This window comes from Sapajus apella, unplaced genomic scaffold (assembly GCF_009761245.1).
Source record: "Sapajus apella isolate SASKATOON/1434 unplaced genomic scaffold, GSC_monkey_1.0 scaffold133, whole genome shotgun sequence".
In the NCBI taxonomy this organism is placed as follows: Eukaryota; Metazoa; Chordata; class Mammalia; order Primates; family Cebidae; genus Sapajus; species Sapajus apella.
In genome coordinates this window covers 3701257-3773345 of record NW_022437073.1, presented here as the reverse complement: position 1 = coordinate 3773345, position 72089 = coordinate 3701257, and the positions used below count along the sequence as shown (strand labels likewise).

At 35.4% G+C, this 72089-nt stretch overlaps 1 long non-coding RNA gene across 1 annotated transcript; it reads right to left on the bottom strand.

Annotated features, from left to right (window-relative positions):
* Positions 1–28542: 28542 nt before the first annotated feature.
* LOC116539762 lies at positions 28543–36359 on the bottom strand. Its single transcript, XR_004264177.1, has 3 exons — positions 35587–36359; positions 30844–31849; positions 28543–29197 (listed from the first exon to the last, which is right to left on the bottom strand). It is a non-coding gene; the product is annotated as an uncharacterized LOC116539762 (long non-coding RNA).
* Positions 36360–72089: the final 35730 nt, after the last annotated feature.

Genomic DNA, 72089 nt, shown 5'->3' with positions numbered 1-72089 from the left:
CGCAAGGCGGGGCGGGGAAGGGCGCGGAGCGCGGCGCGAGGTGGGGCAGGGCGCAAGGCGGGGCGGGGCAGGGCGCGGAGCGCGGCGCGAGGTGGGGCAGGGCGCAAGGCGGGGCGGGGCAGGGCGCGGAGCGCGGCGCGAGGCGGGGCGGGGCGCAAGGCGGGGCGGGGCGGAAGGCGGGGCGGGGCGCAAGGCGGAGCGGGGCGCAAGGCGGGGCGGGGCGCAAGGCGGGGCGGGGCGCTGAGCGCAATCTGGAGCTAACTTAATCCCTGGCCTAGCGAAAGTGAATTGGCTTAGCTAACGGAGACAAGTTGGGTGTGGAAATATCGGGTGTGTTCTTATGGTCTTTGGATGGTAAAACCTAAAGATAGCCAATTCTTAAGTCAGATCATTAGGGACCATGAGTCTCATTTTTGAGAGGAGAGCTGTTTAAGGGGCAAAAAGTTGAGACTATCTTTCCTTGAATCAGTAGTGATTATGCAGACAGATAGGACCCTGCCTGGGTTCATTTCACAGAAATGGCAGCCACTAGGAAGAGACAGCCTAATAAATAAATTATAGGGTGCCTCTGTGTGTGTGTGTGTGTAGATGTAGGTGTATGTACTCTTCTCCCCATTTTACAGCTAAGGACTCTGATGTAAAAAGAGGTTAAGTCACACAGCTAGAAAACAGAAGAACTAGGATTTGACCCCTGATGTTCTGACCTGGAGTCTACATTCTGATCCACTGTTCGGCCCCGATTCTGAATGGAGTGAGGTAGAAATCATCCCCAGAGGGTCAGAAATGTACCCTTCACACCATACAGAGAGGGCCTTGAGGATTCTAAAGAGAGGTTTTTATTCCAGATGTAGCTGCTACAGTCTGGAGAACCAGAATTTCTCTTACAGCTCTTTTTGCCACTGAAATAAATGTTAGAGATACAGTAGGAAGCAGTACACCAAAGATCTGCTGTCATCCAGCATTGGTTGGGGAAGAGGAGAGGGACAGATATTAATGAAAACTAGAAGACAAGCACAAGAAGAACCTCGCCCCCAACACACATACCAAAATATCAGATAGGCAGAGCCAGACCATGTAGACCCTATAGGTTTGTTAGGAGCCCTATTTATTTGAAGAAAAATTATAAATTGACAGATTCTTTAAATAGGTGTGTATTGAGGGGAGAGAATCAAATTTTAGATATGAACATTTCTCTGGCTACAGTGTGAAAAATAGAAGAAGAAAGACCAGTTGGACTACTATAGAAGTCTGGAGAAAAACTGCCAAAAATAGTTTGGTGAAAGTAGACATGTAGAGAAGGAACTGAGTTGTTTTAGAAGTAGAATTGATAGAAACTTATAGTTGAAGATGAGTAATCAAGGATGAATTCTTGATTTTTGTCTTAAGCTCCATATTATCCATCTGTAGATGATAATGCCATTTACTGAGTGTGAGAAAATTGACCAAAGTGTAGCTAGGTTAGAAACTGTAATGGGACATTGGGAATAGAAAAATATGTATTAAATAAGGTACCTATTCAGTATACCTGTTTCAAGCAGGAAGTTGAATGTGTATGCCTGACATTCTTGGGAAAGGTCACCATTAGGTATGGCATCAACCTATATGGTATTTCCATTTGAAGAATGAAAAAGGTATAGATAAAATAGTGCCCAGAACAGAGCCATGGGACATGCAGATGTTGAGAAGTTGAGGAGAGGGAGAAGAACAAGACAATCAATTCCTGCCCTCTCAATGCTTACTTTCTAAAATTAAGGCAGATTAAACATGTAAATAAAGTTATTTTCAGAGAATCATTAAGTGCTTTGGAAAAAACAGGTAGTGGTATAAACCAGTTGGAATGTCCATGCTATTTTAAACACTATCTTTCGCAGGCTTTTTCTTGTATTCTCTGAGGACTTGTTTGGAGCATCTAGCAAGGGAGTGCCTGCTGCATGTATACCCTTATGGAAGGATCATTTTCCTGTATTGGGGAAACTCATCCCCCTCAACAGAGTGTGCAGCTTTGGAAGAGACATATATGGGGCAGTTAGGAAGGAAGGGGAACCCGCCTAGTTAGCCAGATCGGCCAAACCAACCATTGTGATCAACTGCTGACAGGTATCCCATCAAAAACACCCTCATATCCTCCCTGTGACTCTTAACATTTAGTAAAATGCTCCACACATAGTGCACATTCTGTAAATGTCTATTCAATGAATGAATCCATGAAGGAATTCATTTTTATATTTATCACTACCTCCTACGGTTAGGAATTACTGCAGGGGCTATTAAGTAGAGTTTAATGGTCCTCATTTGTAATTAAGATATCATGACTGAATGGAATAGTTACGTGACAGAATTTTATTTTCTCTCCACTTAATTGCTTTTAGTTGTACTCAATGAAATCTACCTTATCCTTTCCTGGACAGAAGGTCATCTTTACCTCAGGCAGAGGTCATAATTTTCGAGTCACTTTCAGTTGCTGTCAGTATAGTTGGTTTGAGATGTCAAGATTGTTTTTTTTTGTTTGTTTTTTTTTTTTTTTTTTTTTTTTTTTTTTTCTTAATCACTTTCAAAGTTTGATGGTCTCTTTGATAAACCAACTAAGTTCTTCCTCAAGGGCAAAATAATGTTTCTCAGCACAAAACTGATGCATTTCATTACCAAAGACCACAACTACAGAGGCATCACTGAAAGTTGTACTCTTCAGAGGCAAAAAAACAAAAAACAAAACAAAGCAAAAAACTAGTACAAAACATACGCTAATGGAATATTCTGTTTTTTTTTTTTTTTTTTTTAGAAGAAGAAAGAGAGAAAGAAAGAAAGAATAAAAGAAAAAAAAATGTCAAGTTCTAACTCCATTAGGTGTCTCCTCTTACACTCCCCTCATGTCAGGCTTGACCTAAAGGATTGCAGGAATATGTAATACACTTTCATGTTTACTGTGTCTGACTGTCGGTGTGTGTGGTTGTATCTGAGAAGCACTTTTCTCATTCCCTTCTCTTTGTCTAGCTCAGAAGTTCCCAAGCTTTCTCAGTTCACGGTGACTTTATTGTCTCAGCAGTTTTTCCCAGCACCCCTTGATGCCACCTTATTTCCTATTTCACTCTAGTTTTTCAAGGAGCACTTGTTTTATATGAGGGCAACTTTTCAAAGATATGGCATTCTTAGAAGGAATTAAACAGGATCTCATGTTCAAATTGAGAAACATCTCAAGCTGGTAGTTCAGGTAGTGTCTGGTGTATAGTGAGTATTGCTACGTTTTCCTCAAATATTTAAAATATCCTATAGTACCCCACATGAGGTGGCGAGGGTACCTGGGACACCTCAGCACAGTTTGAGAATTGAGAATTTAGCTCATTTTTGGTCTTGATTTCTACGTTGGGGAATGGGAGGAGGGAAAAGTAGCGGAGCTTGGGAGTGTCTTACTTCACTGACAAATTGTTGGTTCTTTATCTCATTCTTATTCTCAGCGGTTCTGTGTGTTGATGGAGGTTGCCACTAATGTGGTGGTTTTCTTGGGTTCATGTTCAACTTCATCAGTTCCCCATATCACTGAGTACCTTTTCAAAGGTACTTTGTTTTGGCTTTTCCTTCAGTTTGTGTTCCTGGTTTTCCTCACTTGGCCATGTGGCTATCTGTACTTCCCTATTACCCCAAAACTCCCTATTTTTCCACATGAATACTGGAAAACTGCTGGGTCCTATCTCTGGCATGCTTTGAACAACTGTAATAGAGAGAGGGGTTGATCCCAATATTTGTCCTGGCTTCTTGCCAAGAGCATTGCTCTCTTCCTTCACAGCCAAGCATCTACATTTAGAGAGAGACATAATAATTCTTATTTCTTCACCTCCCATTCACTCCAAAGTGTGCTTCTACCTGGCTTCTGATCCCATCAGTCCGCAGGGTAGTTCTTGTTAGGGTCAGTAGTTACCTCCAAGTTACTAAATCCAACAGGCCTTTTCTGTTCTCATTTTAGCTTCTCAGCAATGTTTGGCATACTTGACCATTTTCTCTTTGAGACACTATCTTCCCTTGGTTTCACACCACTTCTCCTAGTGTTCCAGCTCACTTTCTGTTCTGCCTTACTCAAGCAAATCTTTGACCCCATGTTTTCTCCTCTCTCCTGTCACCTTGAATCCTTCTCACTTTTATTCTTAGATGGTAACCTTGCTTCTTAATCTTATTGCGGAAAAAAATGAACCAAGTGATAGAGAGTTCCCATAACCGTTAATCCTACCTGTATCTGTGAGTCTTGGTTAAGCTAAGCTCTGTCTTGGGAAGTAAATCTCCTGCCTTCTCATATACTCCGCTGAGTCTTTTTCATCATTATATACAAATGCTATTATTTACCCTTTTTGTTTAAAAAAACCAAAAGCAAATAAAATAATTTTTAAAAACTGTTGTTTCCACTTTCTTCTTTGGCTACCATTCCATTTCTTTCTGTTAATAGCAAAATTCTTGGATGTGGTAATTTATATTTGTTGTCTCCAATTTTCTTCTCCCATACTCTGTTTAGAATGTTCCAGTCAGATTTGTATCCCAGTCGTTTTCTGAAATTGCCCTTCTTGAGGTCATCAATGGCCTTTACACATTGCTAAATCTGGTGGTCATTTCTTAGATCTTACCCTTCTTGATCTATAAGCATTGCTTACTAAACACAATTGTTTGCTCTGCTCTAAAAACAAACACAAACATCCTGCAAACAACCAATAAACCAAACTCCCTTCATTTGGCTTGTTGGTTACCACACTTGCCATGTTTTTTCTCCTATCATTTGGATCACTCTCTTCGTTTCTTTTGCTGATTGCTCTTCATCTCCTTGACCTCCAAAGGTTGGAATTTCCCATGCTCAATCTTTTCTCTTTTTTGCCCTACATGTACCAGAGAGGTCATCTCATTCAGTTTTATGGCTTTAAGAACCATACATTGATGACTATCAAATTATATCTTCAGCCTGAATCGCTTCCCTAAACTCCCAATCCTTACATTGAACTGCTTCCTTGACATTTTGTCAATGTTGTATAATAAGCATCTCAAAACTAACAGGTCTAAAACTGAGGTCTTGAAAGTATTCAAAACTTCTCTTTCAGTTTTTCCCATCTCAGTTACCTGTGACTCCTTTCTGTCTTTTATATCTCATGCCTTGACATTCAGCAAATTCCCTTTATCTTACTTTCAAATTATATTCAAAATTTGACCATTTTTCTCTGTCCCCACCATTTCTACCACCCTCGTCCATGCAGCCACGATCTATCTGGAATATTGCAATAGCCTCATGGCTAATTTCCTACTTTTGCCCTTGCTGTCTGGACGAAACAGTAAGACTCAGCAATTATTTCGTATATTCCTCTACATTTCCTAGCTCCCTGTTGTTAGTTGGGACTGGGTGATTCATTTTGGTAGAGTGGGTGTTACTGAAAGTAATGTATGTCAATTCCAGAGTATTACATGGAAGAGGGGGCATGAAAACAGTGACCATGTAGGCCACATATTGAGATGGTAGAACCTCAAGCTAAACATAGCCTAGAATACCAACTCACCACATCAATGACAGCTGCCCTACAGAGTCACTTGACTCCCACCAAACTTCACGTAAGTAGTAAATAACCTTATTTTCTTAAAGGTACTGATAGTAGGAATAATTTTTAGCAAGCAAAGTCTGTTCTAACATGATTGAAAATATACTCCTTCTTCAACATGTTTTCATCACAGCAGCTAGAACAATTCTGTTAAATCTTCAAAACTCTGCAGTCGCTTTTCCCCTCACTTAGAATAAATGCTAAAGTTCTTTTGATCTGTGAGAATTTGCATGATATGACTCCTCCAGTAAATTATTATTATTTTTTTCTTTTTTTTAAAGACAGGGTGTCACCATGTTGGTCAGGCTGGTCTTGATCTCCCGACCTCAGGTGATCCAGCCGCCTTGGCCTCCAAAGTGCTTGGATTACAGACGTTAGCCACCACGCCCGGCCCAGTGAATTATTTTTATGACTTCATCTATTCATCTCCTCCTCCCCTCTACTGTAGACACACTGACCTTCTGGCTGTGCTTGAACATTTCAGACCCATGACTAAGACCTTTGCCTTTGCCATTCTCTCTTTCAGGTATGCTTTTCCTTCAGGGATGCTTTTCCTACATGCTTAGCTCCCTGACTTTCTTCACATGCTCAAATGTGACTTTCTTGTTAAATGCTTCATTGTCAGTCAACACCATCTCTGCCTCTTCTATTCTCTTCCCATACTGCAAAAAAAAAAAAAAAAAAAAATGCCACGAAAAAACTGGACACTAGATATTCCAGTGTTTTTGTTGTCACTATGTAATAAGCCATGCAAATACTTAGAAACTTAAAACAACCATCATCAAAGTCTTTTCTTTTTTTCCCAAGGTGGAATTTATGTGTTCATTCCATTTGTTATTGTGGTACTTTTAACCTCTGTTATAGAAGTTATCATAAATAGATTTTATTGTAAATAATTATGTACAGAATTTCATTACTAATAAGCTCTTTGAAGAAAGGAATTTCTATATCCATCTTTATATCCTTCAAGCATTAACATATTTGTAAGTACCTTACAAATAGATTAATAATCATTGAATGTTAAAACATATATCAATGAATATTTGATATATGTCTTGAGACATATATCAGTGAATAAATTAATGTTATTATTGAGAAAATAAAAAACACTACTGACAACCAGGGATTACATATACATTGGTTTGCATGATGACTTTAGGAAACTGGTCTGAAGATTTCTATGCAAAATGATTGGAAAGATAAAGTGTCAATATTTATTATTTATTGATAGATTAGATTATGTGTGGATCTCACACATTTGCACACTTCTCTCTGCCTTTAATTAACAAGTGAACAGAGGCAGGATTTATGTGAACTTTTGGCTATTGCAGGGGTAATCAGCCTTTTACAATGGGATATAACTTGCTTATGCCTGCTGTTCTGGGATGGAATCTAGAGAAGATTTCAGCACCCAAAAAATGTTTCTAATCTAAAGTATTTTCTTAACTCCATTTATAATTTGGAATCCGCTTAGCTAGCAAAATTTTTTTAATGTATGCAACTGAGAAAGACTATTTTTCTTAATATAAACCTATACATTTAAGTGTTTATGAGTTGATATGGTTTGGCTGTGTCTCCACCCAAATATCATCTTGAATTATAACTCCCACAATTCCCATGTTTTGTGGGAGGAACCTGGTAGGAGGTAATGGAATCGTGGGGTGAGTCTTTCCCATGCTGTTCTCATGATAATGAGTAAGCCTCATGAGATCTGATAGTTTTTTTTTTTTTTGGCTTTTGTTTTTTTTGTTTTTTTTTTAAATTTTATTGCATTTTAGGTTTTGGGGTACATGTGAAGAACATGCAGGATTGTTGCATAGGCACACATGTGGCAGTGTGATCTGCTGCCTTCCTCACCATCACCCACATCTAGCACTTCTCCCCATGCTCTCTCTCCCCAACTCCCCTTCCCACACTGTCCCTCCCCTATTTCCCCACAGACCTCAGTGTGTAGTGCTCCCCTCCCTGTGTCCATGTGTTCTCATTGTTCAACACCCGCCTATGAGTGAGAACATGCGGTGTTTAATTTTCTGCTCTTGTGTCAGTTTGCTGAGAATGATGGTTTCCAGGTTCATCCATGTCCCTACAAAGGACACGAACTCATCGTTTGTGATGGCTGCATAATATTCCATGGTGTATATGTGCCACATTTTCCCTGTCCAGTCTATCATTGATGGGCATTTGGGTTGGTTCCAGGTCTTTGCTATTGTAAACAGTGCTGCAATGAACATTTGTGTGCACGTGTCCTTATAGTAGAACGATTTATAATCCTTTGGATATATACCCAGTAACAGGATTGCTGAGTCAAATGGAATTTCTATTTCTAGGTCCTTGAGGAATCGCCACACTCTCTTCCACAATGGTTGAACTAATTTACACTCCCACCAACAGTGTAAAAGTGTTCCTATTTCTCCACATCCTCTCCAGCATCTGTTGTCTCCAGATTTTTTAATGATCGCCATTCTAACTGGCGTGAGATCTGATAGCTTTAAAAAAGGGAGTTTCCCTACACAAGCACTCTCACTTCATCTGCCGCCATCCATGTAAGATAGGACTTGCTCCTCCTTGCTTTCCACTATGATTGTAAGGCCTCCCCATCCATGTGGAACAATAAGCCTATTAAACCTCTTTTTCTTTCCAGTCTCAGGTATGTCTTTATCAACAGTGTGAAAACAGACTAACATATTAGTCAATCAAAAAATTAAAATGTACTAAACATTTCAGAAAATGCCTAGAGAAATGTTTTAGCCAATAAATCATACTGGCATAAATAGTTGTCTTTCTGTAACATGACGATGCTAGATTATCTTCTCTTATGTAACAACTAAATTACACACAAATGCTGAAGTGTCCGAAAATATAGCTGTTACAAAAAAAATTGGAAAACGAAAGACAAATTAATAGAAAAATTTGTTTAAAGAATATAAACAGGTGATTTTACAAAAGGGAAATCTGAATGGCCCACTAACATATAGAAAGATGTTTAACCTTACTAATGGTAATGGAAATGCCAATTAGACCCCACAAGAATATGCAAATTCTCATTTCTCAAACTGGAAAACATTGTGCATAGCTATAAAATCTAATCTTGGTGTGCACATGAAAGCAAATGTTTGTCACAGGCATTTAGAAAAGTAAATCTTCATACTTATTTGGATAAATGTTAACATACTTTTGATCCAGTAATTCTGCTTTTCAACTCGATCTTATAGAAATAAAAACATCTGTATACAGATGCTGAAAGGTTGAATTAGCTGGACCTAATGGAGCTACCAAAAGAAAATCAGAAAACAAAACAAACTCTTTATTTGACAACTTCAACGTGCTTTATTGGATCTCCCTTCTCTGCAGTCACCCTTAGCATTCCTATTTGTTTTGATTTTAAAAACAATCTATTATTTATAATTAAGATTTGCTTTCAGTTCAGTTTTTAATACTGATCTCACTTCTAAACACACACCTTTCGCTAAGCTTAGGGAACCTATGGTGGGGACGGTGACATAGTCTTTTATTTTCTCTATCTCTTTGTCTCTCTGCTTTAGAATCTACTGGGAAAAGTAATTCTCTCTGCTGCTGGTGTCCAATCAAGGCAGGCAACCAAATATATGGGTCACCTTATATTTGTCCTTTTGAGAGTGCTTCAGCATATAGTTTCATGATATCAGTAATATACTTACTGGTTGACCACTTATGATTCCCCTTCAGTTTCTGCCTCTAACCCCTTTGAGCTATTCACCCCAGGAGATAAACCTCTTTGGTAGGGCCCTATACACATCAAGCTACCTCCTACAGTGATTTGCTGGTCTGCATGTCAATTATTTTTCAGGAAATCTCAAAGTTCTTAGAACTAACTTACAAGTGGCCTGAATGAATGACAATTTCTCCCTCACTTAACCTTTCTAAGTTTCTCTGTTCTCTTTATTCAGTCGCAAGACAGGCATGCTCCTGATTCACAGCAAAATCAAGGTATTAAACTTTAATAAAATATGTTAAAAGCTATAGTGTTGTAAAACTGTAAAATGATTTCTTTTGTTAAATAACTCCAATGGTTGGCATTGAAAAGCTTTGTTCTGTAAAAATTACAAACTATCAGAAACTTCGCTTTTTTGAAATTATGTTAGTGAGACAGGAACACCCCACTGTTGCCTGAGGAGCTAAGCTCTGTGGGTACTTTTGTTGGAGGGGAACCCCACAAGTGCTGTGGCAAGAGTCTGAAGCCTCAGCCTGTTCCCATATAAATATTGATTTAGAAAAGAATTAGGAACATGAGCATGTAGTTATTCCTTTATGTAATCATATATAATCTTATAGTTACTTATAATCATAAAGATATATACTCAATATAACCTTTAATTTTACTAATGACTATCGGGTTATGAAGCATGGAACTGAGGTGACATTGTGAACAAAGTGATCCTGAGGCCAGAGGCTCTAAGCCCTCTGTCACCCCACATAAGGGCTGCTGGAGGGAGCCTGGGCTGTGCGGCAGTGCCAGCGCTGGGAAAGCGCCCGCTGTTTAGCCAGCTAGGGAAGGAGACATCCAAAATGGCCAAGATGTCTCCTTCCTGGGGGAATTAGGAGAAAACTCCATTCTTCCAAGTTTTTGTGGTAGGCCTGACGGCTGTCAGGGAAGCCTACAGACATCCAGGGCTTAACTGTCTCTATGTGATGCTGTGCTTCAGTGGTCATGTTCCATGTCCGCTCTCACACTCTGCTTCTGTACCTGGTTTCTCTTTTTCTCAGAGGATAAGAATTAATAATGATAACATGAACTTAATGTCCTTGATATTTCCAACAAATATGCGAACAGTGTTGACACATTAGGCTTTCTCCGCGTCTAGGCTACTTGAAAGTCCTGGGTCCCCGATCTCCAAGACACGTGATTTACCTGACCCTATCACCACCATTACCTCACCCTGCCTTCCCTGCCCCCTACTTTGTACTGGATAAAAGTCAGAGTGTCCAGGCACTCGGTGCCACTTCAGGAGTCCATGCTTTGGTTGGCAGTGGACCCCCGAGCCCAAGCTCTCTTTTCTCTATCTCTGTGTCTATGTCTTATTTCCACAGTTTTGTCTCCACACCAGCAGGGAGGAGCTTACAAGACCCTGTAGGGCTGGACCCTATGTACTTTGACACAGAGAAGCAGCCTCAGTTTTTCACCCAGGTGCAAAGCTGCAGATAATGTTTTTCAGATACAAGATTCCACAGTCATCTTAACTTTATAGTTTTCAAGGCAACAGATCCCTATACCCACTTCGTAGTCCAGGCTTGATGCTAATACAGCTAGGCTGTTCTTTCAGCCTATCAGAGAACTGATCATTAAAATTTTATTTAAATCCCACCTTACTCTTAAATGAATCAGAATGCTGGCTCTTCCTTCATATGTTTTGGCAAAATTCCCCGTCAATTGTGTAGTCTTTTTTTACTGCTGCAAAATGATAAACTTACCTTTGTCAGACCATAGATGTGTCACAGTCTGGTAGTCTTTGAGTAGATTTATTAGTAACACCTGAATAACATTTTCTGTGCCCAACAATCTCAAAGATACTAAAAAGACATATATCATGAGAACCAGCATGTAACTGAGTTTTTGTAGGCTTGGAAGCTGCCTAAGAAAGCAGAGGAAAGAAAGAAAGCAGAACCTAATTTTTATCTCCTGAATCCTTTGAGTCCGTCCATTTAGTTGACTCTTTATGTTTCACCCTTACATTCACCTTATTCTACATGGAAGCTACACTATCTATACTTTCTTAAAGACACCCACATATATTTATCTTTCTATACTCAGATATGCTGCGTATGCCATACCCCTAATGATTTTCTTGATTCTCATCTAAATGTGACCTTTTATTTGATTTTCAGTAAACTCTTTGGCATGTTGTGACACATATAGTTTTCCTTTATTATAATTATTGGAAAATTGGATTTGGTTGACTTTTAGATTTCAACATTATGCCATCATCATTTTCTCTTACCTGAATGTTACAGTAGCCTCTTGATTAGCTTCTTTGCTTCTATTCTAGCATTTTACAGTCTATTTTCCTCACGGTAAGCCATGTACTTTTAAAAACATAAATTATATCACATTACTTCCCTGTTTGTAACCCTTAATTGGCTTCCCATCACAGTTAGGATAAGACCTAAAGTCCTTCTCTTGCAATACAAAGCCTTTCTTAGTACTTCTGTACTCTTATGTCCTATTTCTCTATTTCGTGAGCACTCCCCACTAGTCATTCTTGCAGCAGTGGGAATGGGGGTAAAGAATAAAAAATAGAAACTCTTCAAATGTTCTTTATGTCTCTAACGTTCCTCTTCCAGATGCTCGTATCCCTCATGTTTATTCAGTCCTCATTCAGATGTGCTTTCCTCAGAGAGGACTTTCATGCCATCTCTGGAAATAGCATTTCTCCTCACCTAACCAAACACTAATAATTTACCCTGCCTTATTAATTTTTTGCAAAATAACAGCCTAGAAATATATACTAATGTGTGTGTGTTAGAAGCGCTATGAGGTAAGGGTTTTTGTCATGTTTGCTACTTTGTCCACCTGCCAAAAGTAGTAGCTGGCACATTATAGGTATGCAATAAATACTTGTTGAATGAGTGAATAAACAGATGAATGGATGGATGGATGGATGGATGGATGGATGAAGGAATGAATATTGCCCAATCATATATTTACCTTGCTTGGGTTTATCACACTATCACACTTTCAGTTTTACATTCAGAAATGGCTAAATCACAGATTTGAGGATCAAAATATCTGGGATTTATATACCTGCTCTCTTATGTGACCTAGGAGAAGTTACTTAATGTAACTAAGTTAGTTAGTAACTTATCTTATAAGAAGTTACTCAATGTTCAAATATATAACATAGAGATAATAATACATATACCTCATAGGCTTATGAGTATTAGATCAATTAATGTGGCACAGAGTTAGTGCTATAGTTGTTTGTTTATTTTTACATTTAATTGGTGATTATTTGAGTAATATCTGACTTCTTCACTAGACTTTTGGTAACTATTTTAACTTTTATTCATCGCTTTTATCTTCAACCCACAATTCATAATATATACTCTATATGTATTCTTGAACTTTTTTATAAAAAGCTGGTTTCAGTTTTAAGATCATGCCTGCATATATATTTGAGTGTACTGGGCCTCTTTTCATATTCTGTAGTTACCAGTCATTGTCAGTAGATGGCAAGTTTGTCCCAGGTAAGGCAAATGTTCCAGAAGCTGAGGAGTAGGCCAAAATAGGGGAAAATGTCATGGATGTGTTTTTTTAGACTGGTAGGATGATAAGATGATAAAAATTTACTTATAGATAAGAATTTCCTGTATTTATTCTTTTTCCTGAGGAGCTCATCTTTTGTACAGTGATGCATTTTAGCATTACTGTCATGCCATCGATCCTTTGTTACTCTAGTCACGTTTCTATTTAAAAAGCAATGTTTAAAAAGGTCTCTTAATGTATTATTTAGCAACAAATGTTTCCTAAGTCTTTCCAAATCATACCGTTTACCTGCTGGTTCCAAAATATGTTTTGATTTCGGCTAAGACATAAGCTATCCTTTTTGAGCAATATCTTTGTCTTTTTTTCTGATTACTGGTCATCCTACATCGATGTGAAGCAATGTCCCTTTTGGTTCTTTTAAACTCTCAATGTATCATCTTGGAAAAAGAAACTGTTAGGCTCAATGCTGTTGTGCCTGTTCAACTTCACCTTTGTTTAGCAAAATTATCAAAAGGCTTCTGGTATAAAGGAACAAAAAAAGAGTGTTAAGGAACCTAAAAATTAGATAATCAATATTTAAATGATCATCTTTTTGAATAATTACAATTATCTTTATAAATATAAATTTCTTAGAATTGGTTAAATGTATGTATATGCTTTGGTGAGTTAAATTTACCAAAATACATTAAAATTGTGGGCATAAATAATAGTACCTTTAAGATAGTGCTAATTGTTTTTAATACATCAATATTTAGAAAGAAATTATTTTCCTACTTTTTGAAAGTTAGCTATTTTGAATAAAATAGACCTAAAAATTAACTATTTTTTAATATCCTTTTTTTGTGTGCATTGATGTGTCATAGGATAAAAGAAAGAAATGCGGTTTTCTTACAACTGCTAAAGAAAATACTTTTTCCCTCCTTTCCTCGTGTCTTAGTCCATTTGGACTGGTATAACAAAATACCATAAACTAGGCAACTTATAAACAAATAGAAATTTATTTCTCATGGTTCTGGACCCTAAGAAGTCCAAGGCTGAAGCACCAGCAGACTCAGTGTCTGCTGAGGTACCATTTCCTGATTCAAAGTTGATGCCTTCTCACTGTGTTGTCACAGGGTAGAAGGGCCAAGGCAGCTCTCTAGGGTCTCTTTCGTAAGAGCATTAGTCCTCTCATGACTTAATCACCACACTAAAGGGCCCATCTCCCAATATTATCTGTCACCTTGCAGGGTAAGATTTCAACAGGAATTTTGGGAAGGATACAAACATTCATACCATAGCACATCTACTGATTAAGAGAAGTGATTGTGTTGGGTATACAGGTTCTTTTTTTGGTTCCATATGAAATTGAAAGTAGTTTTTTCTAATTCTGTGAAGAAAGTCAATGGTAGCTTGATGGGAATAGCATTGAATATATAAATTACTTTGGGCAGTATGGCCATTTTCACTACGTTGATTCTTCCTATCCATGAGCATGGAATGTTTTTCCATTTGTTTGTATGTCCTCTCTTATTTCCTTGAACAGTGGTTTGTAGCTCTCCTTGAAGAGGTCCTTCACGTCCTTTGTAAGTTTTATTCCAAGGTATTTTATTCTCTTTGTAGGAATTGTGAATGGGTGTTCACTTATGATTTGACTCTCTGCTTATCTATTACTGGTGTATAGGAATGCTTGTGATTTTTGCACATTGATTTTGTATCCTGAAACTTTGCTGAGGTTCCTTATCAACTTAAGGAGATTTGGGGCTCAGACTGTGAGGTTTTCTAAATTTATAATTATGTCATCTACAAACAGAGGCAATTTTACTTCTTCTCTTCCTATTTGAATACCCTTTATTTCTTTCTCTTGCCTGACTGTCTTGGCCAGAACTTCCAATACTATGCTGAACAGGAGTGGTAAGAGAGGGGATCCTTGTTTTGTGCTGGTTTTCGAAGGGAAGGCTTCTACCTTTTGCTCATTCAGTATGATATTGGCCATGGTTTTGTCATAAATAGCTCTCATTATTTTGAGATATATTTCATCAATACCTGGTTTATTGAGAGTTTTTAGCATGACGGGGTGTTGAATTTTATTGAAGGTCTTTTCTGCATCTATTGAGATAATCCTTTTTTTTTTCTATTGGCTCTGTTTATGTGGTGGATTATGTTTATCAGTTTGCATATGTTGAACCAGCCTTGCATCCCAGGGATGAAGCAGACTTGATCGTGATGGATAAGCTTTTTGATATGCTGCTGAATTCGGTTTGCTAGTATTTTATTGAGGCCTTTCACATCTATGTTCATCAGGAACATTGGCCTGAAATTTTCTTTTTTTCTTGTGTCTTGCCAGGTTTTGGTATCAGGGTGATGTTGGTCTCATAAAATGAGTTAGGGAGGATTCCTTCTTTTTGTATTGTTTGGAATAGTTTCAGAAGGAATGGTACCAGCTCCTCTTTGTACATCTGGTAGAATTCGGCTGTGAAACCGTCTGGACCTGGACTTTTTTTGGTTGGTAGGCTGTTAATTGCTGCCTCAACTTCAGAGCTTGTTATTCATCTACTCAGGGATTCAACTTCTTCCTGGTTTAGTCTTGGGAGGGTGTAAGTGTCCAGAAATTTGTCTATTTCTTCTAGATTTACTGGTTTATGTGCATAGAGTTGTTTGTAGTAATCACTGATGATACTTTGTTTTTCTGTGGAATCGGTGGTGATATCCCCTTTATCATTTTTTATTGCATCTATTCGATTCTTCTTTTTTTAATTAATCTGGCTAGCAGTCTATCTATTTAGTTGATCTTTTCAAAGAATCAGCTCCTGGATTTATTGATTTTTTTGAAGGATTTTGTGCATCTCTGTTCCTTCAGTTCTGCTCTGATCTTAGTTATTTCTTGTTTTCTGCTAGGTTTTGAATTTGTTTATTCTTACTTCTCTAGTTAATTGTGATATTAGGGTGTTTATTTTAGATCTTTCCTGTTATCTGATGTGGGTGTTAGTGCTATAAACTTCCCTCTTAACACTAGTTTAGCTGTGTCCCAGAGATTCTGGTATGTTGTCTCTTTGTTCTCATTGGTTTCAAAAAACTTCTTTATTACTGCCTTAATTTCGTTATTTACCCAGTATTCATTCAGGAGCAGGTTGTTCAGCTTCCATGTAGTTGTGCGGTTTTGAGTGAGTTCTAATTTCATTGCACCATGGTCTGAGAGACTGTTATGATTTCCATTCTTTTGCATTTTCTGTGGAGTGTTTTACTCCCAATTATGTGGTCAATGTTAGAATAAGTGGTATGTGGTGCCAAGAAGAATGTATATTCTGTTGATTTGGGGTAGAAAGTTCTGTCTCTACCATTTGGTACAGAGATGAGTTCAAGTCCTGAATATCCTTGTTAATTTTCTGTCTTGTTGATCTATCTGATATTGACAGTGGGGTATTAAAGTCTCCAGCTATTGTTGTGTGGGAGTCTAAGTCTCTTTGTAGGTCTCTAAGAACTTGTTGTGTGAATCTGGGTGCTCCTGTATTGGGTGCATATATATTTAGGATAGCTAGCTCTTCTTGTTGCATCAATCCCTTTACCACAAAGCTTCAGGCATCATGCTCCCTGACTAGAATATACATAGATAGATAGATAGACTAGAATATATATAGATATAGATATAGATATAAAGACCAATGAAACAGAACAGAGGCCTCAGAAATAACACCAAACATCTACAACCAACTGATCTTCGACAAACATGACAAAAACAAGCAATGGGGAAAAGATTCCTTATTTAATAAATGGTGCTGGGAAAACTGGCTAGCCATATGCAGAAAACAGAAACAGGACCCCTTCCTTACACCTTTTGCTTATGAGACTATGAGGTTTTCTAAATATATAATCATGTCATCTGCAAACAGAGACAATTTGACTTCATATCCCTGAATAGACCAATATGCAATTTGACAGATCAACAAGACATTCCAAAATTAACTCCAGATGGATTAAAGACGTAAACCCTAAAACCATAAAAAACATAGAAGAAAAAATAGGCAATACCATTCAGGACATAGGCATGGGCAAAGACTTCATGAATAAAATACCAAAAGCAATTGCAACAAAAATAAAAACTAACAAATGGGATCTAATTAAAGAGTTTCTGCACAGCAAAAGAAACTATCATCAGAGTGAATAGGCAACCTACAGAATAGGAGAAAATTTTTGTGATTTATCCATCTGACAAGGGTCTAACATCCAGAATCTACAAGGAACTTAAACAAATTTGCAAGAAAAAAACAACTCCATTAAAAAGTGGGTGAAGGATATGACCAGACACTTCTCAAAAGAAGGCATGAATGCAGCCAACCAACATATGAAAAAAAGCTCATCATCACTTGCCATTAGAGAAATGTAAATCAAACCCACAGTGAGATACCACCTCACACCAGTTAGAATGGCAATCTTTAAAAAATCAAAAAACGACAGCTGCTGGCAAGGATGTGATGAAATAGGAACTCTTAAACTGTTGATGGGAGTATAAATTAGTTCAACCATTGTGGAAGACACTGGCAATTCCTCAAGGATCTAGAACTAGAAATACCATTTAACCCAGCAATCCCTTTACTGAGTACCCAAAAGATTATAAATCATTCTGCTGTAAAGACATATGTACACATATGTTTATTGCAGTACTATTTACAATAGCAAAGACTTGGAATCAACCCAAATGCCCATCAATGATAGACTAGATAAAGAAAATGTGGCACTTATATACCATGCAATACTATGTAGCCATAAAAAGAATGAGTTTATGTTAAAACATAGTTTATGCTAAAACTTATTTGATGGGTTGATAGGTGCAGCAAGCCACCATGGCACATGTATACCTATGTAACAAACCTGCACTTTCTGCACATCTATGCCAGAACTTAAAATTAAAAAAAAAAGTGATTATCTGTTATATTACCCCAATTGTTTAGAATGTCTTAAAAGAAATATTAATTATTTAATTGATGGCATTGAATTTTTTTCCAAGTGAACCCAAACATAGCTGAGACACTACCATTAGCAATGTTGGCAGGGATTCAAACATATTGATAGTCTCTCTTAGTGATTCAATGTAGAAGAAAACATTCATTGATAATGATTTCCTGTATTATGGAAGACTTGTTTTGTATGAGACTTGCATTGACTTCTACTTCCTCTTTATTTTTCCTACCCCATTTTCAACTTCCCTTTCAAATCTGACTTATAAATTTATTTTATATCCAACTTGAGAGGATATTTATGAGATAATCTAATATGATGAGAAGGCATTATCCAAATACATTTTTCAACTATATTACTATGCTGCAAGTATCCGAGATTTTGTCACAGACTCACAATGATAACTTAGTTTAAGTTACACATTACCATGTTTGTTTTCTGAATATGTCAATCCTTTAATACTATTTGTTGTCTTAGTACACCACACAGAAGCAAAGGCAGTATAATGTTTCAAAGTAGCTGCACAATTTACAGATAATAAAGGCTAGAGATTACAGAACAAAAGGAATATTCTGATTAAAACTAAAATGTCAAATTTAAATCTTTAAAAATGTTCTTAACAAACTAAGTCATTCTCTCTTAAATACAAGGGAACAAACATTCTACAAGAATTTGGTCTATAATTACATTTTTAAGTACTTTTTTTTTTTAAACGGATGTTTTATTTTATCTCTGTATTTATCTCTTCCAAGTATTTTAGCTCTCCCAAGTATTTTAGAAATTAGAGTCTTTTAGTATTTAAAGTATTTTAGGTATTTCCAGGTACTTTAGAAATTAGAGGGAATATATGCTGTAAATCTCTGTTCATGCATTTATTGATAAATATTTTTATTACACGGTATTCTGTTCTAGGTTGTGAAAAATATAAAAGTATGTAATTATAAATGTTTGTAGCAAGAAAAGCCAAGAAGATGAAAAGCAAAATTATATGGTGCAAAATATGATGAGATGTGATTTTAAGAGCACTGTATTGGTTTAACAATTAAAAGATCTTTTCATATATGTTGTGTTATAAGTTACAATTAGGTTTGACTTTATAAGAGGGAATTAGTTTCAATGATCAAACACAGTGGTGTTTTATTTCTAACCTACACCTTCCAAGGACATCTTAGGAAACATCTTCATTTCTGTCAACCATAAGAGCAAAAGGAGCATGGAGGATCACTTGTAGGAGAGTTTTATGGGCCAGACCTGGAAGGAGCACAGATCACTTTCATATTCCACTGGCTAGAACTTAGTCACATGACCACTTCTAGCTTCAGTGAAAATGAGGAATATCTGTCAGCTCAGAAGGCAGAGGAGGCTATAGTTTAGGCTGGCACTTAGCAGTTATATCTCTTTTCCTCAGAGAATTTTTGTGATCATTAAATGAATTAATACATATGGAGAACTTTAACAATCCCCTATTAGTAGTAAGTGCTTAATTAGTATTTGCAATTACTATTTTCAATTAATTTCCCACATTCAAATTCCAGTTAATTTAGGATAACTGTGTCTTATTAAAAGCATTTTAAATAAAAAGAGTATTTCCCTATTTCTTTCGCTTCCCATGGTATTGCTGATTCATAATAGTCAATTAAAAAGATCTAGTTGACAGAAATGTAAATTTAACTTTGCATGAAATAGCCATAGTTCCATTGGCCATATTGTTATATTATTGTCTATCTAGACTATTAATTACCCAAACATAAAAAGATTATCTCATACTGATGTTACATATAAACTTTATGACAAAGTCAAAGATAAACATAAATTGATATTTCATAGAATAAGCATTTTATTTAGAACACATACAATAGGAGTATTATTTCTTTTGGCTTGCTGACATTTTGATATAACAATTTAGAAAAAAAAAAAAGCCAAAACTAGTGTAATTAAGCTAGATTTTAAAAAGGAATTTATGAGAAAGTGAAAAAGGAATTTATGAGAAAGTGAAAAAGGAATTTATGAGAAAGTTTCCCTATTAAAGTAAATTTGCAATTGATAGCAAAGTACTAAAAAGCTCCATTTACTTAAACGTTTATGTTGTTAAATATTACTGTCCTTGGAACTGGTGTTTAAACAATTCTTGTAGGCAGCAGTTTGTTATGGAAATTAGTATAACTATATCTCACTTTGTCCTGCTAAAAAATACAGCATTACCAAAGTTTACACATTGTACTCTGAAATCACAAGCCATTAACCGCCTCAGCATGCTATTAAATGCTACATTCTAATTCAGAATGTGTCTCTAATGATCTCCTAAATGAACTTATCTTAAGTAAATTAAATAGTAACCAAGAGCATTTCTTTGGTAAACACAATATGTGAAGGATATTAAATAGAAAGTAACATGTATGGCAATCACTAAATCAAAAAAATATATACAGAGCTGAATTTTTTGAAGTTGTAAAAACTGTACATAATTTTTGAAAGTTTAATTTTAAAGGACCAGCTATGACATTTTAAAAGTACGCTCACTATTGATAAATGGATAATAACTGATATTGAACAAAGGTAAAGAAAATCTCAGTAGGTTGAGAACTCTTATGTGTGATCAATGGTCTTCAGCCAAAGACCACCAGAAACACATTTAGTTGAACAAGTTAGGTTTATTACTTGTTGCAGTGAGGAAGAAGGCATAATATGGAGAATTATGAAACTTTGGAGTAAGGGGGTGTTAGTAAAAACTTTGCTTAGGTGATTTGGAGGAGGGTCAAGCAGGGATGCCCTGGATTGCGCTCTGACAGAAGGCACGGTCAATTTTATGATTGGGTATCTCACAAAATCTACTCTATAGAAAAAGCAGACTAAAGTGAGGTTATGGCTATAAATGGTAAAGAAGCAACAGTCACTCCTATAGCTAGGAGAGGGAAGTGTTTGTTTGCTACCTTGCTCTACGTTGTTCATGTTTTATGTTTAGACATGATTGCAATGTGGACTTCTTTTTGTTTTACTCCATAATGGTCACAGAGTGGCCTTGTCTGATACTTGTGTTCTGTAAAATTGTTCTGTGCTTAACAGAACACTAAGACTTAGCTATGAATGTGGGGCCAGTTCGTAGAAACACCAAAGCCTGGTCGATCGCACGGGGTCAGCTCCCAGATGTCAAGGGCTAATTTTCCTTTCTTAGCATTCACTTATAAAATCCACTAATTGATTTTGATTGAGTGAACACATACATAGCGGCTTTGTTTTTACTAAATTTTGTACTATATCCTCATTGGTATTGACACAGATGTGCCACTAAGTAAGCATATAAACTCAGTATTACTGCTATTGTTTATTTTTTATTATAACTAATAATGTGATGTTAAAAATCAGTTTTCATAATATTGGATGGGCTTCCACTTTACACTTTGGATCATGTAGGGGAAATGTTATCATTAAAGTTACTAATTCAATAAGATCTAAAAGCACATATGGAGAAAATAAGGCTGAAGTGAGACATGGATTTCTGATTTGCTTCAAAGAATCAAGGTTTAGATAAAGTAAAAATAACAAAAAGCACATAGGGCAGAAATAATTAATGGCTAACATCTCTTAGTTCTATAAATCAATAATATTAACTAAAATTTGAGTGCTTACTATGGCTCAAGTTGCTGACATGCAGCAACTCATTTACTTCTTTCAACAACAAGAAGAAATGAGTTCCAGTATTACCCCTATTTTACAGATGAGAAAAAAAAAAACAAATTGCATAACTTACTGTAGGTCATCCAGGCTATGTGTAACAGAAACAGATCTGTAATTTGAAACCATGTCTGTCTGACATCAGAGCCAAGCTCTCAATCTTCATGCTAATGCTTTTCCTTCTAAGGAGTTTCCACCAAGATCACCAATCATAGACTTTAAGATAACGAGACATCAAGATGCAGAGAGTATGGTGCCAGTCACTGATGAGATAATTATTTTATCCTAGATAACACAGCACTATATTAGCACAAAAAGTGTGAAGGTCATAGTTTTCTCCTATAAAAGCCCAAGAGGATATCTTCAGGCCTACCAGTCTGAAAGGACTCATCTGGTTACGTTTAGGCTATATTAAGGTGATGGAGTAAAGACGATTGATCCAAACAAAAGATTTGTTTAATAGATCTTGGTTAATTAGATCTTTCTTTTTTTTTTAATTATAATTTAAGTTCTGGGGTACATGTGCAGATTGTGCAGGTTTGTTACATAGCTATACATGTGCCATGGTGGTTTGCAGCATCCATCCACCTGTCATTGCCATTAGGTATTTGTCCTAATGTTATCCCTCCCCAATCCCCCCATCCCCTGGTACTCTTCTCCTAGCCTCCTAACCGCCTGACAGGCCCCATTGTGTGATGTTCTTCTTCCTGTGTCCATGTGTTCTCATTGTTCAACACCCACTTACAGTGAGAACATGCAGTGTTTGGTGTTCTGTTCTTCTGTCAGTTTGCTGAGAATGATGGTTTCCAGCTTCATCCATGTCCATGCAAAGGACACACTACCTGACTTCAAACTGTTCTACAAGGCTACAATAATCAAAATAGCATGATACTGGTACGAAAATAGAGATATGGAACAGAACAGAGGCCTCAGAAGTTATGCCACACATCTACAACCATCTGATCTTTAATTAGATCTTTCACAAAAAGGGCTAGTAATTTTCATGACCTGCTTCTATTTCATGGAGCAAAGGTCTAGTTAAAATGAAAGTACAAACCTAGATTTCTCTCCCTGGAGTCGGAATTAAATTTCAACAAGGTTCACGTTCTCAGGACTATTATATTTTGTTTGTTCCTCACTAGAGCACAAGTAAAAATGGTTAACAGAAGCAAAGTTGTAAAATGATATAATTCTTCCAGAAATTTGGAATAACTTGGCAAAATTCAAAAACTCTACAAGTCATACTGTGCTTATTTACTATATGCTTCTAGGAATCTACCTCTCCCTCAAAAAAGATAAAATCTAAAATACAGGAAAAATTTTATTAACAAAGAAGTTCACCATATCAATATTTATATCATTGAAAACAGATCAAATATGCAATAGTAGAGGTATGGCTAAGTTAATTATAGAGCCAAATAATTTAATATGATATAGTCATTCATAATCTTCTTTTCAGCTTTATTGAGATTTAATTGACTAATAAATATGGTATATATTTAACAGATACAGCTTGATGTTTTGATATATATGTATCAAATGATGTTTTATATATATATATTTATATTTATATATATATAACATACATCGTGAAATAATTACCTCAACCAAGTTGAGATATTATACCTTACCTCTCTCTGTCTCTCTCTATATAGATACATATATATGTATACATTGTGAAATTATTACAATTAAGTTAATTAACACTTTTATCACCTCACGTAGTTATCATTTTCTCTTTTTTTGGTGAGAACACTTAAGATCTAGGAAATCTTTATTATTTATATATAAGTAAAAAAAGTGTATATACACATATGTGTGTATATACACATAACTAAAAAATGCATACAAAGACTAGAGAGAAATAGAATATGTTAATCATTAATATATAATTGAAAGTTTATGTTATGCAAATACTCCTTTAAACTCTTCTTTCTTTTTATTTTTAACAAGTATACTAGATATGTCTATCATTTCTTTTCCTAAACATTAATTTCTAGAATCTGCTATAACCACAGATCCTAAAAGGGCAGGCTTTATGACCTTGTCACCTGCCTCCTTGTGTCTAACTATGGAAAATCATCTGGCTCAAAGCCAGACGTACTACTGGCAGTCCAGTGGTAAATCTGAGTCTTTCAAGAATTGAGCTGAGACAAAGAGATTGTAATTAATTACTAACAAGAATACATGCTGAGCAGTCACAATTTAGAGTTGTTACTGGTGGTTCCAATGAGTATCATATAAATGGATAAAAAGATGGTGTGACAGAAAGAAAAATGGGTTAGCTAAGCAGAAGTTAGAAAGCTAGAAAAAACATTTGAGTCCACAAGAGCTCCTAGGAATAATAGAGAGTGGTTTCAGTTCTTGACATCCCAAATCCAGTCCCCACGAAAACCAACATTACTCATTCCCAATCTTTGGAATACTGAAACATCTGTGGCTATGTAATAAGCAACTCTTTTTCAGTTGGCATAGTTTACATAGGTTTTGGTACCTTAAAACCAAAATAATTTGACAGAAAAAAATATATTACAGCACCTTAATATATATGCCCCTTCATATAATAACAAGGAATTAGGATACCAGCCAGCAAAGTAGAAGCCTCGATTTCTATTTTAAGTCCTGATATTAATGTGTTTTCTTTTATAAAACTAGGTGAAGTTTCACTTAAAGGTAGAAGAATGAGTCAGAGTGATTTGCAGAAGAGGAAGTCAGAGAGGTTCCAAAGTATTCCACACACTGAAGCTGGCTCTGTGCTGTAGGTGTCCATGTGCAATAACTGGAGAAGAAAAATCCCCCTAGGAGCTAAGGATAACCACCAGATGACAGCAAATATAGGAATAAAGACCTCAGTCTTACAACCATAAGGAATGAGATTCAGGTTTTGTCTCTGGGATGCAAAGTTGGTTCAACATAAGTAAATCAATAAATGTGATTCATCACATAAACAGAAATTAAGAAAAAGCCCACATGATCATCTCAATAGATGCAGAAAAGGCTTTCAATAAATATCAACATCCCATCATGTTAAAAATCCTCAACAAACTAAGCACTGAAGGAACATAAAGTAATAAGAATCATCTGTGACAAACACACAACCAACATCATACTGAATGGGCAAAAGCAGGAAGCATTCCCCTTGAGAACTGAAACGAGACAAAGATGTCCACTCCCACCACTCCTATTCAACCTAATACTGGAAGTCCTAGCCAGTGCAATCAGGCAAAAGAAGAAAAATAAAAGGAATCCAAACAGGAGCAGAATAAGTTAAACTATCTCTGTTTGCAGATCATATGATTCTATGAGAATTTGGTATGATCCCATATTAAGGCCTCTGCCCAAAAGCTCCTAGATATGATAAACAACTTCAACAAAGTTTGAGGATACAAAATTAATGTACAAAAACCAGTAACTTTCCTACACACCAATAACATCCAAATCAAGAACGCAATCCCATTCACAATAGCCACAAAAAGAACAGAATGCCTAAGAATACAGCCAACCAGAGAGGTAAAAGATATCTAAATTACAAACCACTGCTCAAAGAAATCAGAAATGACACAAACAAGTGGGAAAATATCCCATGCTCATAGATACGAAGAATCAATATTGTTAAAATGATCATACTTCCCAAAACAATCTACAGATTCAATGTTATTCCTATCAAATTACCAATGACATTCTTCACAGAATTAGAAAAATATATTCTAAAATGTTTGTGGAACCAAAAGACAGACCAAATAGTCAAGGCAATCCAAAGCAGAAAGAACAAAGCTGGAGGCATCACATTACCCAGGCTCAAACTACTACAAGGCTATAGTAACCAAAATATCAATTGATACTACAAGGCTACAGTAATCAAAATACAGCACAAAATCAGACCCATAGACCAATGGAACAGGATAGAGAGTCCAAAAATAATGCTCAGCACCTACAACAATCTGATCTTCAACAAACTTGACAAAAACAAGAAATTAGAAAAGGACCCCCTATTCAATAAATGATGCTGGCTAGCCATATGCAGAAGGTTGAAACTGGACCCATTTCTTATACCATGCACAAAAAAAAAAAAAAAAAAAAGAAGGAAACTCCAAATGGATTAAAGACTTAAATGTAAAGCTTAAAACTAGGCTGGGCACAGTGGCTCATACCTGTAATCTTAATATTTTGGGAGGCCAAGGCTAGTGGATCACCTCAGATCAGAAGTTTGAGACCAGCCTGGCCAACATGGCACAACCCTGTCTCTATTAAAAATATGAAAAGTTAGCCAGATGTAGTGGTGGATGCCTGTAATCCCAGGTACTTGGGAGGCTGAGGCAGGAGAATTGCTTGAACCCAGGAGTTGGAGGTTGCAGTGAGCTGAGATTGCACCATTGCACTCCAGCCTGGGCATCAAGAGTGAAACTTTGTCTTAAAAAAGAAAAAAAAGAAAAAGATCCTAAAACAAAACAAAACAAAACAACAAAAAAGAAACATAAACAACAACAACAACAAAAAACCCTAGAAGAGAACCTAGGAAATACCATTCTGGACACAGGCCCTGGCAAAGATTTCATGACAAAGATGCCAAAAGCAATTCCAACAAAAACAGAAATTGACAAATGGGACCTAATTAAACTAGAGAGCTTCTGTACAGTAAAATAAGCTATCAATAGAGTAAACAGAAAATCTAATCTGTGAGAATGAGAGAAAATATTTGCAAACTATGCATGCAACAAAGGTCTAATATCCAGTGTCTATAAGGAACTTAAACAAATTAACAGGCTAAAGGCAAACAATCTCATTAAAAAGTGGGCAAAGACATGAACACTTTTCAAAAGAAGACATACACCTGGCCAATGAGCCTATGAAAAAATGCTCAATGTCAGGAATCATTTAAAAAATGGAAATCAAAGCAACAATGAGGTATCTTACACCAGTAAGAATGACTATTACTAAAATGTCAAAAAATAACAGATGCTGCCAAGGTTGTGGAGGAAAGGGAGCTTTTTTTTTTTTTTTTTTTTTTTTTTTTTGAGGTGGAGTGTCATGTTGTCACCAGGCTGGAGTTCAGTGGCGCACTCTTGGCTCACTGCAACCTCTGCCTCCGAGGTTCAAGTAATTCTTCTGCCTCAGCCTCCTGAGTAGCTGGGACTGTAAGCATACGCATCTGACTTTTCGCTGTCAGGGTAGGCACAACACTATGATCAGCTAATTTTTGTATTTTTTGTGGTGATGGGGTTTCACCATGTTGGCCAGGTTGGTCTCGATCCCCTGGCCTCATGATCCACCACCTCAGCCTTCCAAAGTGCTGGGATTACAGGCGTGAGCCACTGTGCCCAGCCGAAAAGAGAAAGCTTACACATTGCTGTTGGGAATATAATTTAGTTCAGCTATTCTGGAAAGCAGTGTGACAATTTCTCAAAGAACTCAAAACAGAATTACCATTCAACCCAGCAATCCCATTACTGAGTACACACCGAAAGGGATATAACCAGTCTTTCGTAAAGACACAAGAATGCACATGTGATAGACATATGCATTCACGTGTCTTTATGAAAGGCTGGTTATATTCATAACAGCAAAGACATGGAATCAACCTAAATGCCCATCAATGGTAGACTGGATAAAGAAAATGTGGTGTATATACCCCAAGGAATATTATGCAGCCATCAAAAGCAATGATACCATTTCCTTTGCAGCAAGATGGATGAAGTTGGAGGCCATTATCCTAAGTTAACTAATGCAGGAATAGAAAATCAAATATCCTATATTCTCATTTATAGGTGGGAGCTAAACATTGAGCACAAAGAAGGGAACAACAGATACTGGGGCCTACTTGAGAGTGGAGGTGGGAGGAGGGAGAGGATCAATAAACTACCTTTCAGGTACTATTCTTATTAACTGTTCTATAAAACAATCCATATAGCAAACCCCTGTGACACACAAATTACCTATATAGTAAACCTGCACATGTACCCGTGAAACTAAAATAAACCTTATAAAAATATGTGTAACATTTGACTTAAAATTACACTTTTGGCAAATTATCCTAAGGAAAACCATAGCATTTTTTAAAATAGCCAAGTAAAATTTCAAAATCAAACTACACATCCAGTAATAGAGCTGCTGGTTAAATATCTAACAACAGAGCCATTCTGTGAAACTACCATATATTTATGATGGAGTTTAGAATATGCTACCTCATATCGCACCTTGGTATTTGAGGGAACATCAGAAGCAAGAGGGTAACTTGCCCAACTTCTCCTGCTCTGCTTCCCTGCAGCAGGCTGCAAAACCCACCTGATCTTCTTCCGAAGTGAATCAAAAGGCCCTCATTTCAAAAGGATCCTCCCTATACTTGGAGGAAAGCAAATTCTCATGTCTGAAGACAGAGATGCCAAGAAGAATCTGAACAAACATGGCTTGCTGTTTCCCCCAGTTTTTTGCTAGATTATACAGGACTGACCATAAAATATACAGATTTTTCTTGTTTATTTGGCTCTTCATTTCTAATGTCTGCCATGTTCTTCCCCAGGACTGATCATAAAATATACAGATTTTTCTTGTTTATTTGGCTCATTTCTAATGCCTCCCATGTCATGTAAAACTTACATTAAAAATAAATTTGTATGCTTTTCTCTTATTAATATGTCTAAATGTCTCAGCCATGTACCTGGCAATGGATGAGGAAAAAAGATATTACTTTTATACACACACACACACACACACACACACACACACACACACACAATATATATAGTGTGCATATTACACACACCCACACACTATATATAGTGTGTATATCACACACATACACACACTACATATATATTACACACACACACAATATCTAGTGTAAATGTGTACCAGAAAAAAAAAATTAAAAATATATACAGTAAAAGAGTAATGGTAATCATCTGAATAGTAGGATGATTGTTGATTTTTATATTCTCCTTTATATAATTGTTTCTCTTTTTTTATTATAATTTAAGTTCTGGGGTACATGTGCAGATCTTGCAGGATTGTTACATAGGTATACACATGCCACGGTGGTTTGGGGCCTCAATCCCCCTGTCACCTACATTACGTATTTCTCCTAATGCTATCCCTTCCGAATCTCCCACCCCCTGCTATTCCTCCCCAGCCCCTCACTCCCCAACAAACCCCAGTATATAATGTTCCCCTCCCTGTGTCCATTGTAAACAATGTTTAAGTACAAAACTATGAAACTGACATTATAGGGTATTTATTTTATTTTATTACTGGTACTGCAACAGTAATAGTTTGTACTATTTTTCATATTATGTATAGATTCAACTGTACTGAGAAAAAAATTGAAAATACATACAGTAAAATGATAATGATAATCATCTGAATAGTTGGATGATTGTTGATTTTTATGTTCCTTTATATGAATATTTTTCAAATGTTTCTGTTACAAATATATGTAAGCCATGAAGACTTCTTCCTCCAAAAAGAATGCTCAGAAATAACAAATAATACAGGGAATAAATACAAAGAAAAAAGAAGTGTTCACTTTATTCACAACTTTAAAAAAAACACTTCATTTTGAATTTGAGAGAATTATGGAGTTGAGAGTACATTTTGTAGGGATGTCATCAAGGCTGAAAAAAGTGGGTAAAAAGTTTGACAGTGCCTGATACATCGTAACAGAGTAGGCACCCAATCAATGAGCACCAGTTGAACATTTTAGGCAAAAATGACAATATCCACATTCTACTGGACAGGCTTTGGATTCCAGTTGCCTTCAGCAAATCCTTCAGCCTCTCTGTTTCAGTTTCCACGTCTATAAATTAGGAGTAGAAAATATCTACATGTATTTTGTCAGACACTTAAGAATTAAATTATATAATGCATACAAAAGCCAATTCCTAAGGCTGGACTTAGAAATATTTCTGACTAAATAAAATGTTGGAGAGAGCAAACATGTATAGCCCTGACAAAAAGCGTTGCTGGGAGGTGAAGACGTGGGTGTAGCTGGAGTACACGGAACTCGGGGAGATGTTGGCAAGACAGGAGAAGTTGAATACATTCATTCATTTCCTGAAGTGAAGGAGATAGCAAAGAGCGAGAAAAGGAAGCCATGAAAAAAGAAATGGCAATTTGTGAAACAATATCCTTGATGAAATGGGAGGGAATGGGATTTAAAGTGTAGGAAAGGTATTTACCTAAGTCATCTTTCCTGTGAGACAGGCAGTAAGGATGGGTATCAATATGGAAGGCCCAAATATTTGGGAAATTTTCATGGAGGATACCACCTTGAGTAAGTTTCCACCTAAAACTTGGAGAATATTCATTTTTGACCCACACGTCTATAGGTATCTGATATCATTGTTATTGTCATTTCCTGTTATCTATGGTATATTAGAAAAGCATCCATACCCCTTTAGAAAGCCTCTTTCTAAATGGAAACTTAAAAAGATACTTCAGTAAGTTAAAAAGAAAGAAAGAAAGAAAGAAAGAAGGTCTTTACTTGAGTAGTGCCTTATCCAAACACCTTACCCCAAAGTTATTTATATGTCCCAGCTACCTTCACACAATTAAGCCTCAGTAATTTGAATTCCCACTTCATATAAATACTGGTTAACACAAGGTATGTGCTTGTTCCCTTAATACTTTGAATTAACACTTTGAACACTAAATTTTTTGAATTCCATAAAAGAAACATTTTTAAGGTGTTTTTGGCAGGTGCTTTGGCTAGCTTCACTGAATCTATTCATGAATACAAGACAACATTTTTTGCTGGTTGCAGACAAAACTGAAGGTAAAACTTACTGGATAAACATTCCTGTTTACCTGTCGTGGTAAATTATTTTATTTGTGGTTCAACTAGTTCACTATACACAATAGCTTTGTGTGATAAATTAATAAATAACACGTAAGAGTCAGGGTAGATGGTAGGTACTATGTTAATAATAATATAACACTGTGAAGTTTTAAAGTGAATTATAATATAATCTAAGTAGCTAGTAGCAATTATCATATGCATCACCTTCATAATTTACTTTTATGTGGAATATAAGTTTCTTCTAGAAAATGCATATGAACATACTTCATATTTCGTAACTACTTTCGTTATGTCTCCTATATATCAGGGTTCTCCAGAGAAGCAGAACCAATAGTGTGTGTGTGTGTGTGTGTGTGTGTGTGTGTGTGTGTGTGTGTGTGTGTGTGTGTAGTGTGTGTTTTGTAGGTCAGTGTTCTGTTCAGGCCTTCAACTGATTGAATGAGGCCTATGTACATTAAAAAGGGCAATCCGCTTTACTCAAAATCCACAGATTTAAATGTTGCTATTCTGCAGAAATACTCTCACAAAAACATCCAGAATAAGGTTTGATCATATATCTAGGCTACGTGGCCCAGGCTCTACAACCTCCTTAAATGTAATCAGTTTTAGTGCAACTTCAAAAATTGAACTAGAATTATACCCACCTGTGAGAAAGAACTGAGTGAAATAAGTCACTACCAGGAAGAAACAAACAAACAAAAGAACTGTCGGGTACCCATCTCTGTCTCAATCACTTCTGCGATGCCAAATAGATGAATCATGTGCAAGCCATGCCACCCTGCCTGCTGCTGATCTGAGCTTCAATCTCCAGCGTCCACTCCTACGGGGGAAAGACACACAATGTTAGTTCCCCTTCAGCCTTCAAAAATGCAGCAGGCAGTATTTTATCGCACATTTCTCCTGTCTTCTCTCCTGCCCTCTTCTCTCCTTTCCTCTCCTCCTCTCCCTTCTACTCATGTGTGGTCCCCAAATCACTTTGCCTATGCCTGAGAGTGAAGAACCTTTGAATTGCTTGCCATCACTGGCTTTGGTGACATATTTTTGACATCGAATACCTTATACAGTTGGGAGTATGGTAAGGACAGCTAGCCTAGTCTGGCAAAGGCAATAACAGTACCAAACTCATGGCAATTCCTAGACAGGAGAATGCAGACAGTAAAATTTCTATTTTTTACTCAATGGACACATATATGTTAATTTTATAATTTTTAAAAACATTTAATTAAAAAATTAGGTCACTTAATTGAAGTAATTAATTCAAACGAATAGGATATATATCTTGCATTTTTTACGACACATAATTTATATAGAGTATTAGCAATGGCTTAAACAAGGCAGACATTTATTCTCACATGAGTTAAAGACTCAAATTAATACAGTAGCTGTGCTATACAAAGTAATCAGTCAGCCTTCTTTTTTCTAGTGTTTTGCTAATCTCAATTCTTAAATGGCTTACTACCACCTATCCAAATTCTAGCTAATAGTAAAAGGGCAAAAGAGGTAGAAGCAGCATTTTCCTTTCCTTTACGGTACTGCACACAAGTGGCAGAGATTATGTCTTCTGACATCCTGTTGTCCAGTACACAAATTCACTTAGCTCGAAAGGAGACTGGGAATCCTCTTCCTTAGTCCAGATGGCCTTGTGAGGTACTATGTGAAAAATGGAGAAAAGAGAAGATGGGACATACATATGCAGCAGTATTGACCACATATCTAAACTTTAGTTTAATAATTATGTAAATATACACATGTTTGCATGTGTATGTGTGCATGTATACATATATACATATTTAGAGGAAGTAGTTAATGTTATTTATAAGTTAAAATTAATTAAAATTATACCTATCCATCTGCTAATATGGTGATTTAATTTAACTCTGTGAATAAGACATTCTGGATTCATTTTGATTATGAAAACTTGCAAGCATTAGAAAATGTCTCTGGATACAAAATAAACTCTGTGGTTTATTCATTAGTTACATGAAAAAAAAATCTAATCATAGATAGGTATCTGTTCTTGCCACAATCATTCTTGTAACAAACCACCCTACAACAGAGAGGCAAAAAACAACCATTGATTCTTGCTGATAAATCTGTGTGCTTAATAGAGGCTGGCTGATTTAGGCTGAGCTTGGCTCCAAATTATAGGTTAGATCCAAATTCTCACGGTGTGTTTTTCTTGGACCAGCGGGACTAATGGGCTACCCAGGAGATGTTTTGCCCATGACAATACTGACAAGCCCAAGGGTAGGCTCAAATGCTGGAATATTTTTCAGGCTTTTACTTGCATCATGGCTGATAATGGTCCATAGGCCATTGCAAGGCGTATGTTCAAGTCCAAAATTAAGAGCTGAAATAACTCCTCCATCTTGACACATGACAAAGGTATGTAGACATATGCAGACATATGTTACTATTATGAGGAAGTAAAAGCTGGGACCAGTCAACTAACTATAAGATCTTATTGAATCAAAGTGAATGTAATTTCACCTTGCATATTAGACTTAGTCCTGTAAATTAATTAATTTATTTGGAATTTATTTGATACTTATTTAGCTACTATGGTATCGAGGCACAAATGTTTTTTCCAAAAATTTTCAGATATCCCCAGCATTATTGAAAGTCAGTATGGTGAAAAATTACGACAAAGTAAAAAGCAATCAGTATATTGTGGTAAACTCAGGGATAAAGCTATGCAGAAAACAATTACAAAGATATGAGAAGAGGCATCTATTCCAGCCTAGAAAAAAAGAAAGACTATTTTGAAGATTTTCTGAAAGAGGTATTTTTAAAATGTCTGTAATTTTTCTGGGGTGGCTCTGCTTCACATGTTTCGCATTCTTTTTCTGGAGCTAATAGCTGGCCAAGTATATTCTTCTCATGGTGATGGCAAAGAGCTAGAGGGCAAGGATGAATTCACAAAAACACGTGTCTTATCTTCTAAAATTGTACTGGCTAAGGCAAACCACATGATTGAGCTCAACAACAAAGGGTGATGAAGGAAGAGTATTTTTGTGTGTGGATGGATGGAATTGAAAAGTTACATGGCAAATGATTACAGAGATGGATTAAAGCAAATAATTCAATCTATCCTACAAGGGAAAAAAATCACCAAAACCCTAATTTTCTGTAAATATTGATCTATTTATCTATATACATATATATGTATGTGTGTGTGTCACGTATACACAAGTTGGACATCCCTAATTCAAAAATTCAAAAACCCAAATGGTCAACAAATCAAAATTTTTGAGCACTGACATGAGGCCACAAGTAAAAAATTTCACACTTGACCTCATGTGACTCAAAACACAGGCACACAACACAGTTTATTCAGCATCTTTAAGGGAATGAAGACCCTCCCAACTCCCTACAGCCACGATATATCTTTTCTGTGCATGCCCAGATTTCATTACGCATGCATGCCCACAAAAAAGAGTAAGATGGGAGGTGACAAGAGCAGGTTCCCATAATGCTCCATGTTAGGCCAAGAACTAAAAAATAAATAAATAGATCACAGTGAATAATTACATTAATAATTACAATAATAAGCATTATTCACTGTGAACTTTATTTTTTTTTAATTATCTGCTAAGTGAAAATACTATTAAAATGTCAAAAAGACCTGCAGATATCCACATTGGTAGCAGTGATAAAAAAAAGAGGAAGCAGTTATGTTTCTCTATAGCACAGAAAGTCAAGCTGTTAGAGAAATCAGGCAGCAGTGTAAGTGTGAATCATATTACAGAAAAATATGGTATTGGAAGGACAATCATATATGACCCGAAGAGATAAAACAATAAATGGTTGAAGTTATGGGTTGAAAGTAGTGAAGAGCAGCTAATGAACAATAGAAAAGCACTGCATAAAAATGAAGATTTCAGGTGTGTATCAAAACAGCGCATCTATCAGTGTCACGGTAAACACAGGCCACTTAATAGTACGCTGATCAAGAAACAAACAAAAATTCATTATGGTTACCTGAAAATTGAAGAGAACTGTGAATATTCAACAGGCTGGTTGCATACATTTAAGAAAAGACATGACATTACATTTTTAAAGATTTCTAACGTATCTGTTGATCACAAAACAGCAAATAAATTTAATTCATTGACAAGTTTGGCAAGGTCACTGCTGATGAAAATGTAATGCCAGAACATGTCTAAAATACTCATGAAACATCCCTGTTTTAACATTATTGCCCCAGAAAGATACTGGCTACAGCTGATGAGACAGCCCCTACAAGAAATAAGGATGACAAGGACAGAATAACCTCTGGGATGTGAAAATGCAGCAGATATGTATAAAGGTAGACTTGCTGTGATAGACAAAAGCTTTGTCCTCACTGTTTTCAAGGAGTGAATTTCTTACCAGTCCATTATTATGCTAACAAAATGCACAGATCAACAGAGATATGTCTTCTGACTGGTTTCACAAACATTTTGTAATAGTGGCTCATGCTCACTGCAGGAATGCTGGACTAAATGGCAACTCCAAGATTTTGCCATCCTTGACAATTATGCTCACCTTCCAGCTAAAATTTTCATCAAAAATAATGTTCATGTCATGTATTTTCTCTCAAATGTGACTTCATTAATTCAGCCATGAAACCAGGATCTATGTAGATCAACGAAGTGTAAATGCAAAAGCCCTTTCTTGAGCAGCATGCTAGCAGCAGTGAACAGAGGGTTGGAAAGGTTTTCGATAGGCTTTAGCATGAAGGATATCTTATATTCTATTGCCAACGTTTTAAAAATAGTAACTAAAGATACAGTTGTGCATGCTTGGCACAGTCTCTGGCCTGTGGCTATGTTCAATGATGACCATGAATGAGGTGGTGACTTTGAAGTATTTCCATGTCAAGTGAAAAAGAAACTCTAACTCCTTACATATGCAAAAAATATAACTTCAGAGTCTGACAGTAAGCTGGAAGAAGTGAATATTAAAGATATTTTGCACACTGATAATGTGGTTCCAATTGTTTATTGATTGATGCTGAAGTAGCCAAAATGATTCTGAATCAAGATTATCATGTTAATAGTGACAATGAAGATAAGGTTGTTAACACTACAGTAAAAGTACCTACAGACATCATGATGAAAATGTGTATGGGCTTGTTGAAGGACTAGAGCAGCATACAATCGTAACAGAACAAGAAATGATGTTAGTTTATAAAATAAAAAAGGGACTTCTAAAGCAAAAACCATTGTTAATGAAGCATATGTGTCTGAAGAAAAAGCCCTCATCCCAAAAAATCTTACTTCTCGGTCTCTCATCTCCCTCTAATACTTCTTCTCACCTTAAAAATAAATACAGTATACATGGGGAGAAATGCCAGATATAGGTGATGGGGAGGAAGGCAGCAAATCACACTGCCATATGTGTACCTATGCAACAATCTTGCATGTTCTTCACATGCACATCAAAACCTAAAATGCAATAAAAAAGATTTACATGTTAATGTAGTTATATATTAATTCATGTTCCAAGGAATAAATGAGAAAATCTCATGGATTAAAAAAAAATACAGTATACGGTAACCTATTAATCAAAATGCAGAATTGTAGGTAGAGACTAAAAGCCTACAGTCATTTGTTGTTGCCGTTGTTTAATAGCTGATACAGGTGTTCTGCTGATGCTATTGTACTCCTTAGTTACCTGAACACATTACTTTTCTTCTTTGCTATATTAATGGTATGTCTTCATTTTTTATTAGTAAGTATGTGTAAATAAGTGTAAGAAAACAATTGTTTTTGGTAGCATATAAGTTCAGAGACAGGAATGATGGTGATGCCAAACACCCACAGATTGTCCACGTGGATGACTGAGATGGTGACACTTGTTTTCTGATGGTTCAGTGTAAACAAACTTTGTTTTATGCGCAAAACTGTTAAAAGTATTGTATAAAATTGCTCTCAGGGTATATGTATAAAGTGTATATGAAACATAATAAATGTTATGTTTAAACTTCGGTCCCATCCCCAAGAGGTTTCATTATGTATATACAAATATTTCCAAATCAGAAAATATCTGAAATCTGAAACACTTCTGGCCCCAAGCATTTCGGTTAAGAGATACTCAACTTGTATGTATGTTTGCATATATTCATATGTAGTTGTAACAGTGATTTTTTTAAGGTGAGAAGAATATGTAAGAGTTTTATATATATATATATATATATATATATTCTTATATATATATAAATAAATAAAAAATTAAGATAGCAGGTAACTGGAAAATGTAGTACTTGATTCTTGAATATTTATTTTTCTGATAGGTAGTTTTAACATAAAAGAAAAAAGTGCACTACATGAATATATTTAAAGCACACTTGGACAGGGTAAAAGAAGATACAAATTATTTTTTGTTTCATTATCTTTTGTACTAACTCTGTGATTACATAGAATTTTCTAATTGGAAAAGCCCTAATGAGATGATTCTCAGGCTCTCTTCGGTTTTTACTTAGCAGAAGTGAAGATTTTCAATAATTTGTTGTCTTACCCTTCTTTTATTAAAATGTTCTTGATTCTAATGACTATAGTTCTAATTAGCTCTAGTTGAAGACTTTCAGTAATTTGTCTTATTCTTTTATTATAATGTTCTTGATTCTAAGGACTGTAGATCTAGTTAGCTACAGTTCTATTTCTTTCCTAATAAATTTTATCTGCTACAAAAAAGTATGGTTGGACAAGCCAATGAAAATTTACAACGTTGTTGTTAGGCATTCTGTAAAAGTGTCTGCCAGCAATATTCTTAAATTGAAACATTTGATGTTAAAATCTGATATGATTACTTAATGAATAATGAATATGTAAATCCAAACTTGACTGAATAAACTTGGTGTCAAATTTAACTATAAGATTTAGTTTTCAATAAAAATTTAAAAGTTATAACAACACAGTAATAACCAGGCATTATTAAATCAAGAAAAAGTTGATTTACTCATTACAACAATAGTAGCTAATATACACTGAACCCTAATGGGGAACTTTACATAAATTACTTCATTACATTCTCAAGGAACTTCATTAGCTCACTGTTATATTATTTACATTTTGCAGATGAGGTTTGCAGGAATAAAGTCATCTCTTAGGATCACAAACTAATAATAAAAGTTTTTTCTTACCTATTTATGCCTATCTGTAGCTTTATATATTAACCATATATCTGTTTTTCTTTAATTATTATCAAATATTTTAAGCAATAATCCTGATTTTTTATAATGCTAAATTCTTAAATTATAATTATTTTATTCGTTTATTCAATAGCTATTAATTGAGTAAGTACAATGTGCAAGACATCTTTTAAGGATAAGGACAAAGACATAAAAAAGGAAGACATGCTCCACTGCCTTCATGAATCTTCCAGCCACATATGTTTAACAAACACTGACTGAATAAATGGCTTACTAATGGTGATGGGCTTGCCCATCATTCTCCTTCAAATTTCTATTTCTAGTGTTTGCTTGAAATTCACAAAACAGAGTTTTTAGAATTGCTCATAAAGATATGAATTTAAATAAATAACCAATGAAGTTACCTATAAATCAATCAATCAGGATTCCTTTGATTGCAAGTGACAGGAAACTCAATAAAGTTGGAGGTCATTAAAAAAAAAAAAAAGAAAGAAAGAAAGAAAGAAAAGAAAAAGACACTAGCAATCACATGAGTAGATTTGTTCCCAGAACAGAAAGTAAACTTGACCAGGATAAAGACCAGTGGAGCAGGTCTACTCCCTTCAGAGACCTTGATCTTTTGCCATCTTCTCTCCCTTAGCAAAATGCCTTGCTACCTTCAAGACACTGGTCATTTCAAGTCCAGTGTTGAACAGACGATCTGTCTTGGCATTTTCACCACAAAAATCCTGAAGTGTACTTTGATTGGATCAGCAGTCCTGATCACTACTAGATCATGATTACTTCAAGCCAATATGAATTTAGACCTGAAGTAGGGTGATGTAACCTAATTCAAACTTCGTGGTTGAGAAATGGTAGGGTAGGGAGAGGTTCTGGATATATGGGATAAGCTTTGTTGCATTATTATTACTTTCTTTTTTTTTTACATTTATTTGCATTGCTCAGAGACTTTTGCCAATTATTTCTTTTCCTTGCTAGGTTTTATTTTATATAGGATAGGCTGCTAGTTTGTTTAATATTAGGTAATTGTGGTGTCACTGAATAACTGTACTGACCAAAATCTTTTATTTAGCAAATATTGACTAAAAGCTAGCCTTCTATTGGTTGAGTATGCCATAAAAGTTACCCAGGAGAGTAAAAGCTATTGTTTTTGTCCTTGTGAAATAGCTATTCTTGCTGGGCACAGTGGCTCATGCCTGTAATCCCAGCAGTTTGGGAGGCTGAGGTGGGGGATCACCTGAGGTCAAGAGTTCAAGACTAGCTTGACTAACATAGAGAAACCCTGTCTCTACTAAAAATACAAAATTAGCTGGGCATGGTGGCGCACGCCTGTAACCCCAGCTACTCTGGAGGCTGAGGCAGGAAAATCACTTGAACCTGGGAGGCAAATGTTGTATTGAGCCGAGATTGCACCATTGCACTCCAGCCTGGGTAATAAGATCAAAACTCCGTTTCAAAAAAAAAAAAAAGCTATTCTCTGACTTAATTAAATACAATTAAAAAACAATCTAGCTAAAATTATCTAAAACTTGCTATCCAAAAGCGGTTAAAGCTTTTTAAATCTTGACAGAAGCATGTTTTTGGAGTGCTTTTTCATTTTTTTTCTGAATGTATAGATAATTTAATGAGCTGTTGGTTAAAAAAATAAGTAAAGATCCTATTTTGGGATAAAACGTGTAAAAAGATGAAGAGTTACCTATTTTGTATAATGTTTTAAATACTTTCTTTACTGTGAGAGAAATTGTATTAATTTTGTTTGCTTCTTTTATAAGAATAGATCTTAGCTAAATTTAGATTAAGACAATGTCTCTGAAAACTATTCATTTTGCAGAGATATGAAATCTGTCTCCTTTGTCTGACTATCCTTATTCAAACAGTTACTCACAGGAATAAATGAAAATATTTAATACTAGATAAAGGTGAGAAGGTAAAATTTGAGCTTAAGCAAATGGAAAGACTCTTCAGGAGCAGGACTGAGGTTGCTGGTGCCCAACCTGGACTATTCAGCTGTAATTCCCTCACAGGGTCTTCTTCTACATTGGGAAATTTACCAGCGTAGGATGATGCTGTGTCCTAGTCGGTATACCCTGTTGAATAGTCCCTGGTGGTGCTTTCTAGAACAAGACCCATTGATATTAATAGGAGTTAAGGTTTTTCCAAAAGAAGGTGGAATTCCAACTGTCAGTCATCTTGGAAGGAAGGAGATTCATGATAGAAAGTAAGGATTTGGAATTGAGACTTGAACATCTAGCAAAATAAACTTTCTCAAAGGCATTCCTTTTTAAATAAGAAGTGAACATGCGGTCTCACTCATAGGCAGGTGCTGAACAATGAGAACACATGGACACAGGGAGGGGAGCACTACACACTGGGGTCAGTTGGGGGGAAATAGGGGAGGGACGGTGGGGGGTGGGGAGTTGGGGAGAGATAGCAAGGGGAGAAATGCCAGATGTAGGTGATGGGGAGGAAGGCAGCAAATCACACTGCCACGTGTGTACCTATGCAACAATTTTGCATGTTCTTCACATGTACCCCCAAACCTAAAATGCAATAAAATAAATAAATGGGGGAAAAAAAAAAGAAGTGAACTCTATAACCAGAAACTAAAGAGAGAAGGGACCATCTATATTTAAAACACTATTGCCACACCCACCAAAAAGTGGCGGAGGAGGGGAATGTAAAACAAGAAAAGTAGGGAACTAAGATGGCAATTAGCAACCCATGCAAGTGTGTAGGACATATAAGCATTTGGGGATAACCTGGTGACATTTGAAGTGAAGATCATTTTGCAGACTAAGCCTTCTGAAATCACACAGAAGAGAAATTTAGATTACTTTTGAAGATGTATAAACCAACAGGTAGATAGAATAACATAATGTCACAGGAGGTACAGATAGGTAGATGCACAGTGTTAGGCAATGTCAGAATCCTATAAAACATGATTTAAAGAACAATGTATAAACACACAAAAAGCACACTAAACATTGCTAACCATTACAAACCAATATGAATGGTAATAGCAGTATTAAAGGATAACTTTAACAATTGGAGCGAACAATATACATTTGAAAAAGATTTTACGAGGATATATATCTTAATGGTCATTCTTCAAAAAATTATCATAAATTGTTTTTATGTTGGAGTAGCAAAGATCCAATTGAATTCCAATTCTAAACTTTGTGTAAGGCTATTCAGCAGATTTTACAGGGAAGAGCAAAAGATTGATGACTAAATGATCCCAGTTTTTGAAATTTGCAATATGATCTTGAACCTCTAATGTAAGGCTTATGATTATTTCCTTACACATACAGCAAGAACTGGGTATATTTTCACAGTATATTTCTTCAAAATGTAGAATAATTAAGTTCAATGATGGGTGTAGGATGTTAGGAGGAGGTCTGAATATAAATATGATGTACAAAAGGTCAACTTTTGATTAAATACAGCTCATAAGCTTTTATTTTGGTTCTTTTCACATGAGTTAGTAAACAGTATTTCTCTTGATAGCACAGTGACAGGACAGTAACTCTCTCTATTCCATGAAGCTTGGGAATGCTAAATAAGTTCCTGTTAGGTAGTGAAGGTAGTGACAGTGAGGGTGTGACAGCTGTGTTTATATAATCAGATAAACAATGTAGTAAATTAAGGTATCACATTTCATAAAATAGAAGATTCTTATTTTTCCAAATATTAACATATCTGAAGCTAATATGCATCTTACAACTATTGTCAACTGAGTGTCAATTTTGACACAATAGTCAGTGCCCGCACATACCTAAACCTGGCATAGAAGTTTATATTTTACTCACCTCATTAAGTTACATGTGTTGTTGGAACTAAACCTATTGTTACTATACTCTTAGTGATGCTCTTGAAGCAGGAAAAATTGCCAAACCCTTTGAAGTAGATAAAACAAATCTGAAAGCAAAAAGAGGCTGCTATGACCAAATTAATGTATCACACAAGATAACTGTTAGAGTATTGAAACATCAATTTGTTAACATTCTGTTGTCTTCAGACAGATGCTACTACAATTTTAGCAAAATGTAATTGAATTGAGAAAAACATAAAAGTATGAGCCTACTAAAATAGAAAAACCACCAGCATCACAACTTTTAGAATGGGTGTCAGCAACTGGAAAAAAATTCTTGAAGACTATAATACAAGATTATTTTAAGAAATGCTGCCTTACCAATTATTTTGATGGCACAGAGAACAATGTTGTGTTGAAAACCAGTAGAGTCAGACATTAACAGAGTTTTTAATGAATTATTTTACTAACATTTCTTATGTTATATATGTTAAAAATCTGTCTAAATACAAAATAACGTTTTCAATAAAATTGCAAGTGAAAAGGCATTTATCACAATGTAATTTGGAGCATTTTGCTAATGTTGTATAATAAAAGGTAGTGGGACATCTTATAATCAATAGCTTCTTGGATTAGATAAAATATAGTTGTATAATTTCCATGAATGAATACTATAGTATTTTTGAGAACTTTTTTAAAATCATAACTCCAAGGTTGAGGATATTTATTTGTGTGAAAATACCCATATATTGGCTGATTCTTTGCCCATCTTAGGTTACAAAAGAATTAGTCTATCTCTCATTGAATCTGCCTCACCCTACTTATCTAATAGAGGGGAAGAGCTACTTCATTATGGTAATCGTGGCTTATAATGATTGAATACTTGCAATTATTGAGCTAAGTGCTCTATATAGGCTACCCAATTTAATCCTGGTAAGGATCTGTATATGTCACCCCAGTATACAAATTAGGAAACTGAGGCTGAGAGAAATTATGCCCAAAGCCACATATTTAGTATGTAGTGGAGCTGGATTTTGAATTCAGGCAATCTGGCTCCAGAGTTTGTGCTCATCACCACTATATGATACAGAGAGGCTGTGTGTTAGGTAGTGATTAAAGGATGGGCTCTAAAACCTGATTGGCTGGATTAAAATCCCAGTGTGCCATTACACATTGTGTGACCTTAGAGAAGTGATGGAGCTTTTCATTCTCACTTGTCTCTTCAACAAAATGGCAATGAAAATAATAATATTATTTTCCTCAATTAGAAAGACATAAAGATTCCATAAAATTATATATATATATGGCATTTAGAGCAGTATCTGGTAATTAGGGTTATCTACATGTTAGTCACCTCTTTGTTTTATGAGTAGCCAAAATAAAAAGATTATTTGCCCTAAAGGAAACAACTTGGAGATTAAAGAAAAATCAATCAAGCATTTTAAAATTTTTCTACTGCCTACGTTTATTTTTACCTGGACACCAGATGGGATAGGTCTTTTCCAATTGCTCTATTTAATTGAACAATTAGAATTAAAGATCAGCATTTTGCTTAATGAGTTTTCCTATAATCACATTAACCCTACTCTTTAAATTGGTGTTCAGTGGACCTATTCTCATTGATGGCAGCAAATTCTCATGTAAAGTCATGTGTTATATTCCCTTCTTATGGAGCTAGATATGGCTTAAAGTTTGTTTTACATTGATTGCAAATTTTTTAAAAAGGGAAAAATGCCAAGAAAGTTTAAAAGGACTCTGAAAATCATGAGGACAAATTACATAGTTGTAGAGACTATTGCTGAAATAGCTTTAATACTGGATTCTTGATCTACCAGTTATCTTACTGAAATAACCTCTTCTTGATAGAAGTGAGCCATTGGTTTTAGCTCTAAAAATTGCCTAGTATATCAAAAATGAAAAATTACACAGTGACACAGATCTGGATTTTAAACCTGGTTCGGTTCACTTATTAGTTGTATGATGTTGAACAAATTGTTTAATCTTTTTGTGTACTGTCCCTTAGTAAGCACTAGATACATATCTATTTTACAGGCAACATGTGATAATTAAATGAGTAATTAATATAAAACATTTAGTACTGATATTCAAAAGTAGTTGTTCATTCTACTCTTCTCTCACTTTCTTATGACCATTCTCTGCCCCAACATTTTCGCAGAAGTATGGCCACTGCTAGGATATATGGGACACCAGGAAGATATTTTTTTGGTGGGATTTGCCATTGAAATAAATTTGATTTTAAAAATTTGCAAAATTCAGGGGTCCCTAGAAGGCAAGATGATGATGATGTAGAGCAGTGACGAGAGAAGCAGCATGTACATTTTTATATTTGCAAAACAATGCGGAAGAGGACTCTTCATAGTGTTTAGGCCCTATCCTTTCTCATTTACACTGAGGAATCATTTCTTTTTGTTCTTTATTGTCAAAGTGCAATTCTTGGATAATTTTATATCTCCCGTTACAAGAAAAAGGCAGCCACGCTTATTACTGACAATGACATGGCTGTTTGGAATCTATTAGTATTAAAACAATGTGAGTCTTTTCACCTCTGCAATTCTTATACCACTTAATGTTGGTTAGTCATTAATGCTAGTTAGTCATTTCTTACGGTTCCATATCATCCATCATGCTGCTATGAATACTGGCTTACAATGCCTCTCTCAAAGTATTTCACTGGTAATGATACTCATGCAAATCTTATTCAGAGCAAGCAGAAAATGTAATGATAACTTATGTAATTACAGTTACATTATTTACTACTGGGAACTGAATAGCATAAACTTTGAACAACTCATTTTCAACATGTCTTCTCTTGAACTCCTAGGCAATAATGACTGCACTTCTAAGAGATAATCTCTTTTGAGTACAGACTGCACCCCGTCTACATATACTGCCAACAGTGTGGATAAAAGATAAGGGGCTGGGTTGGGTCCAGTGACCCATGCCTGTAATCCCAGAACTTTGGGAGCCTGAGGCAGGCAGATCATGAGGTCAGGAGTTCCAGACCAGCCTGACCAACATGGTGAAGCCCCATCTCTACTAAAAATACAAAAAAAAAAAAAAATTAGCCAGGCGGTGGCACATGCCTGTAACCTCAGCTACTCAGCAGGCTGAGGCAGGAGAATGGCTTGAACCTGGGAGCAGAGGTTGCATTCAGCTGAAATTATGCCATTGCACTTCAGTTTGGGCTATAGAATGAGACTCAGTCTCAAAAAAAAAAAAAAAAAAAAAAAAGATAAGGGGCCTGCTGGCAGTACAAGAAGAGTATTCCCATTGCCTGTTCATCACTTGGCAAGTCCTAAAACTTACCCAGAAGAACATGACATTACTACACAGATTAAAGACAATAGAGAACATCATTTGGAAGAGCCCATTAGCATCACAGAGCTATGGTTTCAAAGCCTTCTAATAGGCACCACTGGAAGATAACATGTGATGTGGAGTCAGTAGAAAAGTGGGATGACCTCTCTGAGTGGCAGTGGCAGAAGTTCACAGAGTAAAGAACGTTGACTGCTATTCCTATATCCCTTGAGTATTGTTGACTAAAGTTGACACTGTGGTTAAAATATGTACAAAGAACAGCTAATGCACAGAGCCATACATAGTGTTCAAGGCCAAGGTTTGGTGATAAACCAACAGTATCCTATAGCATTGAACTTAGCTCATGTTCAAAATAAGTGAGTCATCAGAAATTATCATATGAGTATGATTCTGGGGCCATTTCACAATGCACAATTAAAAAAATACTACTTCGGCCAGCAGGAGTGAGCCATTTTCTAAACCACATCCCAGGAACCAGGGCTCAGGCATAGTTATAGCTGAAAATCTCAGACTATTCACACCATCTGGTCAAGAACAAACTCAGAATGGAAATTTGGAGAACACTCAAAAGGGGAAAAACAGAGACTGTGATATACATGGGGCCTGGTCTGGACTTAGGATGCCTGCATGGCCCTAGATGGTTTCAAGAACCAGAAGGGAACTCAGGAAATATTAAGGATGTTAGTCTGAAGTGTGGAACCTTTCAAGTGTAGGACTTGCAACAAGTGTCCTATTTGTCCTCTTCTAAGGGTGATTCTCTACAGGAGTTATAGTCTCTCTGAGATTCTTGAGTAACACAGCAAGGATCACTGTGTTGGTTACTTTGACTTCCAGAGTCTCATATAAATTTATTGACATAAGCCATTTTCCAGGACATCATCAAAATAGTTAGACTATCTCAAGCCAAGTTGCAGTAAGTAAATGTTTTCAAATATTTTTAAATCCTATCTATATCCTGGCATCTTTCCTGCCCTCTTTCAAGTCCAGCCTCCTTCCATTAACCATTATAGGTATTAATGTTATCAGGGGTTGCAAATTAGTGGGCCTACAAATGGATCCTTTGCCCTGTATTCACTGGCATTTTTCTTCAGAGATTTCATGAAGCGATCTTTTTTCTTCTAATAGATTTTTGGTATTTTGTGCCTTACATCTCATAATCATTAACACTGATACATTCTTGGCTCTTGACAAATATCTTGTCACCAAGGATTCAGCGCTTCATGTTTGGCAAACATATATATTACATATAAAGTCTTACTCCATTCATAATATGTCACTGCTAACAACTCCTAAAGAAAAGAACTAAGAGAGTTAAAGAGTTCAAAAATAAGCTGGTAATACAATATACTGAAGAGTAAAAATGCATTATCCAGGAGAACAATGAAAAAGGTAAATCAGTTCAAAATATTTGTTGATTACTCACATCTACTTTAATTAAGTGGCTTATACTATAGTTCATCAAATTCTGCCTCGCTCCCCTCACCTTTAAACCCAACTCAACCATGTAAGCTAGTTTTGAAAAATTGCTTTTTAAATTCCTGTCTGTTTTTCAGTGATTCCTCTTTGCACTTCTTTTTCTTAGTGCTTTCTATAGGGATGACAATATGCATCCTTAATTTGTCAAAGTCTATTTCAAGTTAATATAATACTGTGCTGCTTCTCATAAAGTGTAATAACCTTACAACAGTAACATTCCATTTGCACTCCATTCTTTTGAGTATTGTTGTCATGTACTTTAAATCTATGTATGTAAAAAACATCACAATAGAGTATTCTTATTTCTACTTTAAAATGTTTTGAAGCAAATGCAAATTTTTTTTCTTTTAATATTTACTCACCAACTTACTATTTCTGGTGCTTTTCATTTATCCTATGAATTTCTACCTAGTGTGATTCCTCATAAACCTAAGAACTTCCTTTATCATTCTTGTAGAGTAGATCTGTTGGTGACTCATTTTCTCAGCTTTTGTTTATTTGAAAATGTCAACATTAAGCCTTCATTTACAAAGGGATATTTTCATTTGATATAGGCTTCCGAGTTCTTTTTTCTATTAGCACCTCAATGATGTTTCATTATCTTCTAGATTTTTTTTCTCCTGAAAGTCAGCAATAATTCTTACTGTTCTTTTCCTGTATATTTGTTTGTAGGCGCTTTTGAAATATTTGCTTTTTTATTATAAGCCGAAAGTTTAATAAGTTACAAAAGTATATAATTGCCATTGCCATTGTGTATTCTAATAAATGCTTCATTTTTAAAAAAAAAATCAAACTTTTACTTTAATAAAATTAAAAATGCCTTGGCAATTTAATGCCTGTGGTAGGTTGACTAGAGTCCCTTGAAAATCCTTGTTCAGAACCATTTGTGGTATTTTGCTGTGGAAGCTCTAGGAAACTAATACAGTTTTTGATACTGACAGTAGGGAACAGAGTAGGCTGCTGTAACAAACAGCTAAAAAAGTGAATGTGGCTTTGGAATTGGGTAATGGGTGCAGCCTAGAAGACTTTTGAAGCAAATGATGGAAAAGTCCTAGACTGCCTTGAAAAGGCTGTTGATAAAAATATGGATGTTAAAAAAGACTTTGGTGAGGGCTTAGCTGGAAATAAAGAACACATTTTAGACACAGGAGGAAAGACAGTCTTTGGTATGAAGTAGCAGAAAACTTGGCTGAATTATGTTCTGTCAGTGGGGTGGAAAGTTAACTCATAAGTTATGAACTTGAATACTTGGCTGAAGAGATTTCCAAGGAAGTACGGGAAGTGTGGCCTGGCTTCCATTTGCTGCTTATGGTAAAATGTGAGAGGAAAGAGACAACTTGTATAAGGAACCGCTAAGCAAAAGGAGCCAGAATAATAATTGCTAATTTAATATTCTGTATAAAATATTTTTATCAATCCCTTATTTTTTGAATTATTTTCTAAATGCATGAAAAATAGCAGTAACTAATCTAATTAGCACAGTCTTCATTGTCTAACAAATCAGCCATATTCTGCCTGCTTTTTGTTTATACGTCTGCCTTTATTTTAAATATAAATTAAGTGTGTACTGTGTGTATTTCAGTCATCTCCGTTCAGAATGGGTCAGTTGATAAATAGATGCATTAGGTATGCAATCTGCCATGAGATTTTGAAATAAATTGGAGCTTTCTTTAATATTTTCCTACAGATATTCTTTTTGCTTTGTTCTCATGGAAGTTATTCTAAGAAATTATGCAGTTTTGGTGAGAGTTTGGGGGATAGAAAAAGTGATATAATTAAACAAACTTTTATCACTTCTGTAATATATCTGAATGTATTCTACAAAATATCTGAATTCAGAACATCTTCTCATCATCTAGACTACCTTGTATCTACTGCTAAATTTAGCCTTATCAGATTATTTGTATCTTTACGTATCTGCCCTCTCCTTCCAAATCCTTTTTTATAACAGGTTCTTATATTCAGAATACAGATCTTCACAACATTCAGGCAAGAAAATCCAGGAAGTACTTTTCTAATCTTAAGTTTGTAATATTATGTATGTGATGAACACAGGGATACTTATTATATTATTTTAGAAATTTCCTTTATGATTAAAATATTGCATAGTTTAAAAATTTTTAATATTTGGGTAAAAAACACATACAGAAATGTACTATCTTAACCGTTTTTAAGTGTACAATTCAGGGGTGCTAAGTGTATTCTCATCGTGGTACAACAGACCTCCAGAACATCATTATTTTGCATAATTGGAACTCTATATTCATTAACAACTCCCCACCTCCCTTTCCCTGTAGCCACTGGCAACCACCATTCTACTTTCTTTGCCTATAAATTGGATTGCTTTAGATATTTCACATAACTGGAATAATACATTATTTGTGTTTTTTGTAACTAGCTTGTTTCACTTAGCATAATGTCCTCAAGGTTATTCTGTGTACCCACAAGTAGGATTGCTGGATCATGTGGTAATTCTATTTTTAATTTTTTGAGGAATCTCCTCACTATTTTCTATAGCCATGGCACCATTGTACATTCCCACCAGAATGCACAAGAGCTCCAATTTCTCTACATGCTTGCCAACACCTGTTCTTTTATTTCTTTGTTTGTTTTAATAGTAGCCATTCTAATGGGTGTTAGGTGATTTTGCATAATTTAAAAATAAAAAGTATAGCCAATGTTTATCATTTTCTGTATTCTATTGAAAAATGCACTACAGAGTTAATAACATAATTAGTGAAATTTATGTGGCATGCATAAAAATAAGTTTTCAATTTTAATGGCAAGATTAGAAGCAGGACATTTTTAAAAGACGTAAGACAGACTGAGTACTTCCAAGATTTTTCAAAATTCGGACTCATTACTGTAGTGTGAATTTTAGTAGAATCATTTTCTTTAACACATATAAAGCACTTACTCTGTACCAAGCACTATTCCAAGTGCTTTTCGAATCTTAAGCGTTTGCTTATACTAATTGTCCTGTGATATAGTTATTTTTATGCTCATTTTACACAAGAGGAAATTGAGGCTTAGAGAGAATACTTAGCAAGTAAACGGCAGAGCAAGAATTTATTTAAAACTGACTAAAATTAACTTCAGAAAGCCAAAGGTATTTCAATTGTATCTTGTTATTGTGAAGAGATTCTGCCTAGTTTTACTGGGACTTATAATTCTGAATCCTATCCTCAAATTCTCAGTTTTCTCCTTCTGAGGGTAGGTCTACCAAGATAGAAAGCAGACATGGAGGGCTGCAGTTCTGCCAGCCTAGTGGCACAAATGGAAAAGAGTCAAGGAATGTAAGGTATTGAGAAGGGGTTGTTTGAAGTGTAGGGCCATGACTAGGAAAAATATAGAGATGTCAGTAAACATGAGGGCCCAGTGAGGTAAAAAATACTGGAAGGATATGAAAGGACAAGAGTTTGGAGTCAGGACAATGTGATGTATACGTTTATAGTTTTAAGGTGTTCATTAGAACATCCGGTTTAGAGAAAAATAACATTAAGACTAGAAAGCTTATTGAATTGATCATTTTTTTTTGGCTCAGTTGAGTAAAAGAAAGTTTTAGAATAAAAGTCCAAAATGTAATTTAATTACTTGTAGCAAATATGAAAATATTTCTCAGCTTATTTGTATAAACTTATCAAATTTAATATTTCAAACAGGGACACTTTATCTTGCATGGACTTACCAAAGTACATTGCCATTTAAAAACCATGCATTAGAAACATATTAAGAAAAAAACAGTGTACAATCTAGTCCATTAAATAAGAATGTTCCACAGTTACTCATTTGTACTACTGTTTTAAAAGGAAGTCCTTGGTGAATAAGAAAAAACATACTGTCAAAGCTCTGAGGTAAGATAGATCCATTTTTTATATCAACTTTCATATTCACATACTTTTCAGAAAAATAATCTTTAATAGGATATTGTCTTCTTACTTTTACATGATAAAAAGATTAACATTACATGCACTTTAGGGTTTTCTGCTTCTAAGCTATTTCTTCAAAGTTTATTATACTCTTTGAGTATGTCAGTTAAGACCTTGCCCAGTATTATTCTGTTTTGAAATTAGACTCCACAAATGTTTATAAGACCATTACATTTTTCTTGAGCTTAAAAATTTAAAATATTGATTGGTACTGTGGGTCTAAGATATTTTAAATTTAGTATTACAATTTTACCACTGTTACTGAATAAATCTGAGTCTAGAGCAGGGATGCTATGCTATGGTTATAGTTGACCTGTAGAGGTCACTATTAACAGACAAATGAAAGGCTTGCAATTACAGGTTAATATAGACAAATTTTAATTTCTGTCTGCTCCAAATTGCTAGAAAGATTACAACACTAACTGGTATGAAGACATTATAGAAATGCAACACAACTTTAAAATTATATTTTTAGATAATTAAGTGATTAAAATAGATATTACTTGAATAAATTAGCCAAATCATATGATTTCCTCAACTTCCCATCTCCGTAGTTCCTTAAGTAAACTGCCAGAAGAAGGACCATATTGAATTGAGTTCTAATAATTTTCTATTTCATTATCTTCTCTAGTATTTAATATAAGAATCTATGACAAAGAGACAAAAAGAAAACAGATCTTGTTGGAATTCTCTGAACATGAGATGTATCCTAGAAAGTGTGAATTTCACCCATAAAACTACTGGGCAGATAACACTGTAAAAAGTGATATAAAGCAATCAACTTTAATGTCTGTTCAGTTAGATGGCAACCAGGTGGGTATAGGTAGGGAAAGAAGCAAGACTATTCAGTAGAAAAACTACCCTTACCATGAATGCTAGTAAAAAGCCCTCAAAATGAAGGGAATCTGTCATTTTGTGTAAATTCTCTTCTGCTTCCATAAACACAGCCGTAATCAATTAAAGACCAACTTGTGAAGGAGCCATTGTTTGCAGTTCCATTCAGACATTGCTGAGTTGTCTTTCAGACTGCCTGTGTGGAAACCCTGGTAAGGTGATGAGAAAGTTCAAAGCACCTAACTTTTCAATGTGGATTTTGTTCCTTAGATTTTATTTTATCTTTTTATTCATTAAAAACAATCAGAGTGTAGTATATGTGTTGATTTTGGTTCTGGAAAAAGAAGGGGGCTTAAGAACATAACAATGCTTGAAAAAAATAAAGATACAATTCCGTGTGACTTTCAGAGAGCAATGCCTTATACATGAGTTCAAGAGGAATCATTGCTAAAAATGCTTGTTAAGAAAATAAGCAAAATTATTTAATCAACAGTCTCTTGATAGAAAGTGAGAGTGTTTTCTGTGACATCAGTAAATAAATTATTGAATTTTCTATGATTGCCATTTTATTCTTGTTCTCGACCTCTCTCCCATGCTCCTAATTTGAGTGAGGCCGTATTATTGGCGCTGAAGTTATCACCGTCCAGTCTTGATTGCTGGATTTGTGAGACTGGTGAAACTTCACTGAAGAGGCAGATGTAATACTATTTTCAAACAAGTTGGCATAGATGATTTTAAAAATTAACAAAATAATGATGAATCAACATTAAATATTTAATGCTTTTAATATGTACTTTACTAGGAATAACCAAACTCTTTCTCTCTCTCTCTCTCTCAGACATAGGGAATAAAAGTTACTAAGCAATAAAAGTAAACCCTTAGATGCTTTTCTAGGCAGAAATGGTCCAAATTTCTTCCCTGACTGCCTAAAGAATAATTTGGAATAGGCCTGGATGAAGTCCCATTTAACTATAGTTAGCTGGATATTCAAGTCCAATATAAAATTTGTGAAATTGAAATTAAAGAATAAAGTGATTCAACAAGAATATTTTTTCTAAGGCTTCTTTACTTTTCTAGAACAAATAAAGAGAACAACTTTCTTTTCGACTACAATTTAATAAAACTGCTGTGTCTTGTCCCCATTCTGTGAGCACATAGGCCTCTCTCTCTTCTTCTTGAGTGACATGTCTGGGGAGGTTATAAGGAAGAGCCTTAGTGCCCAGACCAGCCACTGTACTGATGACTCAGGACACCTTCACTGAATCCATTCATTACCCTGGCCCTAGTGGGAGTTACAAGCAAAGCCTGCCAATTAGATGTTGGTAATGTGGACTCTGCTTTAGGGAATTGGGTAAGACTGCCAGAATTCATTCCTGAACTTTAGCAGCCACAAAAGAGTATTTTTCTGTTGTCTGAAACTGATTCAAAACCAGGTCCCAAAAGGACAAGCTTCCTTTTGTGCACCATCTATCCTCAAGTCCAATGACTACTAATGTCACAACATCAGGTTTTGCACAGGATCACAGGAAACATCTGATGAAGGAGAGGAGAAGAAAAAAAAGTCATCGTTTGACTTGATTAACCTCTGTTTTCTAATTTTTGACCATTCTCTTTGGAAAATTATTCTGTGGTAGTTCACCACAAATTAATGAAGTCTTACTGTTAAATGAGAATTAAACGTGTGACACATAAGAATCATAATAAAAGCTTTCCAAAATCTTCACATGTGGAATTTAGTAATGTCAGTTCATATTCAGGGTTGCCTGTCCTTGCCTTGAAAATATATTTCCAAAGTCCTATTCTAAAGCTGTATTGGCATCAACTACTTCTTTCTCTGTTAATAAACACATGTTAAGTGGAAATGCTTTGCTTTCAAGTTCATTGACATTATCATTGTTTTATTTTTATTCTTTTACTTTTTATTTTTATTTGTTAGTTTGAATGCTCAGGTGATGATTTAAACTTGTTGAGTGGCAAAGCTAGATTTTCTTAATAAGGATTCTGTGAGCTTAAATACCTTATTAGTATAATTAACAAATCTTGGAGAATTTCCAAGTTATTTTGCAGAATATGTGACAGAACTCTAAACAGTAGGATCTTTAAATTGTAAAACTGCTAGTCAGTCTCTGTAGACTCACACAAGAAAAATTTGAATCTTTATCAAGGTGATTTCTTTCTTTTTTTCTTCCTAAAGCAATGTATTATTTTGGCTTCTTGTCCTAATTTTACTTTAGAAATTATGTTTAATGTGCTTCAGACAGGCGCCTTCTGTCTAGGTCTTGAATACAAGTACTGTATCTTTGTTTTGTATTCTTGTACAAATATATTTTAATGGGAACCTATTTCAAAATGCTTGTTAAACGTATGAGCTTATTCACTCACATAAATGCATGCAAGTGCTGTAAATGTAGGGGCAGATGTTGGAACAGAGGACCCTATGTCTCCTGCTCATGGCAGCAGCTCACTGTTAGGGGAGAGAGGTTTTTCTTCATCGGCTTACTGCTGGTGCACACACTGCACTTCATACATACTTACTTCTCTCTATTGTGATGTGTAAGCACAGATATGCACACACACACACACACACACACACACACACACATCTATAATTTAAAGAAAAAAGCATTAGTCATAAAGCTTAGGAGTTGAAAGTAAGCAAGTAAGGCTAGGATAGTAACTGTTCAGAATTTGAATGAATTGCCACAGTCTTCACCAAGTAACTGGCTGGCCTTCTCAGGCAGGCTCCAAATTCCTGTTGAAATGAAGACTTTCTTTCCTGGACTAGGACTGACATTCCTGGGAAACAATGGCCCTTTTCAAATAGGCTCTGAAATTTCACAGGTGAAGGGAGAAGGGCAGTCATTTGATCCCACCCACAAGAAGGCTGTTAGTATTTTAAAAAGTGAAGACAGAGCCTATCATGGAAATACAGGCAAAGCTGGCTAGTGGCTAAGAGCTGCAATCTAGACCCACAGTTCTACAGATCCCTGTGAAATATGAATCAATTTCAATGTTCTGTCTTCGACTCACATTGCAATTCTTTTTTCTAGATTTTCTAAAGAGCAGAATACAGAACCCCTGAAATTGAGTTTTACTTCATATCACATGTTCTGGAAGAGCAATATAGAAGTTTAATTTAATTAGGGCTTGGTATTAGAATCTATAAAATAAACATCTACTAACATATATGTGTGTGTGAATATATAAACACATATGGAAATGTATATTTATATGTAATGATTTTGAAAGAGATACAAGATTAAAATATTAAATAGATACACAAAACACACACACACACACACACACATAATAAATATAATATACACCCTAATATAACTTACCTCTTATCCCTTCTAATATATTTGAGTTTAGTCTAATTATATTTTAATTTAATAAAGATTCAAAAACACTCAGGTAATTTAAGGAGTTCTTTATAAAACTACAGACTATGTCCACTTTGAAAGAATTTGAGCATATTGATTATTATAATTATGTTATAATTAATCTCAGGTGTATTTCATAGCTTAAATTTTGGAGAATAAATTCACAGATATTCTTGAAATTTTTATTTGATCAGATCACTCAGTGATTAAGACACAGTGTGTGTTTTTGTACTCTGTTTCATGGATGAGAAAACCAGTGAATGTTCCAGTTGTGATATTTATCATCAATAAAATAGACAAAGCTTATTAGACACATCTTCTGCAAGTGGCTGCATCATTTCTTTTTTTGTCTTTCCAACAATCCTGATAATTGTTCCAAGAATGATGATGCATCTAGTCTTTAGCTTAGTCCTAGCTTGAAGACTTATTTTAGATGTAGGTTACAGAAGAATCAGAAAACACTTATTTTTTCCTTAAAGGCAAATAAAAAACCATATGTGAAAATATTATTATATAGGCCTTCTCTAAGAAACACAGTTACCTAATCTTTTCGTAGCAGTATAACATTTTGAAATATTTTTCCTGTTTTGGTTACTACATGTATTCTTTACCCCAATATCTAGTAGTCCTAGCCCCAATTCTAGCAGGCAGGGAGAAGGGTTTTCTGAGCTCCTGTCTTAGAAAAGAGATGAAACATTAGCCAGGTGTGGCGCATGCCTGTAATCCTAGCTTCTCAGGAGGCTGGGGCATGAGAATCGCTTGAACCTGAGAGGCGGAGGTTGCAGTGAGCCAAGATCGTGCTACTGCACTCCAGCCTTGGCAACAGAGGGAGACCCTGTCTCAAAAACAGAAACAAAAACAAAAAGGAAAAAAGAAAAGAGATGAAACAGCAAACAATAATAAAATTAAAGTGTTGCTTTTAAAGTTTCAAAAGCAAAGATGTAAATGTAAAAATAATTTGAAACACACACACTCCAACAATAAACGAAAGACTGAAAAAGCCAAGCTCCAATACTTGTAATCAATCAAAGATAGTTTTTTTTTTGTTTTTTTTTCCCACCAAGAAAATGTCCTGGGTTTGGGAGAAAACAAGAAACAAAAGAAGAGTATTTAGATGTCAGCATATCATTCGAATAGGGCTGTTAAGTGCTTTGTTTTCCCAATGCCGAGGTTGGATTTGGGGGTTAACAACAGAACAAATACATAAACTTGAGGTTCCAGAATTAAGAGAGCTAGTTCCCCTGGTGGAGCTTACAGAGTTGTCCTCAAGCTTTATATTGTCCTACTCTTCCCCTACCCCCAGCCATGTCCCCTTTTCCATGTATGGAGAATGAAAGGGTAGAGATGGATGAGGACTGTGATATAGGCCTAAGGAGGCTTTTCAGAATCTCTTGTCTCATTAATAAAGCCTAGAAAGCAGCAGATGTTTTTCCAGAGACTTGAGAGTAGCATGGACGTGGCACAGAGAACTAACAGACTGGAGGAAATAAATGTTAAAGAGGAGGATGATGCAGCTGATATCTGCATGCGTCAATGACAGGACCAAGGTAATACGTCTATCAGGTTGGAGATTACTGTGAAGTGATTACAGAGAACCATATGTAACCTGCTAATTGTGTATATACACATCATATATTGCTTAAAAATGGGGTTTCCTTCTGGGATATACATCGTTTGGCAATTTCATCATTATGCAAACATCATATAGTGTATTTACACAAACCTGGATGGTATAGCCTACTGTAGACCTATGCTATGTGGTGTAACCTCTTGATCCTCGGCTACAAAAGAGTACAACATGTTACTGTGCTGAATATTCGGGCAATTGTAACACAATGGTAAGGATCTGTGTATCTAAACACATCTAAATATAGAAAAGGTACAATAAGAATACACTGTTACAGTCTCATAGGACTGTATATACCTGTTCATCGCTAACTGAAGCATTGCCACAAGGTGCATGACTTACTTGTTATGAGGTACATGACTTCCTTGCAGTGTTTGTAAGGAGGGGATTAGTAACTGAAATGATTGAGATTACTGTAAATTGACCAAGTTTATTTCTACTGCCCAGTAAAATGGGAGCATAGAATATAAATTGTTTATTTTTATAAAATAGTAATTTTTTATACCTAAGTTTTAGAAACTGGAAGTCAGGCCTTCTATACTTATTACAAAGAACAAAATTCAAAAGTAAATATCTAAGTCCCCTGCCAGTTGATCTAAGCTAGTTTTATTGCATCATTTATCTCTGCTCTTTTACAACCTCATTTGAACTCACATTGAGACTTCTAGACATTTAGTGGTACCCCAAAGCCTTGGCAGCTTATGGTTTGCTGCAAGCTACTATCTGGATTCTACTTGCTCTTGTCACTTCAGCCAGCACATATCAGAGTTAGCTGTAAATGTGGGCACTGCAGACACTTAAATCTTTAACTATAACCAGGGCCTTTTCTATCTGTACCTAAATTCTAGCAATTCTCACCAGTGATGCTGTCAGAGCAAACATCCTTCATTCTGATCTTACATGAACCAATGGGGAAATAAAATGGAAAATACAAGAAAAAGAAATGGATATTCTAACTACTTTGCAAAGATCTATTATTATTATAGCCATCTCTTAAAATAGACCCAAATGTTTCTACTTACGCTCATCCCTTTTGCGCTTCTTATGTTTCCATTACTGTGAATATAATTCATTTCTGTTTTTCTCTTTCTCTCCTGACTAATAAGCCATCTGTAATTCAGTAAGCACTGCTTCAACTATCAGTCTAAAGGCTATTCCTTGAAGAGGATTTCCTTTCAAGGGTAGAAATCTTAAGTTCTTTTTTTGGCAATTTTTATTATATATTATGTTTTCTGATGCAAACGGAACTCATCTTGGTAAGGCACAGCTATTAGGTTATTTCTAACATACTGGACTCCCAATTGTGAGAGGTAAGTAAGGCATATAATCAACTTCCCATATCCTTGGTGCCAGGTCTCTGTGAAAACACATATTTTGCTATACATAGGCATTTTTTCATAAACAGACACAAAACAGTGCCAATCCTGTTCTATAGGCCACGAAGTCCCAGCTCTCAGCACCATATGTTCTGACAATATCTTGCATAAATATTCACTTGAGGCCAATTGGCAATGCTTTAACACTCGTCAGTCACATGACCCATAATTCTCCAGAATCACTGGCTCGGTTTGAACCGTTTAAGAAGAAAGGTTTTACCACTTATAAAAAGTGAAAGATTTACAGGTTCTTATAACCTGTTCATAAAAATTGGGGAATAAAATATTCGCATAATATTTTAGTCAGTCCACTTATCTGGTATCACCAGTGAAGTCCAATTTAACATTAAGCTTGTTAATAAATATTTGGTGTTGATTAGTAATAAAGATAAAGGAAGTCTATCTAGGGAGAAGCCTTTGGATTAACTTGTAGGAAACCACTCCTGGAGGACACAGGCCAACTAACTGTTCTAGAGTACATGTTGAAACCAATACACATTTTAATTACACGTTCTAAAATTAATCATGTTAAAAGAAATGATAAGCCACATATAATTTACCTTCTTTTTTCTCACACAGTTAGTTTACTAGTATTTTCAACCTAGAGGAACATAAACCATTAAAAATATATTGAGATTTGATATTCTTCAGGCAATTCCTTCCTTTTTTACATGGAGGGAATTTAAGAATGTATTTATGTCCTTCTTTCTTTTCCTTTCTTCTTTCTCTTTCTTTTCTCTTTCCCCCTTTTCTTTCTCTCCTATTTCCTTCTTTTCTTTTTAAAATCATATCTGAATAAAGAATAGATAAAAATAGCCTTATAATATAGGTAATAAAAATAAAATTGGTTTTTAATGACTAAGTTACCCAGATAATTGTTGAGTTTTGTTTTTTTTTAGTTATAAAGTTATTTATAAAACAAATATTACTCCATTTCTATTTTGAGCCAGGTCTATTATCATTCTAGAAAAATAGATAATAATAAATGTAATGACAACAATAACCAAAGTAGCTAAAATTTGTACACAATTTTTTACTAATTTGGCACTGTAACCTTATAAAAAAACTTTATTATGTACATTTTGCAATGAAGAATCCAATGCCTAGAGAATATAACCACAGGTCCAAAGTCATCCAACTATCACATGGTTAAGTGAGGAAGAAATTCATGTCTGTATGACTCTTAATTCCTTAACAGCTACAGTGGGCCATATCCTATCAACTCCCAGTGTCCAGCCCTGGGCCAGCTTTCCCTGTTGATCTGTGTACAGATTCAGCTCTACTTGTCATGAAGAATATATAGATAAATAAACCACAGACTCTCTTTAGAAGGAGAATATAATTTGATAGGGAGCATAAGACGTGTAGCATACACATGTAGTATACACATATATACAAATATATATATATATATGACAAAGTAAGAAGTAATATATTGTTGTTTACAGATTGTTGAGATAAGACAGATTGAACAGATCTGATTGATCAATCAGATCAGAGTGTTGAGATAAGACTTCTAAATTTTTACTATAGTGATAATACAATAGCTTTGAAATGAACATGGAATGGATCCCACCCTTTGCTCCTTTGTTGAGTATACAAAGAAAATTCAGAAATCCTGTTTTCTGATTTTTGGAACCTTCAGAAAATTCAAGGTCATTTAAACAACTGTCAGAATGTGCAGAAGGGTAAATGCTTGGAGAACTTCTCTGAAAACAATAGTGCTATAAAATTCATTTTCTTCTTTTCTCAGACAAATAATATGGACTTGGAAAAAGGAGGTCTCAACAAGACCACCTAGGGAGGTTTCTATATGTTTCCTGATATTGGAGGGTCTTACAACTTGGAGTCAGACACTCGCCTAAGTCTATTTAAAGGGTGAGAAGGAGAGAAAAGGGCTATCTGCTTGGTGTAGAGCCCGGAGAGTGTTGCTGCTGCTTTCAGACTGATCTGGTCTCCTAGAGCTTGTTGCCATAAAGGATTATGTCAGTGGAATAAATACAGGACCCTGCAGGGAAGATAACTGAGCAGAAGACATTTTAATGGCTCATCAAGAGATTAGTAGGGATTGCTGAAGGACTCCTATAGTGAGAGATTGTATGAATGAGATCCCCAGGGAAATTCGGGGCTGAATTGGAAGCATCCAGCCAGGAGATTGAAATGCCGCAGCTATGAAGACTTCCAAAGCCAATCCACAAAAGCATCTCATAAGAGAATAAGCTTTGACCCTCATGTCAGGCACAGAAAATGTGGCACAATCAGCAAGGAAAACAACATTTCATTTTCTTCTCCTGCTTACTTTGACACTGGAGAGTTCTGAGAAAAGAGCTACTCAGTAAAGGAGGAGGTAGACATGTGAAGGAAAGGGTAGATGACCCCCGACCATTCACATTGTGGTGAGAAAGGCCTTGGCTTTGGGAAGAAGCCATAATTTGAATGGCTATTGAAATATAGATTAATAATTTTGATTGTATATGTTATAATTATTGAATTGAGATAGTGTTTTGTGACTTAAGGAGTCATAAACTACCTACGACGTAAGGGTAAGCTGGAAAGTAATAAAATCTAAACAATTTTTCACCCAGAGGCAGGAAAGATTAGCCACACTGAGTGAATTTTAAATGGGTATTGGAAATAAAAGAGAATTGCTATTTGAACTTATCTTACAAGTGTCATGTCCAGCATACTAATTATATATCTTTATAAAGATTTCACGAAGTGCTGTGCAATCACAGCTAATGGACAGACTGACAGGCTCTTGAACCTGAATTAAAAAGCAATGTCGAGTAATATAAAGATCACTCAGGAAGGACTTGCTGGAGCATTGTTTTATTTTTAGCTCCCTCGTCTTTTTTGCTGGTCACCTTATCTAAGTTTCACAATGTTTCTTAATTTCAGCTTCTTTACATGTAAAAATGAATAGAAGTGTAATAATGCAGTGTGAAATACTTTTTGCTTCAAATGAGATGATACAAATCAAACCCAGTAATGTAATGAACACACTTTGAGAAATAAGTGTAATACATGTGTAGTATTAATATTATTAAAATAATGACGAGCACTTTTTGAGTGGAACTTATGAACTGTGTTTTGTTAGACAAAAGATAATTTTTTTTAGCCTGAAAGTTTGTGTTCATATGCATTTCAGACATTTTTGGGAAATATACATACAGAAAACATACGTACAGTTTTTTTAATAGCTTTTCTTGTTATATTTTATATAAAAATACCTTTATTATCTCTTACTTTGTTATTTATACGTTTCTGCACCTTAAAATGGGAATTTTGTCTCAATTTTAAGACACACATAGACTGAGAATAAAATAAGTGACAAGTCTGTATGTACACATAGTATATTAGTAAACACGAATACCTACATACACACACACCTAAACACAGTACAGAATATATGTAAGTGTGTATGTACATCAAACTCTATGTGTCTATGTCTGTGTCTGTATGTGTGCGTACAACTGGGAAGGCACATATGCTTGTGTGTATAGGGATGTGCCTAAGAATGTATATATAATTTAATTCTCATAACTCCATGAAATTTATCCTATTATTTACTATATTTGACAAATGAAGAAACGGAGATGCAGAAAGTTGAAATAACCTGGCCATGGTCACAGTGCTGGTGAACGGTAGGGCCCCAACAAAATAGCACAAGTTTGTCCTCTTATATTTATTTATACTCTATACTCAGTTAGCCCTCCATATCCATGGGTTCCACATCCACAGATTCGAACAACCATTGATTGAAAATATTCAAAAAACATATAACTAAAAAATAACTACGATAATAAAAAATACAAATAAAAATATAGTGTAACTGTTTACATAGGATTTACTTTGCAGTAGGTATTACAAGTAATTAAGAGATTATTTGAGTGTATGGGAGGTTGTGTGTAGGTTACATGCAGATACAATGCCATTTTATATCATGGACTTGAGTGTCTAGGGAATTTGATATCTGTGGTGGGGGGAAGTTCCTGGAACAGATGTTCCTGCTGTTACCAAGGGATGGCTGTACACTCTATTCCCTTCACTGAGAGAGAGCTGCAATACAATTCAGTACTAATTACAAAGGAAGTTACTAAAAACCAGCTTTGGAAAGGAGCTCAGTGTTTACCTAAGTGAATGTTAATAATTCAGTTAGAAAGTAGGGAGTTGAAAAGACCTGCAAAGATATGGGTCCCCATGAACAGAAATGGATTTCTTTCCATTTACAAGTCAAATGAGAAAGACATTAAGAACAATACAAGTACAACTTGGTAAGTGCCCCTTATAGCTTAGAGGACATAGAGACTCACCAGTGTCTGATTTACATCTAACAAGTCAAAACAGCAAAGTTTGGTTGAAGCAGCTTGTGGCAGCATAGCAGAGGGTGCAGGTAGAAAGTAATTGCACTCTCACCGAGATTAAACTAAAGTTGAATGTTTCCTCTGCTCTAGATGTGGGCTCTTATGATAAGGAGTCTGCAGGGGTTGTCTTAGAGCCATTATCAGACTCCTGTCTGAAAGGAAGAGGAGAGACTACAACAGAAAGATATGGAAAATGAGGATATGTATCATAAGAATCTATCCAGTAGATATGTTTTTGCACTCATCAAAGGAGCTGTTGGTACAAGACCTCAGTGATTGTATATTTCCAAGGAACCCAAGAAACAAGTGATAGAAGCAGGAGGCAGATAAAGGGGGAGGTCCCAGAGAATCTCCAATCTGCCCCACAAGTGTTTACATTGTTTACATCAGATGCTTTTGTGCAGGGAGTTTGTTGTTCCAGTTTAAAGTTGAGAGGGAATTACAGAGAAGCTTCATCCTTGTGCCAGCAAGTCAGGGCGAATGGAAAGAAACAGATTGACAGAGGCCTTATTGCATAACAGTGACTCAAATAATAAAAGAGAAAAAAGAAAATATGCACCTGTCCTCCAAGATCTTGTAGTTCTGGCTAGGGAAACTAGAATCTTCTTAACTGTATATAATACACTATCCTAGAAAAAATACAGCTTTAATAATAAACATTTCAGATAAAATAATAAGAGAGTTGCAAGCTCTTTATTTAGCTCGGTAAATTCCATTTTCTTAATATTTATCTTATGATGAAAACAAAAATAGATGCTGGTTGATCCTTTTCTATTTATTGATTTTTTTCTTATAATATTGTTTAACTGGAAAAAAATGCAGTAATTTTTAATTTTGCTTGTGGTGACATTTTCTTTAGGAATTCTTTTATCTTAATTAGAAAATGTGTTTGCTATGATCTTTCCATATAGTTGTCCAGAACTTCAGAGCTGATAAGTATCTTAGAAGTCATTTATCACAGCACCTTTATTTTAAATATAGATAAATTGAAGAGCCTAAAGGTTAAGTGACTCAAGAATGCCAGTAAAAAAGCAATGGCAAGAGTCAACATCTCCTATTTCCCAGACCATTGCTTTTCATGCAATATCATATTGCTTCCCTGCACACATGACAAATTCATTTTGGGGGAAGGAAGAAGGATGTAGCTCTAGGTAATCAATAACACAAAGATAAGATGGATTTACATTGTTTCAATGCCTTTATTTCATAAATGATATCAAACATATCCTTTAATAATTTATTCACAACTAACAGAGGCACTAAAAGTGGGTTCTTTTTTAAAAAAATCCTTTTTTAATATATATTTTATTGTGTTTTAGGTTCTGGGGTACATGTGAAGAACATGCAGGATTGTTGCATAGATACATACATGGCAGTGTGGTTTGCTGCCTTCCTCTCCATCACCTATATCTGGCATTTCTCCCCATGTTATCCCTCCCCAACTCCCCACTCCCCGCTGTCCCTCTCCTAGTTCCCTGCCACAGACCTCAGGGTGTGATGCTCCCCTCCCTGTGTCCATGTGTTCTCACGGTTCAACACCCTCCTATGAGTGAGAACATGCAGTGTTTGATTTTCTGTTGTTGTGTCAGTTTGCTGAGAATGATGGTTTCCAGGTTCAACCATGTTCCTACGAAGGACACGAACTCATCATTTTTTATGACTGCATAGTATTACATGGTATATATGTGCCACATTTTCCCTGTGGGTTAAGTTCTTGTTAAAAATATTTAGAAGGAACAGCCAGGCAAAAGTGTGAACTGGAATTTTTAGCGATATATACCTTAGAAAGGCCTAGACTCAAAGGAACTATCGGTGCTGGTTATTTTTACTGACTCCTCCTACCCTCTTGTTGGTTTTGATAATGAATAATTGTAAAATATTTTTGAAGATTTAATTTATAAATTTATATTTTTAATTCTTTTTGGGCATTTCAATGAGTCTAGAGAAATATTGGGTGATTAGAACTATTAATAACTAGACGAGAATGAACCTTGGCCTCTCTGTGGGTGACAGCATAAGAATTTGGTGGTGTGACTTCTCCCGGGTAAAGACTATATTGAAGAGCCTTGGGTCAAATTGTTTTTTGGAAGAAGGTAGAAAATAGTTGGTCACCAGCTATCTGATTAGGTTGTCTTGGGTACAACTGGGGCCATTTGGAAAATGACTACAGCCATCAGGAAGGGACTTTTATTGTGGTTTCCAATTATAACAAAAGTACACATTGTGGGTCCCAGGAAATTTAAGAGGACTTTGCCCTCAAGTAGATTATACTCTAAAAAGAGAAATTAAACCATATTTTGTATTTAGCATGGTACATAAAGAGAGCCAGAAGAATACCATATTTGCAAATAAATTTGTGAAGTAGGCCAATCTGGAGACCAGATTCTTCATACTTGTTAAGAGTGGAATAAGATATTTTGAGCATATTTATTCCTAGAAGAATAGAGTTGAAATCTTTAGTTTTTCTATCACACATAGTTTAGGTTTTGTTTTACAAACACTGCTCCTAATTAGTAGTTAAGTAAAGAGAAAAATAAAGCTTAGCATCTACCAGGCCTCTTTCATTTGTATGTGTAGAACTGGTTCATGTTTTGCTGGAATTCAGCTTTACCAAACTGGTGTTTTACTTGGCTAGGTAACATTTTTATTTAAATGAATGCAGAAATTTAAGAAATGTGAAATACAGAGTTTACTGTATTTAATATATTTCAGGAAAAAGGGCTTATAAAGCTAGTTATATATCTATTCCAAATATTAGCTAGAGACTAGCTCTTTTTATAGTCATGGCGGATAAATAATACTTAAAAATTAGTCTATTAGGCTGTTATATAGCACCCATTTTACGGTTAAAATATAAAGATTATAAAATTTAAGAGGAATACATCACATGCTTTGTTTCAATAAACCCACACAGAGATGTGCTGCACAGATACTGCATTTTCTTACAAATTAAAGGCTTCCGACAGTACTATAGTAAGCAAGTCTATCTGCGCCACTTTCGCCAACAGCATGTGCTCACTCCATGTCTGTGTCACATTTTGGTAATTCTCACAATATTGTAAAATTTTAAATTATTGTTACATTTGTTACAGTAATCTATAATCAGCGATCTTTAATGATACTACTGTCATTGTTTTTGGAATACCATGAACCAGGCTCATTTAAGATGACATACTTAATGGATAAATTTGTATTGTGTTCTGATTTCTTCATTGGACCAATGGTTCCCCTGTCTTTCCCCCTTCCCTTGGACCTTCTTATTCCCTAAGACAAAATGATATTGAAATTAGGCCAATTAATAATCCTACAATGGTCCGTAAGTGCTCATGTGAAAGGAAAAATTACACAGAATTACATGTCTCTCACTTTAAATCAAAAGCTGGAAATGTTTGAGCTTAGTGAAAAAGGCATGAATGCTGAAAGCTGAGATAGGCATAAAGCTAGGCCTCTTGTGCCAAACAGTTAACAAAGTCATTACTGCAAAAAAAAAACAAAGTTATTAAAGGAAATTAAAAGTGCTCCTCCAGTGAACACACGAATAAGAAAGCAAAACAGCCTATGGTTGATGCAGAAAAAGTTTTAATGGTCTGGATAGAAGATCAAACCAGCCACGACATTGCTGTAATCTTAAATCTAACCAGAGTAAGACCGTAACTCTCTTTGATTCTGTATCAACCGAGAGAGGGAAGGAAGCTACCGAAGAAAGTTTTGGAACTAGCAAAGTTTGGCTCGTGAGGTTTAAGGATAGAGGCTGTCTTCATAACATAAAAGTGTAAGGTGAAGCAGCATGTACTGGTGTAGAAGTTGCAGCAATTTATCCAGATCTAGCCTGTAGCACTGATGAAGATGACTACAATAAACAACACAAAAAAAGCCATATACTGGAAGAAGATGCCTTCTAAGACTTACATAGCTAGAAAGGAGAAGTCAATGCCTAGTTTCGAAAAGCAAAATTACTCTCTTCTTAAAGAGTAAAAAGCAAAGAACAAAATTACTCTCTTCTTAAAGAGTAAAGCAGCTGGTGGCTTTAAGTTGAAACCAATGCTAATTTTCCTAATTTACAAAAATCCTCGGGTCCCTATGAATTATGCTAATTCAACCTCTGTGTGAACGTAAAACCTGGATGACAGTTCATCTGTTTACAGTATGGTTGCCTGAATATTTTAAGCCTGCTATTGAGACCTACTGCTCAGAAAAAAAAAGATTCCTTTCAAAATATTGCTACTCATTAACACAGCGTCTGCTCATCCAAGAGCTCTGATGCAGATGGCCAAGAAGATCAACGTTATTTTCATACCTGTTAACAAAATGTCCATTTTGCAGCCACTGGATCAAAGAGTAATTTTGACTTCCAAGTATTTTGATTTAAGGGCCCAGGTGTGGTAGCTCATGCCTGTAATTGCAGCATTTTGGGAGGCTGAGTTGGGAGGACTGTTTGAGGTCAGATATTTGAGACTAGCCTGAGCAACACAGAGAGACCTCAATTCTACTAAAAATAAAATTAAAAAAAAAATAGCTGAACATAGTTGCATGTGCCTCTAGTCTCAGCTACTCAGGAGGCTGAGGTGGGATGATCACTTGAGCTCAGAGGCTCAAGACTGCTGCAGTTAGCTATGATCACACAAATGCATTCCATCCTGGGTGACAGAGCAAGATCCTGTCTGGAAAAAAGAAAGAAAGAAAGAAAGAAATAGCTGCAATAGGTAGTGCTTCCTCTAATGGGTCTGGACAAAGTAAACTAAAAATCTAGAAATAATTCAGTATTCTAGATACCATTAAGAACATTTATGATTCAGGGAGGAGGTAAAAATATTAACATTAACAGGAGTTTAAAAGAAATTGATTTTAACCACTGAGCTGTTCAAGACTTCAGTGGAGGAAGTAACTGTAGATGTGGTAGAGATAGGAAGACACCTAGAATCAGAAGTGAGTTTGAAGATGTGACAGAATTGCTGCAATCTAATGATAAAACTTGAGTGGGTGAGCAGTTACTTCTTATGGATGAGCAAAAAGTGGATTCTTCGCATGGAACCTACTGGTGAAAATGCTGTGAATATTGTTGAAATGAAAACAAAGAATTTAGAATATTACATAAACTTAGTTCACAAAGAAGCAGCAGGATTTGAGAGAATTGACTCTAACTTTGAAAGAAGTTCTATTATGTGTAAAATGCCATCAAACAGCAAAACATGCTACAGAGAAATCTTTCATAAAAGGAGGAGTGAAGAGGCAGTTGATGACACAAACATCGGTGTTTGTTGTCTTATTTTAAGAAATTGGCACAGCTACACTAACCTTCAGCAATCACCACTCTGATTAGTTAGCAGCCATCAACACCAAGGTAAGATAACCCAGCAGCGAAAACATTATGACTCTCTGGCTTGAGCCCAGGAGTTGGAGAGCAGCCTGGGCAACATGACAAAACTCTGTCTCTACAAAAAAAAAAAAAAAAAAAAAATTAGCTGAGTGTGGTGGCATGTGCTTATAGTCCCAGCTACTCAAGAGTCTGAGATGGGAGGATCCTCTGAGCCTGGAAGGTCAAGGCTGCAATGAGCTGAGATTATACCACTCCACTCTGGCCTGGACCAGACCCTATCTCAACAAAATAAAATACAAAGGTAAATAAATAAATAATAAATGGGTTATGAGTCTCTGAAGGCCCTGAAGATTATTAGCAATTGTTTTCTTCATCTTTTAAGTTCAGGGATACATGCTCAGGAAAAGCGGGTTTGTTGCATAGGTAAATTTGTGTTATGGTGTTTACTGCGCAGATCATCCCATCACCTAGGCATTAAGCCAGTCATCCATTAGGTATTCTTCCTGATGCTCTCTCACTCCATACCCAACCAACAGATCCCACTGTGTGTTGTTCCCCTCTATGGGTCCATGTGTTCATATCATTCAGCTCCCACTTATAAGTGAGAACATGCAGTGTTTGGTTTTCTGTTCCTGCGTTAGATTGCTGAGGCAAATGGCTTTCGACTCCATGCATGTCCCTGCAAAGCACATGATCTTATTCCTTTTTGTGTCTGCATAGTATTCTGTGGTGTATATGTACCACATTTTCTTTATCCATTCTATCATTGATGGGCATTTGGGGTGATTCCATGTTTTTGCTATTGTGAATAGTGCTGCTATGAATATAGTCATGCATGTGTCTTTACAATAGAATGATTTATATTCCTTTGGGTATTCCTTTGACCCAGTAATGAGATTGCTCAATCAAATAGTATTTCTGCCTCTAGGTTTTTGAGGTATCACCACACTGTCTTTCACAATGGTTGAACTAATTTACACTCCACCAACAGTGCAAAAGTGTTCCTTTTTCTCCTTAACCTCAGCAGTGGTTGTTTTTTGACTTTTAATAATAGCCATTCTGACTGGTGTGAGATGATATCTCATTATGGTTTTGATTTGCCTTTCTCTAATAATAGGTAATGTTGAGCTTTTTTTTATGTTTGTTCACCTCATGTATGTCTTCTTTTTAGAAGTGCTTATTCATGTATATTGCCCACTTTTTAATGGGGTTTGTTTTTTTCTTGTAAACTTTGTAGTTTACAAGTTTCTTGTAAACTATTGTAGGCTCTGGATATTGACCTCTGTCTGATGAAGAGATTGCAAAAAAAAAAAAAATTTCCCATTCTCTAGGTTGTCTATTTACTCTGATGATAGCTTCTTTTGCTGTGCAGGAGCTCCTTAGTTTAATTAGGTCCTATTTGTCAATTTTTGCTTCTGTGGCAATTGCTTTTGGCATTTTTGTCATGAAATCTTTGCCTATGCCTATGACCTGAATGGTATTTTTTAAATTTTCTTCTAGGGTTTTTATAGTTTTGGATTTTACATTTAAGTTTTTAATTCATCTTTAGATTTTGTATATGGTATAAAGCAGGGGTCCAGTTTTCATTTTCTGCATATGGCTAACCAGTTCTCCCAGGACCATTTATTAAGCAGGGAATCCTTTCCCCATTGCTGTTTTTTCTTTTAGGTTTTTCAAAGATCAGATGGCTGTAGGTGTGCAGTCTTATTTTTGAGTTCTCCATTCTATTCCATTGGTCTATGTATCTGTTCTTGTACCAGGTCATTAGCAAATTTAGCATTGAAGTATCTTTTAATGAATGTATGTACATCATTTTTAAGACATGATGCTTTTGCATACTTAACAGACTGTAGTGTAAACATGACTTTTATATACATTGAAAACAAAAAAATTTTAACTTAATTTAATGTGATATCCATTGTCTTGCAGCAGTGTGAAACTGAATCTGCAGTATCTCTGAGAAATGTCTGTATAAAAAAAAGAACCATTCCATAAAATTATTAAAAGAGTTCAAATATGATAAACAAAAACGTTTAAAATATTTTAAAAAAATGAAACTGCATACCTAATTTAGATCTTAATCTTGAAAGGGCAAGTAATGGCTGTTGTACTTTACAGAGGACTATGCTCAAATATGGCCCAGAATTAGTACAATAAATACTGTCAATATTTTACATGTAAAATATTGTGCATGTATCCATCAATGAGGAAGTTACTTTCTTTAAGCACATAATTATTTTTTATTTAAAATATTATAATTTTTTTCTTTTTCTAAGAATAATTATTTCCCCTATTATTAGCATATTTATCCTATTATTATTCACTTTATTATTAACATCTGACATTAGTATGGTATATTTATGACAACTAACTAACTACTATTGGTATATTATTATTAACCAAGTTTAAAACTTTACTCATATTTTTTTTCTGCTCCAGGATCACATCTAGGATACCACATTACATCAGTTTTATGTCTTCTTATGTGCCTGTTGGTTTTGACAGTTTCTCAGATTTTGTTTTCATTTATTTATTTTATTGACACAGGGTATCCCTCTGTAGGGGTAATCTCTAAAACACATTACTCCAAGTGTATGTAAACTTGAGAAAAACATTGCGAAAATTCCAATTGAGGGACATTCTACAAAATATTTAACCAATATTTCTCAAACTATCCAGCTCATTAAAAATAAGGAAAGTCTGCCGGGCATGCTGGCTCATGTCTATACTTCAAGCAATTTGGAAAGCTGAGATGGCTTGAGTCCAGTGTTTTTCAGGTTTAGCCACTGTAAATGTACTCTTTTTTTGTCTCCCTTTCCATACTGTACTCTGTGGAATAAATCACTATATATAACGCCTACTTAATGAGTATGAGATTATGTGCCTCTTCATTAAGAAAACAATTTATTTAAAAAATATATTTGTAATTCTTCTGCATGAGAGATTTGTCTTTTTTTCATTTATGTGTTTGCTTAGCCATTTTATATCAAAATTGACTCATGGATATATATTTTTACTTTGGTTTCTAATCCAATAATATTTCATGCTGTTGCTCAAGTTTGCCATTGGGTGTTCTTCAGTTGGCTCATGCATCCCTTTGTCGTTCCCCTCATCATTGTGATGTTTTCTTTTTTAAACCCTGTTTTACTCTTTGACAGAACAAGATGCTGTGTTGCTGTGTTCATCTTGTATATTTCATGTCCCAGCTCTAGATTTGGCCATTTCTTCAAACATCCCAAGTTTTTTGTTAGAGAATGAAATTAGACCCAAAGATCTGGGTGCTAGTTGTGCTCATTATAGTCAATAAGCAAAAGAGATTGAATTTAACTCGACTTCAGATTTCTTATTTAGTTTGAATCCCACCAGCCTAGCTATTTAACTGAAGAGCATTCAATAACCCCAGTGTTCAAGTTGCACCCCACACTAATTAATTAGGAATGTCTCAGGGTGGCACTCAGGCAGCAGTATTTTTTTTTTTTAAGATTCTCAGATGATTCCAATATTTGGAAATATGTAAACTACTAGACTTTTTTAAAACTGTAATGTAGCCTGACAAATATCTATTCACTTTTCAAAGTATGTTTCTAAGGCACCATTAGCATAACTTCTCATTGGCTTTTTACCGTGAATTTTATTCACAGAAGCTGTGAAAGGTATCTCTAAACATATAAAGTTAAACATGATTATAGGTTTTTATCAATGAAATCGCATATTCTAGAAACATGAGAAATAAATCGACATTTATAAGACCTATAAGAGCAAGGGTTAAATGCTCACCTTTCTATTTTTGCCAACGTATAAAGAAAAAACAGACAAAACACAAATAGGAATTCCTGAAAAAGATTTTTAAGTCAAAATTCAAGTTTATTCCTTTTGGGAGCTACTTTCAAAGTTAGACTATGTATCTCATTCTCTTATTATCATCTCTACTCCTTTTCTGTTTTTTTTTTTTTTCCAATGGGAATTTTGCTAATATGATCAAAGGAAAACAAGCAACGTTTGCTATCAGTGGCTATGAAAGAAGTTCATAGATATCCAAGAAGCTACTTTGTGCTTTTTTATAAACCAGAAGTCCAGGAATCCAGGTCTAATTTGGCAGGATTTTCTGTGCCCAGTAGACCAAGAGAATCCAATTCAGAATACTCCAGGAAGTCTGCACTTACTGGAACCAGAAACTAGTATAATAATACTTTTGAGGTAGTCCAAGTGGAAAACTCAGTCAAATGTTCAGGTTGCCCATCAGGTACAGGTTCGTTATCAACAACTACCTTCAAAGCTTCTGTCTCTAGTCAAAGAAGTAAGTGTGCTTTAAAAGCAATAATAGAAATAAACCTCCTTTTTAATGGTTCTGGGCAGGTAGACCCTTTGAAAGAGCCAGAAATTCGTGGCAATGAGGATAGGATTCAGTGAGTGTAGCTACAGCAGTTTAGTATCTCACAAAGTCAACCAGAGTGTAATCCCTTAAAGCAAGAATGCAGTAGAGAAGTTACTCATTTCTAGTTGATTCTTTGGATAAATTGGTCATGGAACTTCTAAAAAGTAAGGAAATAGCTGTGAGAACCCCCAGATGGTGTGTAAAATATGTCTCCCTGGCATATTAACTAACTATTTTCAATAGGGTGGGCATTTTTCTTTTTCTCTTTCCTTCACTTTCTTTGCATTTTTTCTCTTTTAGAAAATTTGAGCATGTCAGTTTCATTATTTTAAGTACAGGTGGTAACATTTCAGTATTAAAAACAAAAAACAAAAAACAAAAAACTTGTCTGGGACAGACATTGCCCAGCAAATTCGATATGTGAATGCTTACTGTACTAGCAAACTTACATAATACTGTTCTTGGGGTCTATCTTAGGATGACCTATAAAGGTATCTACTTTTTAGTGTGGTACAACTAAATTCATTTGAGTGTGTTTCAATATAAATTGGTTTCATACTATGTTCTGCTCAGGATGACTAGGGATTATAGAATTGGTGCTGGGTTCAGAGTCAGAAAATATTTTCTTTTCTTGGCTCTGATTTTAAACATGCAATTTAAATTCTCTGTGTTTCGATTTGCTTATTTATTTTTAAATGGACATGTATTTTCTCTGCCATACTGCCATAGGTTAATTAAGGATCAAATATGAACGTTCTTTGCCAAAAAATAAAGTTTGAGGTGTTATCTTTCACATAAATCTTTCTAAAAGTGCACTTTCACCTCTGTTTAAAAAGGTAGAGAGGGTCACCTATTGCCTATGACATGCTTTTGAAATAGTGGTGTGCATACCTTAGGAGAAACTCTGTGGCATGCTGTAATGCC